General features: G+C 39.0%; 2 long non-coding RNA genes across 2 annotated transcripts; both read right to left on the bottom strand.

Moving 5' to 3' along the window:
- Window positions 1–6854: 6854 nt before the first annotated feature.
- Window positions 6855–15091, bottom strand: LOC308056572. Its single transcript, XR_013924878.1, has 3 exons — window positions 14838–15091; window positions 9674–11871; window positions 6855–9524 (listed from the first exon to the last, which is right to left on the bottom strand). It is a non-coding gene; the product is annotated as an uncharacterized lncRNA (long non-coding RNA).
- Window positions 15092–33725: 18634 nt separating this feature from the next.
- LOC308056574 lies at window positions 33726–58081 on the bottom strand. Its single transcript, XR_013924881.1, has 2 exons — window positions 41337–58081; window positions 33726–41274 (listed from the first exon to the last, which is right to left on the bottom strand). It is a non-coding gene; the product is annotated as an uncharacterized lncRNA (long non-coding RNA).
- Window positions 58082–72089: the final 14008 nt, after the last annotated feature.

Here is a 72089-nt window from a genome sequence, read left to right as displayed (position 1 = left end):
GAAGTCAGCGGCCCAGCATGGACTAATAGCAGAGAGGGCTTATTTCATTGATTTGGACTGTACAAATGCCTAAGTATGGCCTTGAAAGAGGAGAGGGGTGGGTTATCTTGCAGCTGCTAAGGGGTAATAGTATAAGCATAAGCAGTAACTGAAATAGAAGCTATACCATGCATTTGTACTCCAGCATATTTTACACATTGGCTTTGTTGGACTTGTTTGTGCAAGGGACTCCTGTTACAAGGGGCATCCCCTCACCTGGCTGTCAGGAGCATGTAAGTTTTTTATTTCTTCCAAGGTCAAAGCCCCAGTCAGCAGGCATGCTGCACTATTAAAATAAATTAGCTGAGAAGAATGGAAGAACAGGCAAACTGAAGCTAATGTATATCTGGCAGAGAGGCACCATGAAAGCTGTGTATGTGTTGCCCATCTCAGCATCAGAGGCAGCAATCTGAGAGGGGGGGAATTTATCCCAATCTGAGTGTGTGTGTGGGAAATTTATCCCAAAATTGCAAGCAAATTATAAAGTTAAGCTAAAACACAGATATATGGGCCTTTTGCTGTTTTGTGCTTTTCTTCTGCTTGATGGGAATCAGCAGTGAAAAAAAATATTTCTATTTGAAAAAGTGTTACTTTAAGCAGTTGCTGGTCATGGAAACACAGAGTAGAAAGGGTTACAGATTTATCTGGCCAGAGACCTGGTTAGTAATCAGGGATAAGCAAAAATGAGAGGCTTTGAAGGTCCCCTCAGAAGAAGGGAAAGAGGAGCAAAACCTTCAGTCCCCCAGCTCTGTGCGGGCATGCCAGCAGAGCAAGCAGCTTGCTCAGTGGCATATGAGGACACTGAGTTTACTGCTTATGAAGAGATGCTGGAACAAAATGTCTAGTTCAGACCTGCTCCCAGATTGTGTTTTCAAGCCTAAAGGTATTATTTAGTTTAATTACATAAATTGTTTTGTAAAACAGAACATGAAAAGTGGTATACAAATGACTGAGAAGAGAGTATGAATGATCATGTTGTTCTGATAGATTAAGAGAAAAATAAAGTTTATTTTGGATAACGCTTTGAGAAGAGTGATCTTTCAATTTCAGGCAAATAAGGAAGGATGTGACTGCATCTTATTTGGTTATTCTTAAAAAACAGTTTAAGGTTTACAGACTTAATTTTGATCTCAGGAAAGTTGCACCGTGATTCCTATCCTTATCCATGTGCTTGGGAGAAGTTCCCAGGTCAGCACTTGAGTAAGGTGGAGGAATGTGACAAAGATCATCTTCAGACACCACATAGCAATTTTGCCTAGTGAATTGTCCTGAACTTGGGAGAAGTGCTTTTATCTCAGAGAGCTGCTAAATGTCTATTACAGAACATGGAGTCTTCTTATAGCTACTTCATGTTAACAAATGTTTTTTAAAGGGACAACAGAAATGTCAATACTTCAATTTCCTGGACACTCTTCTTCATTCACATTATGTCATATTCATATCAGGCTTGGAAAGTGCACTGCTTACAATTTCAGTTTTGGGATTAGTGCATTGAAAGACTACCTTCAGCACTTTTAAAAACAGCATCTTAAGAGGCGGAGGAGTTGGTAAAAATAACTGTTTGGGCTGTCCCAAACCTCCCCCAAGAGGGGGTGGTTATAGAAAAGGTCTAGGTCCATACTCAGATGAATCATAAATTATACACTGTATCTAATAGTTGGGGAGGGAGAAATGCAGAAAAATATAACCTCTTGAACCTTCTTTCCCCAAACAGCTAAAGTTCTCAAGAAAACACAAGCTATTATAAATATTAGTAACTCTCCTTAGAGCCCAATTTGCTGCTGAAATTCCTGTTACAGAACTTGCTTTTCATGCATGAAAGTATATGCAGTTTTGAATCAGGACTTTAGGGAACATATTCATTAGTGTGCAAGACAATTCTTTCTATAGATGATCACACTCAAAGGTAGGTAGGAGAGACAGCTTAATTTTGGATCTGGGTGCTCACCCAAGAAATGGATTAGCAAGTTATTATCAGCAGTAGATTGCAAAGAAAACATATAATCTTCCAACCTCAGGAGTTCATTCTGAGTTCATAAAAGCAGCATGGTGGGAGAGGAGTGGAGGTGGGGAATATCGGTTTTGATGTGCTGTTTTAAACCAAATGGAACTATGCTGTATAGATTACATTTACAGCCAAGGTGAAGCCTCAGGTTAGAAGCAATATTACGTTTAATGACTGTTCTCAAATGTGCATAAAAATCAAAGAGAAAATTCACAGCAGGCAGATGAAGGTACAAGTTCTGGGATGACATCCCTGACAACATGACTGCGATGCTGGCAGTTGACAACATGCTGCAGGCATGCCCAGACAAATGGGGAAAGATTTCCCCTGCATGGGTGGCATGAGCACAAGGGCAGCACTCTGGGCTGTTGACATTTTGGAGGACATTTCTCAGAGCACAGGAACTGACAGCATGTAGTCTGCTTTTTTATGAACTACAGGTCTTATTGATAGGAGGGGATTTGGCTTATTGCCAGACTGGTAGAGTTTCTTCAAACAAAGCTATCTATGTAACACATGCCAGATGTCAGACTATAAACATGTACATATTTCATCCAGATCATTTTGTAGCTTAAAAATATATGCTGCCCCTTAACATTCTGCATTTTTTTCATTCAGATACTGCATACACACTCACACACACACACACACACGTTTTCCATCTGTACATTTACTTTACTTGTCTTTATGTAATCTCGTATTCTTTGTCACCATTGCTGTTACACTAGTAAAGTTGGCTGTATCTTTGTTTTTAGCACCATATGAAAGTATTTCCTTCTAATGAATACAGAAATCATATTAACTGCTTTTCAGATCAGCTCTGTCTTGTTCTGTAGCAAGTTATAGGTATAGTACAGAGACTTATCTAATGCTGGCAGGCACACAGATGCTTGCATTCTCAGTGACTGACCCCTTCAAAAACACAGTGAGTCATCCCATTAAGTGTCACATTTCTTAGAAACAGTAGGGTCATACATCTTTGGGAGAAGTAGATTCTTTCACCCTGCTGTCAATGCACTATTTTCCATATAGTCAAAGATATTTTAAGCATAATTGGAAGGAAATTGTTGGGAAAAAAATATTTAATGAGTGATCATTTCACACAAGTAAAGCGGAAAGCTACCGGTATGCATTTATTATTTTTTGGAATAACTTAACTTGCCAAGGGAGTTGGCAAAGAACTTGAGCAATATTTATTTTTAGGGAGTAATGCGTAATAAAGCCATTCCATATTTTTCATTGCTAGGTTTTTTGGGGTTTTGTTTGTTTGTTGGTGGGGTTTTTTTGTGTTTTTTTTTTTTTTAATTGGAAATGCTCAAATGTAAACTTCTCATAATATTTAGTCCTGACTTTATATTGCTGAGTCTGAGATGCATGTTGATACTCCAAAAGATATAGCCAAATATGAAACTGATGTGTTATTGAAAATACTTAAATTTTAAATGTTTTCAAGGCTGGAAATAATAATGCGTATCTCTGTTGTTGACCCAAAATCATGACTATAGAGGTCTTTCGATTCAATCATAAGAAGAAGCTATCCCATTATTCTGCATATCTTTTTCTGTAGATGCCAGTGGAAAAACTTCACATTTCTTCTCTTGTGATGGAAAACCACAGCTTTCAGGTATTAAATACCAGGTGCATAGATACCAGGAATTTCTGAATACAACAGGTTTACTCCTAAGAATGATGCATAGACATGTGGAAGCCAGCACTTAAAAATCCCAGGGCCATTTTTAACTGATGAATAACAGCACATAGATTAGAAATCTCTTCAGAAAGTAGTCCAATCAAGTAAGTCTATGTCACAGGAGAAGAGATGGACACAAGCCACAGAGTGAAAAGATGGAGTCATGGCTCATGACTAACAATGAGCCAGTCAAATCCAGGCACAAACATGGATTTTAAGTCCCAGTTTCACATGTTCAAAATACAGATTTTTGTTCATGCACATTGGCAATGTAAATAGTGTTCCTGAATTATCTTACTTGATAGGCTTTGACTATGGGGAGGTTTATGTTGTTCAGCCTGTTCTTACCTGGTAAATCACTCCTTTCAGTTGGCCACAGTGGGGGACCTGTGGCTGGACAACCACTTTGAGGGCACCGATATTCTGGAGGGAGTGCACAGGGGAATATGCAGTGTACACTGCTGCACTGTCTGTGTGAAGCCCTGTAGGCATTTTCAGTTTAATACATTCAGTATTTAGGTAATCTTAGAAAATGGAAATTATCTCACAAAATTTATTTTCAACAGATTTAATACATTTTAACAGAGGTAAGTGCCTCCTTTGAAAGAACCTTAAATAAATGGGATGATCTGGCTTGCAAAATGAAGTTCAGCACATTCATCTGGACTGCAGATTAGGAAGGTAGTAAGGAAAGATCACTACATTAAAAGGCACATGACAGATTTTTACTCAGTAGTTAGTTCAAAATTATCAACTAGAAGTTAAACAATTAGTCATGAATTAATGTCACAACAGGTTAACAAACCTAACCAGATACTAACAGATTAGTAACAGGTTTGTAGTGTCCTCTGCTCAAGCCTCTGTAGCAAGGTGATATACCAAGTTAGCGTGTATACTCAACTCTGCTCCTCATTCTAGAAAAAGCAATAAAAAAGAAAACACAGTATGCAGCAATAAAGCAGAGGTACCATAGATTAAAAATACAGTGTGGAGCTGCACCATGGCTGAGCAGTCAGCTCACTGCATTAGACCAGCTGCTTACACTCACACATGCATGTGTTGACCCAGGCCACCAGCACCTGAGGTTGGCCATGACAAATGTCAGTGGACCAGGTAATTAAAGTAAATAAAAGTGACTCTATAGAATAAGGGAAAACAGCTAAAGTATTTTAGCAATTCCGGTGATCAAAGGCTTAGAATTATTAAAGTATAAAAAGGCTAGTAAGCTGTTGTTTTTCACAGATATCCATAGAAAAACAGTTTTCTCTGTCTGGTTTGATGTACAAACAATTACAAATCTGTACAAAATATACTGGTGTTGGTTGTTTGGGGTTTTTTTGTTTGTTTTGTTTTCTTTTGTTTTTTATGCAGGCTTGTCTGCAGCAGCTTTCAGAGGCTGTTCACACTGAACACACTGACAGACCCACCACCTTCTCTGATGAGGAGAGGAGACAGAATAAGTTTGTCGTTGTCCAGTGCCATTTCCCAGCCTTTCAAAGGAATGCCTTCACCCATGCCCACTTCACTGCAGAGCCAGGCTGGAACCAGATACCTGGCATGAGGCAATTCATGGCAGCTTGATTCTAATTCTCCTTATCTGCATTTCTGCTTTTTTTAGGGCCCTCAATCTGTTTTGGAGAGGGAAAGAATGGACAAACCTGTAAGCTACTCCAGTCTGCTGACAAGGGTAACGTTTTTCCCAGTTCTTCCAAAGGCAACAGGTTCAAGTCACAGAGACAGGATTAATTACTGTCCCTAAGCATATTGCAGCAATTTCATTTATCTAAAATCATACTGGCCAGTGGCCCATTCACTGCCTTTCTCTCTGACTGCCCCTCCCAACAGAAAGAATACTTCTACTTTTTCTCACCTGTCCAGACAAAATGCACTGAGGTTACAGGGTGGCACACTGCTGCTCTGAATGCAGATGGAGCGACATATAGTTAGAACATGCCGACTATACTGGGAATACAAATGTTCTGCAGCACTGCATGTGCACGCATATGCATACCCTGTTTGAGCAGCAACTATCTGCATACGTATTTGTCTGGCTCCAGAAGTTTTGCGATTTTTTTTTTTGCACAGGGCTGAAATGAAATTCTCCACTACAGAATTGCCTACAAAGAAACACAAGTTTGTAAAAATGTCAGATCATTTCTCCTTAACTGACTCTTTCAGGGGCTAAATTCAGTCTTTTTTGCTATGTAGAAGGAGGAAGGGAAACGGATGTTAGGAGATGCACCAGCTTGTCACTGGTAGTGAGGCCTTGGAAGGATGTCCCCCAGGTGTCCTGGGTCCAGCCCAGCCTCCATCCAACAGGGCATGCAGCCTACCAGATGCAAAAATGCTTTTTCTCAGTGGTGAGAGGCTGAAGGCCTGAGCACCCAAAGCACTGCTCCACTTCAGTCCATGCCTTTATCCATATGGTGGGAGCCCAGTGATGGGCAATTTGCATGCTTAATCACTGTGCTCTGGCATGTACAACTGAAGGTGCCACCAGAGTCACCAAGTCTAGACTCCACAATTGCAGATAACTGTGCGAAGTCAAGAAGGGTCACTGACAATCTACCTCGCTCAACTCCCACAGACAGCAAGACACAAAATACCCAACATAATATTATAGGGAGTATATGGAATATTTCACACACACACACAGAGACCTCAAAATCTGTATCAGTTCACAAAAACGTCCACAAAATCTTGGACCAGTGCAATAATAGAGAAGAATGCCTAGATGAAATGTGCCCTTATAAACCCATAGTACAAACCATGTTTTGTATGCCAGACAAAGGGAAGCAAGTTACAATATTCAGTAACCCATGCCTTTTGGACCTGGGGTAAACATCAAACCTGGGAATTAACAACAAATCTGACAACTGTTCTAAGGATGATAAGCAAAGAAAAGGGACACAGGTTGCAAGGTATCTCAGCAACACCATTACAAATGCAAACATATCCCTCCCACACCTCCAGGTACAGCCCCAGTTTTCCTACATCCCTGACTGGAGGAATCCCCCTTCCTCCCTTTCTCTGGAGAAATGTGAAGCAAATTTCTTCCAAAACCGAGGTGGACAATCTCTGCCTGTCTCTTGCCTGTAGTGTTCTCACACATACCTGCAAATGAGAAAGGGAAAATTTACCCATCTACAAACTACATCAGAATAGTTTTAGGTGCTACCAGCTGGAAAAAAAAAAAACCAACAAACAACAGACATTTTTGTGCTGAGTCTTAACATCTTCTATTTACAAGTACTTCTGTATTTTGTGGCAATTACAATCATTACAAGAGGTTTGCAAATAAACTGCACAGTTGTGCTGTTTGTGTACACATGATGAGACCTGAAGTTTAAGGGTGAAATTTTTATAGGGGTTTTCTTGCTTCCTTTCATTCAACCAATATCTACCTAATGTACAGACACAAAAAAGCTCACTGCAAGTTAACCTAAATTTAATTAGTTCTTTGTTCCTGTTCTACAAGCTGTTATATTCAGTTATTTATTGCTTACAAAGGACAACCTAAAAGTATTCCTGAACATTTGCATTCCACTTGTTATGCTGTCTACAGTACAGCTATGATGTTGAGGTTCTCTCCTTTTAATTGTACACTGAAGTAACTCTGGGGGTTACAATAGAAGAACAAGCAGCATCCCGTTAGTCTATCAAAATCAACGTTCCAGATTAAAGTAAACTTTTCATGCCTCAGGTATCATTTACAATTCTCTCCAAGAATTTACTGAAACTTCTGTCTGTTTGGAAGCTTTTTCAGTTGCTCTGAAAATAACAATAAGGAAATGAAACTTCACCTGGGAAACAAACAAAGCTGCCAATGAGTTCATATGAGCACATCATTGGTTCTGCACTAAAGCGTCACCAGCACAGATGTAGAAACACAATTAATTTAATGCACAGTTTAGGAATTGTACATGAAATTCAGTCTGGCCCAGGTTCCAAGAGAGCTTTCTTAATGTCAACATTTTATTCTTTTTTGCAAAGTGAAGAATTCACACCCTGTTTAACGAAGCACCAGGTGGGAGCGCTGTGGAAGCTGTGGGCAGTGGAAGAAGCAAGGGAAAAAGAAAGAACCAGCAAAAGGAATTCATACAGGTTTCTCTCCCTTCAGACAAGACAGTGGGAGAAAATGGTTGCATCTGACATGTAACATATTCTAGATATTCCTTTCTTCTCAAGAGCACAAAAACCCTGGGCACAAGTAGGACCCTGAAGAGTGGCAAAACAAGGGAAAGACTAAGCAGTCAAGTCAACCTTTGTCACTGTCTGGTTTAGTATCAGTGAAATAAAAGTCCATTTGTTTATTGGAATGAGGAAAAAATGTGAAAAGCCTGTATTAATGCTGTGTTAATGGCATATTTCTTGATTTAAACATAGCCTCATAGGGTAATCCTGCTTTGGGAGAGCTAAAACACTTCATTTTAAAATAGATTCCAGACCAGCTTCTGCAAAGGTATTGGTGTGTGAGCAACAGCATGGAATTAAAAAAAAATAAAAAAATGTCTAATTTTAAATTTTATTTTAGTATTTGTTTATTTCCTCTAGAGCCTGCCTCATGTTTTTCATGATGTGAATCTGGTCCAGCATGTTCCCATCTCTTGGTTACATTGCAGGTAAATAGCAGAGGTGGACAGGAAACAGTTTTCTATTGGAAAAAAAACCCACGAAACACAGCTGGGAAAATGTTTCCAGATAGAAACTACAATCAAAATGGTGGAAAAAAGATTCTGAGAGAGTAAGAGATGAATTTATTGGTCTGATGCCACACTTTTTGAGTCCCTACATAGGAAAAAGGGTGCTCATGGGTAACCGAACAACATAAGATCATACAGGGAAACTGGACCCTCTGTTAGTTGGCATTAACTCATGGGCAGACATTAATGTTCTCGAGAGTTTTTCAGCAGAAAACAAGCCTGTTACAAAATATGTGACCCACTCTGCTACGTAGTGAACACCTTTCTTTATGAGCCTTGATAACAGACTCTGGTGAAAATCAATTTATTAACTGGTAATAAGCAAAATTAATGGATTCACTTCAGTGTTTAGATGCAAGGTGTGTTCAACTCTTGACCCCAGTCAGGGTTTCTTCCCTCCAGAGTATGTTCTCAGTCTGTATGTATACATGTGAAATGTCGAGTATATAAGCATTAGCTACAATTCATATGATTGTAAGAAGAACTTTCTGTACATCATATGGATAACAATAGTCATATCAAAGTAGCATGCAGTGGAACTGAAACAATCCATCACCCAATCAGACTAATAGGAAATGCTTAGAAGTGGATGATTTGACCACACAGAGCAGACCAGGTTGCAGAGCATCCTACACAAGCTCCAAGCAAGCTGTCAGGTCCTTGAAAAGCAGACCATGTGGAGCAAAATATGGACATCCTAGCAGGCTTGGACACACTCTGGAGATATGATTGTCCTATTGTCCATCCCATAACTTGTGTGTAGATCCCTGTGCTGCATTACACTGTTTTGTTCTCTTTCCCCACTCTGTAAGCTTCGATGTCCTGACCTCCAGCACAGAATTAAGTAACCAAGGAAACTGTTTCTACATTAATGGAGAAGGAAGTTGGTGACAGTCCCATTCTGGGCTATAGGAAGTAGTTAGATATCTTACACAGGATGTAGAGATGTAGATCCACATTCTTCCACTGCCTGGGTGGATCTGCATTAATACCTCCATGAAGACTTCATTTTCCCCCCTACTGTGGCAGAACTGTGGCAGAGTTGAGTTCCTTCCACCTGTTGTGTTGAACTTTCTCCCTCTTCCATCTAGAAAACAAATTTGTATTGAGCCAAAATCAAAAAGAATGACTATCACAGTTGTAAAGGCACTCATATAGAGAATAAAAAGCACAGTCTGAATTGAATCCATAGCAAGAGGAGAGATGAGCAGTAGCTTGCAGCCAGGTATCCCGTACTTTGGAGGCCTGGCTAGGTTTTCTGCAGGCCCCTCAGCCTCAAAGCTCTTCAGCACCGAGGTCTCTGTAAAGAAAGAGTGTTTGGAAGAGGAATAAAATATCATCTAAGCAGAAATCACCATGCTGTAGAGCATGGAGGCGAGGAGTTCACAAACACATGCCAGCTACAATGTGTAGTAGAGGTGGAATTTGTCAGCACTCCGTGTCAGCCTCAGAAAACTTGCATGTAGTTTTGGCTGAGAGTGTGCAGGATTATCCACTGTCACCTCTAATTTTTCCAGAAGCAGAGCTTTCCAGGACCCTGTTCTCCATAAGATAAGCAAAGCACCAACAGCTGTGAAATCTCATATTGACTCACCATTGGATGTATGATGGGTGACAGGAGTTGCTGCCTGGTTGTGGACCATGCTCAATCCAGTCAAATCATCCATATCATACCCTGTATTGAATGCTCATGAAAGGATCTAGATAAAGCTGAGGGAAAAACTTGGACTTTTCCCAGCCCTCACATCATTCTTAATGCTTCCCCAAAGCTGTAATATTTATGCACTTTCAAGGTCTCATGTTTGCTGGATGATATTTTCTGAATCTAGAGTTTGGCCCTGGGCACCACAGGGGCAGGGTGGACGTTAAAGCCTTTTGCATAGCCTAAAAATACCTGTTTATCAAATGCTGCCTTGTTCAGCATATAAGTACTTGCATAACCTGAAATGTTCCAGGTTAGGCTCCAGTACAAGAACCTGGATAAACACAGCAGTTCTCTGTCTCTAATGAACCAACAAGTGACAGCTTTGGAGATTACAGAACTGCCCTGTTGGTGCCAAACACAGTGTTAGAGATTCATGCCCAATCTTGCACTGCATTTAATGCATTGATGAATGATTGATCACAATGGAAAGAAGAAATATTATGATGTCTTTCAGCTGACAAACACTAATGTTAACTTTCAGAAATAAGCGGTACATCTAGTAGGAAGAACATATCTCAACCAGATACACTAGAGTGTAAACACTGGGAGTTCAGCTCTTTCTTGGTATAGACTCTTCTGAATGACTGAAACACTTTCTGTTTGTGCCAATGGCCCATGTGTGTGCTGCAATTGGGATCAGTGAGCCGTTTAGCTGGAGCAGTCCTTCTCCTTGTAACTTTCTGTTACACTTTTCCTATTTTTAAATCATTCACTCAGGAAAGATTTTGGTTCAGATCAAGCCTAAAAGGTAATTTACTGCTTTACATCAGTAGGTAGATTCCTTTCAGAATGCCAAAGTGGAACTCCTTATCTTGATGACTCTCTTCAAACTCAAGATCCATGCTCGCAGACCTGCATGCAGCGGGGACCCTGCCACCAGGTTTCAGATGCCAGGGTAATACCTTCATTTAGATTTGCCTGACTGCTAACACTGTGGCAAGGTCAACACTATTAAATTAGACAGAAAACCAGAGGAGGTTCCCAGGCAGTGGGACTTATTATCCAGACAGTTAAATCATTCTGGCACAGTTCTGGATGGGATGAAGATTACACTCTTAGATCATCCCCAGATACTGGTCAGTAGCTAATAGAGTCAGACCTGATACCTGGTTCTGATATAGGTACCATGTGCTGGAGCTTAGTAATATGGACAGAGTCAGTGCAGTTGGTGTTGATGTTAGACAAAAGGCTTGCATGTGTTTAGTTTATTCATATAGATGAAAAAAAACGGATCCAAAAGAATATAGCACTGTGATCTGCCTTAGAAATTATTCTATTCTCATCAGGATCTTGTGAGGCCCAGAGCTAACTGGCAATGTATACAGCCAGGAAGGACTGCCAGTGCATTTGTGGACAGTATTAGAATGCAAAATTACCTTGGTAAATTAAAGTAGTATGTCCTGAGAAAAGAAAATCAGGTACAATAAACTTAGTCCAAATATAAAACTTCCTTTGTCAAGGGCAATCAGCTGTACCAGTTCAAGGTGGAGTACAGTGGTCTAGGGAACAGTTTAGAAGAGAAGGGTTTGGACCTTACAAAAGATCATAAACAGATGTGAATCAACGGTGGCACACTCTTGTGAAAAAGGCAAACAGTAGCTCCATGAAGAGGAAGACTGTAAGACTCACAAAGTGATTTTACTTAGCTTTGGTAAACCTCCGTTTCAAATTTCTTTTCTGTACTGGAGACATCTAGGGAATTTCCTTCTTCCTCCTCCTTCCTTCCTTCCTTCCTTCCTTCCCCTTTCATACAAATGTGGAGCAAGTGAAAAGAGTCCAGAGGAGAAAAAAAAAAAAAAAAAAGTTTAGAGTACAAAAATATCCAGAAATATGGCCTATGTGCAAAAATTGAAACTGTCAACAGTGTTCAGTCTAGAAATGAATGTACTGCAGGATTGAGTGACAACAGTCTTCAGATATGGAAAACACAGAAGGAGGGGAATAACCCATTTTCCACATTGACTCTAGATGGGACCAAGCTTCACAAACCTCCTGCAGTGCTGTAGCACATTGTCTGTGGAGGCTGAGGATGCGCTGAGGGGAGGAGGGTGCCCATGTTAAGAGCAGGCTGGGCAGTAGCTATAAGGAGCAGCATGAGCACACTGGTTTGGGCTTGGAAGTGATGTTCTCTTGGGAGATTGAGACTTATTTTCTATGAAGTCCATACATACTTCCTCCTCATTGGTATAAGTCTGCAATAATGCTCAAACTGACACCTGTAATTCCTGAATCTGTAATTCCACTTGGAGCATCTTTCTACTCAGTGATGATATCTTAACAAGATTTTTTTGATACTTTCAGGAGGCTAATTCCTTAAATACATAGTATTCACTTTTCCTGATATTGCATAGTGTGTGGCCCAAATCATACATATTAAAAAATGTCTAGCATATACTTTCCATACAGTTACACCTCAGTTTGACATTTGGCTTCCCCAGATAGTGCAGTCAGTTCTATAGAGAAGATTCTTATTTGTTAATCCTTCAGTAATCAAAACTCTTTCTTCCTTATGAGAATTTAAAGCTTGTTCTCTGGACAGTTCTTAGAAAGTTGCCTGCATAGAGCATAGCCCTAATCCACCAGGGATTTATCGACTGCCATTTGACAGGTGAAAAGAATTTAAAAATGGTGGGAACATCCTGAATATTGAAGAATGAGAAAAGCAATAGCATCTTGGGCTTTGTTGTAACCCTGTACTGTTATTTAAAACAGTAAAGCAAGACAATGTCATTCAAATACAGACAACAATGCTATAACATTTTCTGCTAAATCACAAGTGAAGATGTAAGCCTGCTGGGATGTTCAGCTCTTCACAGATCAGGATTTAATTTTTCGTATAGGAGGCAGGAAGGACTAAGAATACCTGAGAGACACAGAGAGAGAGATAGACAGATATATTATATATTTCATTAGAAATGGAGAGCTATGAACTGTCAGTTACAGACTGAACCGCACAGATTTCAGCTGTTCCCCAGGAGAAAGCCAGTGTTCGCCTTGCTCTGGTGTTTTGCCAAGCACAGGACCTGTGGGTCATGCACTAGGGTCTTTCTGTTCTGTATGAAACAATAAAGTGAAGGAAAACACTGAGAAACAGGTGAACTCTAAACAGGAACTTTAACTAACCATACCACATTTGGTCATATTTGTTGTTATTCTGACTGACTGCTGACAGCTTCTGAAAATAGACTGTTGGTTTATAAACTAATAAAATTGCAGTCTGCTTTTATATAGACTAGCTGGCAGATAAAGATCTGACATGTATCAGCTTCTGATGCAGGAAACTCATTGCCTATCAGATACGGTAGCTCACTGTGCAATTCCTCTCATTTCAGCACCCACTCTATGGTTTTCATGACAAATTACTGTCTTTTTTTAAAAGAGTGCTTCAAGCTATTACAGCCTTTGCTGGGTAAACTTTTTGCACTGAGGAAGAGTAGAATGCTTGGTCTGTGTCAAAGCACTCAGGACTCTCAGCAGGGCTCTGAACCTACTCCTTGATCACTCACAGATACGCTGCATGAGTTAGGATAAATCATATGATCTGTGACATCTGTAAGACAGGAATAATGTTAAGTCTTATAGCCAAAGTGGATTTGTGGGGATAAATTTACTAGCATGATCAGGTCCTGAGACACTACAGAGCTCAAAGCATTATAAATATCTAGACAGATATTTTGCAACAGAAGCTGAGCAGCTCCCCATGTAAATCTATTCTTGTGTGAACTAAAGGGTGGAACCGTCATTTTTGTTTGCCATAGAAACAATGGTGAAGCAGCAACAAAGTTCAAAATATTTGCTACCTTCTGTTTCTTTCTTTATTCTCTCTACTTTTCAAGTCAGCCAAGAAGTTTATCCACCTTTCTTTGGACTTGCCTTCAGAAACTTTTACTTGAGATTTTCTAGTGAAGAGGCAGGAAGCATTTTGTGCAAACCAGAAATGTTCCTTTATTAGCAGCGCTGCTCATTAGGTTTAAATAACAGCCTTGGTGTTCAGTCAGAAAGGAACTATTCTCAACATAACCCACAAATCTCTGAAAACAACATTTCTTTTTAGTTGGTGTGCCTGATTCCAATATTGTCTTGATCAAGAAGGACAGACATGACAAACCACAGAAAAGCTTTTAAAGTCATCTGTCTACTTTGCTTTATAAGTAGGCTCAGAATAAGAAAGAGAATTTGTGTTTAGCCTCATCATAATTATCACACCACTGCTACTTTCTCCGATACTTTCTCCCAGCAGGAGTCTCACCTGCCACTTTCTTACACATCCTTCAATATGTTCATGCAAAATGAGCAGGTATCAATCTATGTTCCATCTGTGCCCCAGGTATTGCCCTTCTCAAAAGCAGCTTGCCCACATTTGGTGGTAGAGGAGGCTGGACTGACATGAGCAACCCCAAGCCGATTCCACTACGTGCCAAATGGGACAAAGAGATTTTTTCGACAAAGGCCTAACAGGAATGGGATGGTGATCACCAAGGTCACTTCATACAAGTCATTGCACAATCCTTACGTGGTAGCTACTTCAAGTATATCCTTAATGTAAGACGAGAATATCAGACATCTGAGACCCTGATAAACAGAGCTCACCACATCCTGATTTGTATCCAAATTCTAGAGTTAAACTCTATTCATTGCTTTTGCTGTGGTTCCTTTATACAGTTCTTGGAGGAAGAAAAATGTTGTTCAACTGACCTGATATTTTGCAAGGCAAGTCCCGAAATTACAAGAAGTTGAGCAACATTTTGGCAAAGTTTTTGGCATTTTCTTCCCTTTCCTTCATTTATGTTCAGCCAAAGCAGATATTCTCTGTGATTCCCCTTTTATACAAACTACCATTTGCTGAAGGCGCCTTCACCTTCTTTCAACCCTTCCCAAACGCTGCAGCTTGCTTTTTGTTTAATTCTCTTTCCTAGCCAGTGTCACCACCCCCCCACCCCCCCACCCCCACCCCCCCCCCCGATGTTTTTTTGCTGCCACACTTTGTCCTCTGTTTTTTTTTTTGGCATTTCTCAAGACCTGCCATGGCTCCCCCATCCCTCCAAAGTTTTTAGCATTTATTTTTTTAATTGTTTTTCCTCCCTAGAGTGTCTCCTAAGACAGACTTTTACAAGTAAACGCCTGTGTCGATAAGAAGACAAGCAACTGTGGAGAAGGGAACCCTAACTAAAACCAGAAACTAGATTCTAGTTTCTCATGTAAATAATCTGAGTTTCTGTGTAGTTCTGAGAGTGCAAGGGTGATTTCCATATCTACCATCCTTTGAGAATTACATCAGTGAACAGCAATCTGAATTCCTCAGAAACTCTGTGGGAGCAAAGCAGATAGAGGCTGGAGCAAAAATATCAGTTATTCTGATCCTGGCCAGTACAAGCTGAAATGCTTTGGGGTGGATTCATGCCTCAGAAAATGGAAGTCATTCAGTGACACCTGAGTATAAAGAACAGACGAACAGACCTACACACTGAGTTCTCTTTTTCAGTATGTTTGGACAATGGTGTGAGTAATGGCCACTGTTGAAAATGCAGCTTATGAGAAAGGAAGACACTCACTTTTCCAAAGTAGCTAATGAGCTCTCTTCCATTTCCAGCAGGAAAGGGGCAACATCTGATGTTGTTTGAAACAGAAAGCAAGCTGAAAGGCTAGGTAACCAGGTTTGTCGAAATGAAGCAGATATCCTTGGTTTGAGGTTAATGTCAAACAAAGTCCTACACTTCTGTAAGAATCATTTGTGCGTGCAGATATGCATATACACACACACTTTAGGACATGCCTGTCTTCAATTAGATATCAGGAGGATGGGCAACAGTGCTCAGAAATTTGTTGGCATTTTAATAGTCTGGCTTCATATCAAATATGCCTAGCAAAAAATTACCAGGCAGAGCAGGATTGTTTTCTACTATATCAGGCAGATACTTTAACTACTAACATTTAGTTTGGGAAGATCATAAATCTTCCCAGGTTTTATATATTTATATTTATTTATATACATATATATATATATATATATACACACTCACACACACATATATATAAAAATATATAATATAAATATATAAATTTATATATTCCTCATACATACCTTTATCCAGAAGATTATGCGGAAATATCTGCTATATTGACCTATATTGACTGGAAGCCTTTAAACTGCCATTATTTCTACATCACAACAGTTTTTGGTACAATGTAAAAACTTCTGAGTAATTACTTCTCTAGATAGCTATCCACCTGTGATGGATCACAGACGTTACAACTACAATTCAGGCTATTTATTCTTCTTCCAAGCCTTTGTGGTAAGTTTTAAAAACAAGATCATGGCATGAGTAAACAATTCCAGGTGCTCTTATGTTATTTTGCTTTACAATTCAACTGAATTTGGTTATACGTGTTTTAAATATTCCTTCATCAGAAAATATGAAATTAAGTGTTTTCATTACTTGTTGAATTGTCCATGGAAGTGGCCCAAATGAGCACTTGGAATAATCAGAAATAACTGTAAAACCATAATCATGTGCTTTGACCATACCGAAACAGTAAGTTTCAGCAATTTTTCAAAAAATATTTCATGGAAACGTTGCTTTTTTATACCCATTTGAATTAGATGGGAAGTTTTAATTCCAAGATTTGACTATTTGTTATCAATGAGTACCCTATTAACACCATATAAATACTTAGAAATTCTATATTTCAAAAGCTCATCGTATGTAGCAGCTTAGGTGGTATGATTTAAAGGGAGTTCCATGGCTATTTTACCCTTTATCTTCTTGAATCACAGTGCATTTTATGCAAGGCCTTCAAAAATGTCAGTAGGGATTTACACCAAACAGAAATTCCTGATGGTACATGCTGCACATCAATACCTCACGGCTAAGAGCTCCACGTCACACAGCATACGCCCTGAAGAGGCAAAAAAGCAAGCGCTGGAAGTGATGAAAGCTGATAACAGTTCTCCTGGGTATTATACTGCTGAGACAGGGTTGGGCTAAATGGGAACCAAGGCAACCTTGTGATCTGGATTTTAACAGCCCTTACTTGCTCATTTTTTTCTATAGCAACGGTTATGGATTACATGATAGTCCCTCAGGGAACACTGCTTCCTGATGCTCAAGGTCTTCCTAATGCACAGAAATTGCATTCAGTCTGTTCATAAGCCATAAGTAGCGGCTCCAGTGAGTACCCTCTGACAGTGGTTATATATATTTGTATGCACACACAGTTCTGTTCTGCCATGTATGGAGCCGTAGAGTCTGATTTATTAGACAACAGGACTAGAGAGTTACAGGAGAGCTCAAGGACTCATGAAATGTCCTGGTTTATGTCTGGAGTAGTGTTCAGCCAACAGGACACTCTCTGTAGAAAGGCTTTCTTACAAAAGGCACTCCATACCTTTCTGCAACTCCTCAGAACTTGCTATGTTTGCTGAAAGACAATGACTGTGTGTTGTTTGTCTCTGGGATCTACTCTTCACTTGTCATTAGTATTTTTATACGATATTTTAATCTACTATCTAGTTAATTTACTGAAAATCATAAACCACTTTACTGTGGAGCTTTCTTATCTCTCACTGGAGGGACAATAAAGATGGTGTGTCTGAGAAGTATCACTGAGGTTCACCCTATCAACCTGCCAGGTGATAGTTATCATCTCCTAATACACTGCAACTCAACAGAAAACATGACTATCTTCTTAACATAACCTTAGTTCTGACATAAGCCGTAAGTCTCCTTTCTAAAGCTTAGAGTGTCACATCTAACAAAACAAGCTTTTTTTCATCAGTACTTGCTGTTCAAACATGTACAGAGAGGAAAAAAAAAGAACAGTCTTATAACGAGATATAAATTCATAGAAGGAAAAGGTGAGTTATTTCACTGCTTTCCAGCATGCTGGGTTCAATTTTTATCTCTGCTCTCTGAAACTCTCTTCTGCTAGTTCTGTTCCTTGCCAAAGATTGTGAGTGAGATACCCAGAGAAATTATCTAGCCTGTGTAATGAATTAAATGACTACAGGTCCCTATTTTGTTTGTTTGTTTGTTTGTTTTTGTTTTTTTTTTTTTTAATGCTTTTATATGCTTTGCTGCTAGTTCTGCTTGGAGTTTTGGGAAAACCTTCAGCTGGAAAATTACATATCTTTCAGAGTGAAAGGATAGATACCTTTTTCCTTCTGCCTCTGCACCTTCAGAGCACTATCGGCACTAGCCGGAAGTATCACCACATTACGCCTCCTCACTTTTTACTTTTTTCTAAATTAATGTGTTGGCTGAAACAACAGGCACTACTTAAGGCAATCCTATCTGAAGTACAGAGTGGAAAGAAATGATCACTAGCAAGTCTACACAGACCAGGCTTGTATTCTGCATATCCTTATAGCTTCAGTACCTCTCAGCACACAACTAGAGTTAATAAGGTCTGCTGACATTTGTGTGGAAAAAGGACAAGAAGCCGTGGTCACAAATGGCAGCAAGGGAAATTCCAATCAGATATATCAGATATCCTTAATTTCCAATCAGGAAAAAGTGTTTCACAGTGAGTGGTTCAGCACTGGAACCAGCTGCCTACAAAAGCTTCAGGAAATCCATCTCCTGAGGTTTTCAGACTGATATGACTAACGTGAGCCCTGCTCTGAACATCAGAGGGTTCTGAATTAGAAACCTCCAGAGCCCTCCCTTCCCACCTGAATTACTCTTTTACTCTTTGATCCTCTTATTTCAGAATCAGTCTGTGCAGGTGAACAGGACAGATTGCAGAGCTAAAGCAAGGACTGAGTGAGAACAGGTATGCAAGAATAAGGCAAGAATGTCCAAGACATGCCAACGGCTTGCAAAAAAGACTCAGAACTGGAAAGAGCTTGGGATAGGGGAAGGCAGAGGCAGGGAAGGAGATAGCAAATAGTCTTCCTACCACTTCCTACCATGGGGCATCCGATCCCAGCATGAGGGAAGCAAGGCAAATGTCAGTAGAGATCAACCCCACTGCAGGAACCAGCATACATACTAATTACATGTATAAAACTAGCTCTATCTCAAGACCTTTAAACATGAACAAAAGACTGGTGGTTTCTCTATAAAATCAAGAATGAAAATGTAAACTAAAAATCATAGACAAAATATGGGAAGCACAGCAAAAGACCCTCTTTCTACCTAAAGCTCAGGATAAAGATTGCATAAGAAAAAAAGTATGTAAAAAAACCAGAGGATGTATTTCAAGGAATAGTTCAAGCATATGAGGACAAAATGAAGCACTAGAAATGTAAAGGGCAAATAGGAAATTTCCGTAATCACATTTTTGGTAAGAGTCATAAGGGAAATCTAAAAATAGTGAACACAATAAAGACCAATGTATTTTATGCCTTCAGTATGATGACTGACAGGGTAAGAAAGCTAATACAAATAATATGAATGGCAAAGGGGGTAAAAGTCAGCCTGGATCAGGAAAAGAAGAGAGAAGAGACTGTTTCTATGGTCTTCATGTTTGAATTGGGTTGGGTGGGAATGAAAACATCCCAAGGCACTCAGGGAACAATTTATGGCTGGGTGAGGTTCCAAGATGATGGTAAAGAGCAAATGAATGGCTGGTTTTGAAAAGTGGGATGGGAACAGCTAGGAGACTGATGACTGGTCAGACTAACATGATTTTTTTGGAAAACATTACCATAAAAATTTGATCCATTATAAGCATCCCAAAGATAACCCAGAAATAAGTAACAGCAAGTGCTGATTTGTCAAGAATAATCAAGAAAATCTTGTTTGTATCTATGTCAAAACAACAGCTTTTGAGAAAAGGAGAGCTACACACTGCACTAACTAGGGGAGGTTGTATTCTGTCTGCATCAACTACATTAGTAAAAATCTAGAATTCAATATTTATTAGGCAAGAGTTGGTGTTAATTGAAAAGCCCAGAAGAGTTATCATGGATTTACTGCCACATCATGTAGTTATTATGAGATAGGATTCCAACAGATTCTGCCTGGGATTTAACACTGGCCAGTGTTTCAGTTATTTTGAGAGAGAGCATTCAAATTCAACATGATCTTGACAAATCAATTTATGTGAGTAAGTTACAACATCCTATGCAATACCATACTAGAAATAATTGGGAAGTGAATCACTGACTGCAGGTTTTTGGATAAGGCATTGGTTATTAAAACTGATCATAAACCCTGCACAAAACAGGAAAGCACCCCCCAGACTTACTGAAATGTCCAAAGAGAAGTTTCATATCCAAGGCAGAGGGAATAATTCTTTCACTTCATGGGGTACGGACAAGTCCTCAGCTATTTCCCAAGAGAAATGTAAATCAAGTGGAGAGAGTGTGGAGACGAGCTACAGACAGGTCAGAGGTCTGGAGAACGTGACCTGTGAGGAAATAACAGTATTTGTTTATTCTTAAAGAGAAGAAAGACTGTAAGGAGACGTGATAACAGCCTTCAAGTATGCAAAAGACTGTTGCAAAAGGGGAAGTAATAGTGTCTACTGTGGATAGAGCAAAAAATAATGGGCTTAAATTGCCAGCTAGTACATCTAAGTTAGACACAAAGAGTTAGTTTGTAACTGTGAAGATAGTTAGAAACAGGTTAACTCAGGAGTTTGCCAAGCTTCTCTGTCAACAGCTGTAAGAACAGAGTCAGAGGTGTTTTATGACTGCATTAGGAATGATTTAGAAATAGCTGGTCCTGTCTCAGGGCAGAAAGATGGCCTCTAGACATCTTCCTCAGCCCTCTTTTCACACCTTTGTTTTCTCTTACTCTGTGAGAATCATACAACTACCGTAGATAAACATCTTCAGCAGACACTTTGGTTTGTAAAACGGATAATAACAAGAGGGAACAAAGGCAGCATGATTATTTGCTTGAAACCTGAGGCTCCAAAAAAAAACAAATGCGAAAGGTTTTACTAAATGTTGGGATATCTTTTAGGAATGATCTCTCTGAGTGATCCCAGTCTCTTGTGAGACATAGTTCTGAGTATACCCTATATTTACAAGCAGCTGCCAGATTTTGTATAGCCAAGGATATGATCTATATGATTTTTACAGGACACAACTGACCCCCTTTATTGTACTGTCAGGCATCAGAAAAGAGATAGTAATCTAGCCAGTTTGTCCTTGTACAAGTTATGCCACTTATCAACAGGGACAATTATACTCAGTGTCTCCAAACTTTGTGTGTTCGGCTGAAAGGTAGAAGTATTGTTCTCACCTCTGATGAGAAGAAATCAGACAGTTCTTAGAATTGGTGTGGCCTTTGGTCTGAGAAAACAGGAAAACCCTAGTCACCTTCCTACCACAGTAGAAAGTTATCCTGTAAACACTGTTGCTATGTCGTAAACTGGTATTCTTAAAATTAAATACCTTAAGATTTACAGCTGAACACAGTGCGTAACAAACCATGCCTTTAATGAGCCCACTTAACGGGGCCTTCTCTAACATGGAAAAGTCCTGCATGTCTGTGTTGAACAATTAAAACTGTAAACTAAAATCAAGTACCTGACTGCATGCAAGGTTATCTTTAAGCACAGCATCATGGCTTTTCCTGAGCCCACTTGTGTGCACACAGATAAGTATATCTTGCAAACACCTGCAGAATCATGGCCAATGTAAGGAAACATGACTGTTCAATGTAGCATAGAGGTTATTGTTGTTTAGATGGATGTAATTGATAATAAGTACTTGTTAACACAAAAACCACTGTCAGCTCTGCAAGTATTTTCTGGGTCAGTAATTCATTGCTGCTAACTGTGGTCTGTGGTTTTTGCTGATTTTTTTTTTAACTGTGCAAAGGGCTCATTTTGCCAGCAAAAGAAATTAGGGACATCCTGTTTCTGTCAGGTTTGAAAGTGAAAGGCAACTCAGCTGAGTTTAAGACCAGAAAAAATCAATCCCATAGAACTAAAGCCTGTCATTTTAACAGTGGGACTCTGTGTTTTTGCTTTTGTAGTGGTGTCGTTGCTGACAACAGTAAATTGCCATTTATTTGCCTTCAGATCTCTCCTCCAACCAAGTCTTTTGTTAAAAACTTTAAATTGCAGCTAATTTAATTAGCAACTGGTTAGAGATCTGTGGAAGGAGGAGCTAGAGATCTCTCCTGGCCTCCCTCCACAAGAGTAGGAATCTGTAGTCAAAGAAAAACACATACCTCTTGGGAGAATGAGCACAGAAAAACAACAGGTCCAAGTACTCCCTTCCTCCTGCAGCCTTGAGCACACCTTCTGAAAACCTGGAGAGGACACGTGATTCCCCTAAGGGCTACAGTCCCGTCCTGTTGAATTCAAAAGGAAATCCTCATGGCCCTCAAAAGAGAAGGTTGAGCCCTCCCAGTTGGGAGAGGGAAAGAAGAATCCAGTTCCCTTCTTAGCAGGGCCATACCAAAATGATATAATTTTTAATCTGGGGTTTCACTGATCCCTAGAGCACTTACCACAATTCCAGCTCTCTCCCTGTGCTGCTTGACATGCAACACCATCTATTGCTACTTCAGGAGGGTTATTCAGCTTTTCTAGTAAATTAGGTCTAAAGGTCCCTACTTCAAACCCCAGTACATTAGCCAAGGCAATGGTTGCTTTACAAAGAAACCTTCTAATGAATTCCATGTGTAATGCCAAGATGCAAGAAGCCTACTACTCACAAGCAATGTGCTATGAGCAACAGCCATCAGCCGTCCAAAGAAACTGCTCTGATTGCTGTTGTCATCACTTTCAAGGGGGGCCTTGCTAACCTGAACACCTCTTTACAATGCAGCTACAAGAAGGGTGTGCAGAGAGCTTCATTTTTTATCACCTTCATTTCAAAGTTTGTCACCTGTGCTTGGAAAGGGCACCTGGCTCTTTTAACAAACACTTTAAAATGTGACAGATGTTAAATACTGCAGCAACTGTTCTGGAAAGTGTTACTCTGGGGTTAGCATAACAACAGCCATGTCACAAGAGGGTGTTTGCAGACATGAATTGTATCAAAACCAAAGTAGAAGCAGCTAAAGTCTGTTTTCCATATCATACTTATATATACAAATTCGTTGCTTTTCTAGTTTCTCCATTTTGAGTATCTCAGAGCATTTTATAAACAAGCATCAATATAATCCAACCCACTCCTTGCGTTAGTTATGTAGTCTCCTTACATTAACCTGGGTAGGTACATGACTAGAAAAAATGTGTTCTTCGCCACCTGCTAAGTATATATACATTAGAGATGGAATCTCTCTGCTAGGAGGCTGCTAAGACATCTAGTTTATTACTTTGTCCAGAAAGCATGCATTGCTCAAATGCAGTATAGTTTCTAATTTGAACCTGGCCTGATTTTTCACAGCTCTATTACTAACACTTATATCACCTAGTGATACTCTAAAATGAACCCTTGATTTTTTGTTTCACAGATTTCTACTGTAATATTTTGCAGTAGAAGTTAGTGCCTGCGCAAGTACAGCTTTTCTGTTGTCAGGAGCTAAACTTCCCATGCTTTGTCACTGAGATCTCCTTGAAGAAAACGGTTTTGCAGCCACCTGACTAGGCTATTTCTGCATTATCGTATCAATCAGAATGTCATGGGTAAATAAACAAAAGAACAAACAGTGACAAGAAAAAGCTGGTTTAGTACAAAGAAGGGGGTGTGTAGTTTTATATTTAAGTAATGATTTATGAATTGAAAATATTATCAACGGGAGCCTTGAACTTCAGCCTGTTGCTAACATATTCCAGCATCTGTGTAATTGTGATAACGCAGTATGCACCTATCTTTGCATGGTATTTTGCTCAATAATCAGATACCTGCCATGAATTGCTGATCCGAATACCTGAGCTGTGTCACACTGTATGTGTTATTACGTCTTCCTCAATACAGCAAATACAATTCATTTGGAAATTATCCAGTGTTTGGAGGCAAAATATTTTAAATCAGCTCCTCAGCAGATTTTAAAGACCAGTTTAAAAAATGATGGTACTTATCCGAGTATGGTGTTATGCACGGAAGATACTATTTAATGTATACAGCAAAGAGTTAAAACCAGGTAAAACCCAGAAATAGTAAAATCAGGCAGTTATAGACTATGTCTTTAGTTAGATCAATGGAATTAGACATCATCTAGTGCTTTTACTCAGTTCTCTGGGAAGGTGGTAACAATTTGAAATATATTTAATTAAAGGATATTAATGCAATCTGAATAGATTACCAACATGTCATCTGATACTTCAGCTGTGACACATACAATATTCCCGTGTATTTTCAGATCTTCCCTGAATATATGGGAGAGCTGTTTCTATATCAGGTTTCTAGGAGCTGGGCCAGGCAATTGTCCTGGCTAGTTTGCATATACATTTGTGTCTATCAGCTACAATGACACAGCAGATGGAAAGACTTGAAAGAAAAGCTAATACTGGTTTTACCTTTCTAAGCAGCAAGGATATTAACAAACTGATCAGGCTGCAAAAAAGACCACCCCCTCCAAAGAAAACCCTTCTGTTGAAAAAACATCGTGGCAGGTTTTGTTCTATGAAATCATGACTTTGTCATTCCAGCTATCGTTTTGAATTCCCTTGGTTTTGGAAACTTCAATCTAAAGTATTATGGAAGAAATTCTTGGGAATAACTGCTATTAATAGAACAACACCTTAGCACAACAACAACTTTAGTTCTACTGATTTTACAAATGACAAAGTAAAAGCCAAAATAAAAACCAAAAAGAGTTTCCATTTGAAGTACATATCTCACAACCACAGAGATAAAATCATTTGGAACTGCAATGATAAGAGCTTCCTGTTGTAGGCAATTTTTTTTTTTTCATTTAAGAACATCTTGTGCTAAAGTAACAGAAGTTTTGTCAATGATAATAAGTCTCTATTTTCCAGTCCCACTGCAAAAAGCAGAAACATTCTACTTCCTGATTTCAACCACAGGGGCACAGAGGCAACCCTTCTAAGAGAGGTTTTTCCCACAAACAACCCTCATCCTAAAAACATTTTAATGGCTTATGGTAAGTCAGATTGTTTTGACAATTAGCACATAGCTTTTAAACTGATTGCCTTCTTACTTGGTTTTCTGGCTTGTCACATCACAGGGCTTTTTTTTCTTGTAAGATAACTAGATATATGTCTGGCTGGTGAAAAAGTTGACTGTCAGGATAATGCCAGATTATGTTGAAATTATCATGGTGAGGATCATATCTTGCACAATTCCTGCTCTTTTTTCATTCATGAATCACTTTTTTTCCACAAAAGATTTTTGGATCCCCTTTTGTGTGTACAAGAACTTGCCCAATAACAAGGTGCTTGTTCAAGTCTTTAGTAAACAAGCACTGGCATTAATACCAAATGTGATATAAGGAAGTAAATATGTTTTAATGAGGTTTCACATAGAACATCAGAAACTGGAAGAGCAAGAAAAATTCCCACCATTTGTCCTCTCTAAATGGTTTACCTTGTTCTTCTTTTCTTTCTTTTTCACATTATCCAGACTTCTCCAATGTCAAATTAATGTGGTTTTTAAATTCCTTTTATAATTTTATTTATGTTATATATTAAAATACATAGCTGGAGATTTTACTTCACGTGTTAACTGAGGCACTTGAAACTAGATCTCATAAGTAAACTTTCAGAATTGTTCTGGAGAACGGCAAGAAAACACCATGGTTTTGTGATCATCTAGACAAAATTGTCTGGTCAAAAAAAAGGGGGAAGTTACTGAAACGTCCACATTCCTCTCCTAGGCTGACTTGACACTGGCTCCTACTTGCTGGCAACGCTGGCTATTTCTGGCAGACTTTTTTCCAGCAGTTGTCAGGTTGAGCATGTATTTGGTCTTTTGGCACCTCTTGGATAAAAGTAATGGGATGTCCTAGACATTTATGGACTCAGGAATACCCTAAGGCAATCAGGAATGTTCCCCAGCATTACAAATGAACTTGAAGTAACCACAAAATCTCAGCTGATTTAAGCTATATCATTATTTGCGTACTTGTATGGGATGGAAAGCTTCAGATTCTTTTCTTAAAATAATCTCTGCCTCCTTTTTCTGAGCATTCTTTGATTCACCTCATCTGCTCTAGCTCTTAGACTATGTGGCATAATGTTTACACTTCATCCAGTCACCTAAATAATCTAGGCTCTTTTGAACTCACCTTACACTTCCTCATCTGTTTCACAAGGTTAGTATTTGTGAACAGGAATCTTGCCATCACCAGACAGACCATTTATTTGTGCCACCTGGGATCAATTTAGTGCATTATTCTGAAATGACTGAAGTCTATTATGACTACAAAACAGCCTTTTTGTAGGTCTGTAATCAAATACATTCTCTGATAAGCAAATACTATACTGACATGACTCCATGGAAGGATTTCATCTCTTTATTAAATAGGTCTTTGATGGTGATATAATTTGAAATAAATGCTGGATTTTTTTTTTATTGCTCAGTCTAGCAGGAAAATTTGTCAAAAACTTTACACACATGGATTGGTACAATAGTTGCAAATTTTGCATCTGTACCTTCAGGTAGATATAAATGCTCTCAGAATGAAGTAGTGTGATTCTGACATAAGATATTTTTTCACATCACCAATACACATTTCTGAAAGTCATGCCTTGCAATGCCCAAGTCCTAGAGGATTTCCCTCTTCACTCCTCCCAAGGAGAATCTACTCACTGCTGCTATGGTGGGCTTTATGCAAAGCCTGGAAAGAATCTCAAAATGGGCTTCATGACAGCCATTGCGGGGATCAGGGAGCTTTTTAATATCTACTCTGATAGAGTAAATTCTGCACAGGGTCTGCACAGAGGTCTTTCCAGGGCTTTGGTGCCCTAATCCAGGTTAGGCATCCCTGTGTCCTAGACCTTTTCCTGTAAATGAAGGCCTTGCTTAATTGCTACATGTAAATCACTCTCTGCATTGAATTAATATGTGACAAAAAAGTGGTCATTAGAGTAGTCAATCCAATGAGGCTCTAAGAAAATTGTGTTTAACTGTGCTTTGCATTAATACGCCTAAAGCTGCAGCTACAAACTGGACAGAACCCTGTGCTCCAGTGCTGAGAACTCCTTGCTCAGAAGGCGCACTCCCAGTGCCAAGACACAGGGTCTGAAACCTGGGCTTACATGCACATCAGTCCATGAGAGATCGGGACTCTGGTTTCCTGCTTGCCAGGCGAGCATTTATAGTAACTCAGCAGTTATTATACTGGGTACGGCCAGTCACACTGCTACCGCCTCCTGACAACAGGTGAGCCCAGCCTGGGTCTTTTAAAAGGCACTGGCAAATCTTATGCTCTGGGATGGGTTGAAGGCCAAAATCCTAATGGATGTCATTGACTCCATTACAGTGATGGCTCAGACAGCTAGCTCCGAGAGGTGGGGCATGCTGTAGATGTGTTTCCTGCCTTCTCACTGTAACCAGGTGCCTTCACAACATTGGAATTCTTATATTGCTGACTTAGGTGGCCCCATCATATTCAGACACTCTTTTTAGAGCCAAAGCTACTCGTATTGAGTTATATATTGTCTGATTGGAACAGGTTTGTAAAATACATGCACTGCAGCACCTACAGTTGTGTAGGGACATGCTACCACCATGCCTTGCCATGGGGTGCCTGAAGTCTGAGCCAGCTTTGGCCGGACTCACAACTAGCTACGACTCTGTGGCACTGTGTCCAGGAAATTAAACTTTCTTTAGAAATGAGGGGTGTTAACCTGAGAATAGCAGTTCCTTGGATTTTGGCATCCAACAAACATCTTTGCTGACTTGGTAGTATGCTGTATAAATCAACCTTGAACTTTAATCAGAGTTGTGCAAGGGGTGAAGGCACAAGGCATGTTCAAAAGACAGCTCTAGTTGCTCCACAGTGTCTCTGTGTAAGAGCTTTTATTTACCATAGGTAAGACTCCCTACCATAGTTTTATTATAGGTGGCAGTGCTTGCTTGCTCCAGCTGCAACCACTTCCCAGAGAGTGCTGAAAGGCACACTGTGCCAGCTGCATTCAATAAAAGCACTACCTTCTAAGCAGTCTTGATGGTATTTAGAAGCAAAGTACTTTCTCCTTGCTTGGAAATGCCCATATGGCTTTTAGAGAAGACAGATGGGAAAAAAATAATCTGGGCTTTATGTTGCGTTGATTGTATACAAAGGAGGGAGTGATCTGGGGACCCAGTGTTGTGCTAACGTTGAGCAGAGCTTTCCCTGCATTGGGACTGCAAGGTAAGTAGATGTGGCTGGGCTGGCTTTCCACACTGTTCAAGAAAGAGTGGCGTGCTACTGGTGAACCACACAGTCATGTTGCAGGAGGTAACAGCCAGCTTGAAATTGTCACCACTCCTCATTGCCTGGGGACAAATTAAGGTTGGAACATGGGACAGCAATGGAGAAGAAAGGCTGGAAGCCTGGGTTATTCAGTGCTGTAGTTCCCTTTTTTTGGAAGGTGAAACCAGATTTACATGTAGCTACATTTGTGTTTGACAACTCTAGTTTAACTCACATATAATAGACAGTGTCTTCTAACGAACAGAGCCTACATGTATCAACAAGATTTCTATGAAACACTCCTCCAATATACTCCAAGTATTCAGAAAATAATTTGATTTAAAAATCACTAGTAAATGTAAGGACTGCCATGTTGTGAACTTCTATTTTGAACCTTAGGAGCACATACAGTTTGAGCTCTCAGCCTTGTAATAGCAAGAGCTGAAACACTTAAGCAAACAAACCTAGATTCTCTCATGATCACCTGACTACAGATGTGTAACAAGAAAAATCCCCACTAAATTATGTCTTAAGCTCAGAGCCCTTCATTAATCAGAGCTGACTACCCTGTCACAGTGTCTATATATATAGTAGATCTCCCTGCCAAACTTGCACTCTGAACACTTCTTGCAAAATGCAGGGCACTATAAGCATGGCCCTAGCAGTGCTGTTTCTTCTCTCCAGTTGTTATTAGAGGAGAACATATTTGTTTAAGTTTGAAAATAAATTATCTGATTCTTTTGTTCTCTGTTGATTCCTTTGTATGCTAGGACCAACTAGAGGGCAAAAGAGGCAAGTTCTATGGCAGCTAAAAAGAACAACATAAAAAAAAGCAAAGAAATCTGCATCCAAAAAGCTAAGTATAACCTCCTATTTGACTTATCTGTCTTCAGAACATATAATTCCCTTTTAAATTCTAAAGGCTAGGAAACGAGGAAAGTCTCAAACTCAATTTTCCATAGTTTAATATGGGAACTTCATCACAATAACAACCCCAAGAATTCACCACATCTGACACCTAGTGCTTTTCTCCAAGCCATTGTAGTACTAACAGTCAAAAAAGAATTATTATCTACTCTCTTTAAATGGACAAAGATAAATGGATGTAACATAACAATTATCATACAAGATATAATTTCACTCAGTAATGACACCTGGATGAAAAAACAAGCATTAACATGAATTGAACTGCTTGCTAAGTTACCAACCTAATTGGACATATACACACAGTCTCAGAATATTAATAGTTTTCCTGTGAAGTTTTATACTCAAAGACTTTGGATAAAGTGCTGGCAGAATGCCTTTCAGAAACACCGCAGACTGCACAGCAAAACTAAGTAGCTGTTTTTTAATTCATTTCCACCTTCCATCCAGGAGGGAACTGGAAGTGAACAGCTGTGTATAGCAGAAAACCACTGGGAAGGCACTCTGGGATACAACCTGACCCTGAGCACGACATGATCTTGACCCACCAAAGGCAATTAAAACCAGGGAATTGCCTGTGTGATTACTCTTCGTGATTGTTTCCTGAAATAATTATACAAAAATAGAATTCAGACACACACTACTTGCCAACTTAACATTTTTAAAGCTGAACATGAAAGGCCTCACCTTTCCTGAATTTGGTTCCCTTCCTGCTCAGGGGGAATCATCTTATTTTCCACAGAGCAAGTTCATGAGAGCACAAGCATCCCAGACAGCACGTATCAACTAATTCAAAGACTATGCACAAGTATGCAACAGGCAGTTTGGTTTGCAATCTGCCTCAGACACTTCTGAAAACATGCCTCAATATGTCCATCCATCTAAGGTTATAGGGGCAATACCACAGGAAGCAGCACTAGCCAACCCTCCAGGGGTCATCTTCAATAAAGTGAGTCCAGGACAGAGTCCATCCACTTCGTACTTCCAGAGTGACGTAAGTCGTCACATATGTCTCTCATGACTTGAGAGGATAGCAGTTTTATCTATAAACACAAACCCACCACTTTTTGACACTCTGAACTGTTCTGCAGTTGTCTTTGGGGCTGCTATACATATGCTTATGTAAACCCAACCTGACTAAAGAAAGTCTTTGTCGCTCACTGCAGACTGTCAAGAAACTTGAGAAGTGATTAATTTCTACATCCGGGCTGTCCAACCATGACCACACTTCTACTGTCAGTAACTTCACAAAGTCTCAGAAATTCTTCAGTAGTGAGTAAGATCTGGGACTCACATCACTCCTACCTCCCAGCCCCCATCTGAATCAGCATCAGCTTCTCTAAACCAGCTTGGTTCAGCACCAATTGCTAAATGTCCTGATTGCTGGGAGGAGATTTCTACATTTCCTCACAGGTCGGCTTTTCCTTTCACAAGGAGCAGAGAGATTAAAAAGCTGGTGTTTAAGGAGCTTATTACTCCTAAAACCCCCCCCCAAACATCCTTCCAGTGACAATGGCACAAAAATATCATTGTATCTAAGTGGAAAAGACAGAGAGATCTGGTATTAATGCATAAACCAATCATATTTGTTGGCAATGGGTAGCTGACCTTGTTCTGTACCTCTTCAGTTTCTTTGTGGCTTAGATGCCTCAGAAATGACCTTGCCTTTTTTAGGCACCACAGCAGCTATGGTTGGTCAGGTTTTCTCAGGGTAGAGCCTGTTCAGTGAGCTACGTGCAGCTGGAAAGCAAAGGACTGACATCAGCTTTCCCTAAACCTGGGATTCACTGGAGCCAAAATTTGACAGAGACAAAATTTACTGATTCTCTGTTTACAGTGCAAAGCTTGACTATTGGCTCAGGTTTCTGTCCAGGGCTGGGTAGAAGAAAGTTCTCTCAGTACTTGCTTTTAATCTCTCTACATATTTTTAGAGCATGTTCTGAGGGTCCAAAGTAAAAGAGCTATATGCTCTGCCTTCCCAGAGTCTTTTCCATCTCCTTACTCTATCCTTAATCGATTGTAGGCTTGCCACAGGAGGGAATGCCTTTCTCTCATGACTGAAAAGAACCTCCTCCCTAATGTATCACAGGAAAGAACACTGAAAATAAATCAGTAAATCAATAAGGCTAAAATCTGTTAATATCGTTCAGACTACAGCAAAATAAAATGCTGAACAAAAATCTACTTCTGAAATAGGACTTGGAGGATATATCCTAAGTCTTAGTGCAGGTATCTCTGTGTTTTATGAGATTTTATGAGTTAAAAGAAATAGCTCCTTTCTGGAGTCTCTGAAACTCACAAACTCAGAGACTGGCGCCTGTGAAAATCCCTTTGGGATTTAGAAGTGCTTGGAGGTCGATTTGTGGTTTTTTGTGGGGGTTTTGTGTTGTTTTTTTTTTGTTTTTTTTTTAATAAATAAATTAATTTTTATTTTCTCCAGAACATTTTGAAAGGTTTAGGTTTATTTTTTTTGAGGTCAGGGTGGGGTGCAGAGATAAAGTAATTTTGGCTTGCGGGGGACATCAGCATGCCAAGAAATTTCTCCAGAGACGTTTTCCCTAAAAAGAGGTTTGCCAGTGGTATAAAAGCAACATAGCCTTTACCTAGCAGCTTGGTATCACATCTTTCCTCTTCCTCTCTGCTTGGGGTTAGCATAGCTCAGCAGAGGTTTAACCTAGCCTAGCAGTAAAGTGTTCACAAAAAAGCTAATCTAATCACAGTCTCCCAGAGTCCTGGTCTTGATTCTTGGATCTGGCATGGCTCTACATGGTCAGGGAAGACATTTCAAGAGAAGTTTTCTGAAGCAGCCATGGAAATTAAATATTCAAGTTTAATTTTCTCTCATTGGTATATGGAGACATAGCTAATTTTTGCACCTCTGAATATCTGGTTTTACCTCTGTCTACTTCCCCATTTTGAAGATAGGGACAGTAAGTTATTTCTAATTTCTGTGTCTTTTAAATTCAGTTTTAAGATCTGAGGTAAAATGGTTGCTCTTAATTTTCAACAGTGAAAAGCATTATGCCTACCCTTGCCCTCCTCATGCCACCTAAGACAACTCAGTGCTCCTGCAAAATATTTTTAAACATTTATTGGTGTCTTAGATTTGGTAATTTCTCTGAAGATATAACATATGGCACCAAGGTCTTAAATAACTTCTGAGGATAGGGGCAGATCACAACACAAAATGAGTTTTTCACTTTTTACTGCAAACTTGATTTGAGGTGACTGAACAAGAAAGACAGGCTTATAAATGAAACTTTAATAGGCAACAGGGTAAAACAAATGCATGTCATTTAAAACCATTTATTTATTTAAAGGTATCACTGGGCTAATGACGGGGAGCATTATGCTGCTCAGCAGTTCTGCTCATTGCCTGAAGAGTTATTTGCATGCAGTCCCACTGACATCTGCTTGTGGAGTAAGATGCTCATTGGTGTGAACAAAGTACAGAATCCGATCCTTCCTGATTCATATACATAAAGAGGAGACACAGAGAACCCTTCCTTCCTGCCATGCCAATTTTCAGTGTCTCAGGTTCTGTGCCATTGGGCACAAATCTGTTAGCACATCAGCACTGGTGTGGCTGGCCAGCCCTGAGGGCTGATACTAGTTGGATGGTACTTCTCTCCCTAACAGATCCTCATTCTGGGAATTCAGTTTGTCAATCAGATGTTATAGAGAAAACATCCTAAGCTCTCACAATCTGTCAGATAAACAATTTAATTCTCCGTTAGTACTTGTTTGTACATTTCTAACCTTCCCTGCTGCTGCCTTTCTCCTTCTGGGTTTGGTTTGTTTTTTGGTTTCTTTTGTGTGTTTTTTTTTGTTTTGTTTTGGTTTGGGTTTTTTTTTTTGTGTGTGTGTCTCAGTTTCACATAATCCACCATGGGAGCTTTGAGGCTTCTGCACCAACTAGAAATTGTCTCTCAATTGAATTAAGCACTTCCTAGCAGAGATTTCTTCATGATTTCATTTGTAAAAGCCTTATTATATTGGCAAGTTTTGCCACTCAAGTGTCCATAAAAATTATACAACCATTTAAGAATGATTCTGTGCTTATCTCAGATGTAAACATCATGTTTCATTGCTTTTTGGATAAACACTCCTAGTTCAAACTAAGTTTTTGTTGGAGCCACGTATTAAAACATCGTTTACAACAATAAACAACTACAGCATTACTTTTGTTCATGGGTGCTAGCCAGCACAATCTGGCTTTATCATAATTACCTAGACTTTCTGTGGTTTTTGTTCACTCCCCCAAAATACAGGTAAGGAAAGTCAAAGAGTCCCAATCCATTGCAGTCTTCCTTCATGGGAAGGAAAGAACATTTCTACGCTTGCAAGGGTACTTCCCCATTTTCGCCCCCATCTTGGCCTGCTCACGAGCACCTGCAGCTGAAAGAATCGCTAATTCTTGTCTATCGTAAAGACAGGCAATTTTAAATGGCTTAGGTAACAGGGAAATTTTTCTTTGCTGCTCAATAGTATGCTACAGCAAATACGTCAAAGGAAGCGCCCAAGTATTTAGAAGTTTACTTTGACTCATCTCTTAGCTAGCTAGCTAAAAGCTAATGCTAAACAAGATAGTCTTTTGTTCCACTCCCCATCAGCAATCTCAATAACCTCAAAGGTTGGTTCTAGTCTGTTTTCCGTGCAGAGTCAACCTCAAGGATTTCAAAGCAGTCAGTTCTGGTTTGTTTCCGTGTAAGGATCAGATTGATGCGTACGTACAGTAACACTGGACTCTACTTTGATCCTTTAAAATCTTAAAGTGATTCAGGAAGCTACAAAAACAAATATCATCTTGATCACCAAGAAATAGAAAATTAAGGTCATGTTGTCTACACTAGAAATCCCAAGGACAGAGAGTGTAGTGTAGCTTTTATTCTAAAATGCTACATCAGTGTTTCTTAAGGTAATTTTCCACTGGCTTGTCATAACTGTGTCTCTAATAGGGATAAACTAATCTTCTGGATAAAAATAAAAGCAGGAAGAACTGATGTAATTCTTTGGACAAAAATTAAATTAAGTGATTTCAAGGTATTAAAATAACTACAGTGCCTAAAATTTTTGTCAAGTTCAATGCCTACATTCCTGTAATTACAATCAGAAGCACTGCTGAAATAGGTTAAACAAAAGTGTTTCCCTGTGATTTTTTGACCCAGTTTTCACAGCAAAGAGGTCATGTTACCATTAGAATTGCCCCAAGTGTGAGAAACCAAATTAACAGCCTACTGTCAAGAAAAATCTAAGCCCCTGCTTACGGCTTTCATCCCTGCTTGTCAGCCAGGAGAACCTCCAGACAGAGTAAAACTCTGGCTTTGGGGAACTTTGTGCTATACTCACTAATGTCACAGAAATACAAGTTTGAGGCTGATTTCCCAAACTGTGCCTGTGAATTGCAGCTGTGCTTAGAGCTCACTGCTTCCTTCAGCTTCAGGAGCAGAGGACATGCTCTCAGGAAGGAAGCTTTTCTTTCCCAAACACAAAAATATTAGTTGACCAATGTTGTGGGTAGGGAACCTGCCTGCAGTTTCAATGTGAGGCATACGGGCTGAGCTGGTCCCATATTGACATGTATTGCCCAGCATGGCTTCTCAATGTCTCATCCTTGTGAATTTTTGCCGTTGGAAGGAAGAAAATAAAACAGAGAACGTTGGTGTTAGAGGGAATATAATACTTATAAAATGTCAACAGAAAGAAAAGAAACTGTTTTCTGAGTAAACTGCTAGATGGGTTCAGAGCCTGGGGTGTTTGGTGCTGAGCTTACAAACTGGCAGCCGTTGCTGGTGAGGAGCTGTTACATCCTTGTCTTGCACTCCTGGCTGTTCAGCCCAACGTAAGCTGTCTTGACTAGTGTCTGACTACTTCCGAAATGAAAAATAACTTCTAACATATCTTCAAATCAGACAAATGGTAGTTTTGCATGATTTTACGGGTGCCATAGGCTCAGGAATAACTAAATTCTTTTGTTTGCAGTATTCAAATTTTTATTTGCACTCAGGAATATAAAGCATTAAAGCCAAAAGCCAAACACAAAATGTAAACTCAGAAGGTAAAAACGGAGTCTGACTGTTATTTGTAGTTCTTAGCGAAAAGCTAAGGAGGAAATGGTTATTTTTGGACTGGCTTGTAAATAAATTATGTTTAACAGAAAAAGCTCATACTCTTACTCCATGAATTATCAGTAAACCTATACTTTCAGCCTGGAGGACTGATCGATTGTCTGAGAGAAAAATCAAATAAATATTCATAGCATTGGTTATAAAATTCTTGCAGAAGCAAATTAAGCAGGCTGGCAAGTGACTTGCTGTTTTCAATAATGCACTGACTCTGGGGAACCACGGGGCTAATGCTCAATTGATTAACATATTAGTAGCTGCCAAATGTCTTTTCTCAAAGCACTGGGACTTTCTGTATACATACCAACTCGGGAACGGACATGTGCACAAGCTTAGCATCTCAACTTCAGCAATGAAAAGAAAACTCTGGGAAAGAAACCAGCTTTGTTCTCATCTATTCTGAAGATTTAATATGTTCCCTTGTGATTTTTAGAACTCATTCATGGGCATTTATCACCTGCAGTAAATACATGGCTACATCTGGAAATGAATTGGTCTGTGCTTAGCAAATAAAGCTATTAATTGATTGTCACTTTGTCCCTAGCAGTCACCAAATGGACACGTATCTGATATGAAAATGCTGCCCTGCCCTTTGAGGACCAACTTTACCAAGGTTAGACAGTACTTGTGAAGATAATAAATCTAATCAATCTTTGTACAATAATAATTCACTTCATGTTTTCATCACAAAATGGGGCTGTTATGTGACAGTTACAGACTTGAGAAGTAACAAAAAAATTAAGAAAGGAAATATTTTAATAAGACCATCTACCTGGGTCAATGTCCTATTTCACTTATGTAGCTGAAAAATCTTAAAACCAAGGTTAGGTACTATGAAAAGAATAGATTTCATTACTGTTTCCCCTCCTGCTACCCCTGTTCAAGGATGTTAAAGGATAAGGATATAGGATTTACTTTCCAAATTTAATCTTTAGTTTAAAGAAATCAAAAATGTATATGAAAACCTTTACTTTTACCTCATTATGGTCCTTCAAAAACTTTGTCAAACTTTTTAGAAAGTTATTGTTTAAAAAAAATAACCCCAACAGGTAGATTTTTCCTGGCTATGGTCTTTACTAAAAAGACATCATACAGTAGAAGGAAAATGGATAAACCTGCATTCCTACACTGTTATCACCTTCCCTCTGATACCAGCTTAAAAATAATTTTCTATATGTTTAACTTCTTTTTTCCTCTCTTTTGGGATTTTGTTCCACCCACTGCACATCAGAGTTTCTGTGTTGTCTAAAAGATCTAAACATCTCCACTTTTTTTTTTTTTTTTTTTTTTTTTAAATAAATAAAAAATTCAACTCTATACTGGAAATAAATTATTTACTAAAATAAATCTTAAGTTGCCAAATGCCGATATAAAACTTTAATGTCTGGTCTGATTTCACTCATCTCCTGAATACAACGTTTGTAATTACTCCAAAATAACTGTCATTAGCCATTTGGAAAGAGCAGAGTAGATGTATACACTACTGCTTTCCCACTTGGCACTCTACTTGCATCTATCCGTAAAGCTCTGCAGTCTGCAGCCCTTAAATATGAAAGCAGAACCAGAAAAGACAACACACTGCAGTGAGACCAAGAGAAACTGAATGCCATACATCAGCCAGGAGCGAATGGTTAAATTCTTAACACTCGGAAAAGTGTTGACACTAGTTCAACTCTGGTGTCAGGAAAACAAAAGAAAGGGAGAAACATAAACAATGGTCTTTCTTTTACATAATTTTCACTGTTAAAATTTGATGTTAGCCTCAATCTACAAAGCAACTTTCACCTGTCTTTTCTTTTTCTTATCTTGAATTATGAACTCTTAAATGCATTTGAAAATTAAAAAGTCATGTCTCAACAGGGGGAGACAGCGCAAGTCACCAGCTGGAAGGCACAACGGGCCTAGGTGCATGTAGGAAAAGGCCTTGTGTCAAGTACTGGAACACTGAGCATACAAGTCCAGCCGCAGCTCTACAATCCTCACCTGCCCTCTATAGTTTGTGATGAGATCTCACACCGCAATAGGCCGAGTTGCCTGAGATGTGAGTTTGCAACCAGCTTTGAATGACTGTGAAGAGGCTTTTTTGCTACGTGGAACAGAAATATATCACTTGGCAGTCCCCAGTTTCTAAATGAATTCCTGTTGTTATATGAAAATACAAATGAACTTTTCAAGCAAGAAACACTGATAAAATTTGGCAGATTTATCTTTGATGGTGCATGGGCCACCGGAGTGAATATAATTGCCTATGGATAATGAAGAAAGAAATTTTTAAGCATCTTACAGATGAAATAAGCTTTTTAATAAATGCCAAGTCTGAATTTGGCTCACAGGAGCTGTGCTACCAACTGTGAACAGCATCTGCCTCACTGCAAGCTCCTTCCTAGAACGATTTGCAGCCACATGGACCTGTATGTGTCAGGTCATTTATTCTTAATGTGTAAGAATAGTTCAGCTTGCTCCCATTCATTTCCACTATGGCTTTCCATGCTTTTTTGGTCTGTGTTAGGTATTATCTACCACTGGCATATCTCAATCCATTTGTGTGCTTTCTCTTGGTCATTTCTGAGTTTTCATGTGGTTATGACATTTTTTGGTAGATGAGTCACTGCAAGAAGTACAGTGTGTGCACTGGAGTCAAATCAGGAAATGACAGCTGCAGCCGATACGAGAGGAAGATACCAATTCTCATGACACTAAATGAACTAATATGGGGACTGTTCAGTTAATTACATCAAGATAAACAGAAAACAGCCAACATATGCAAAGATTAAGGCATCAGGCATGCTCATCAGTCACCACTCCATCTCCAAAACAGGATTACCATGGCTCTGTCTGGGATTTCCAGTGCTCCTGGAAGTGGAGGACTTTTGGGAGGACTCTGCGTATGCAAACATGTTTAGTGCTTGAGCTACAGAGCCAGCACTTCCTGGAAGTATCTTACTCCTCCACTTTTACATAAGGTGAATTGCTGCACTGATGCAGATATATGTGACAACAGCAGATATTTGGGAGCTAGGGAAAAGTTACTGCTTTGACACAACCACTGTGCACTGCCGTAATAAAGTGAAAATATCAAAGTCTTCCAGGGTCTTGGGAAACTCAGACATGTGACAACGCTACTTGGGAAATGAGTAATCCCTTGTGAGGGAAGCAGTGTTACATGGGATGGTGTACAGAGTGCTTTCCCCTTTTTCAATACACATGACTATCCTGCTGCAACACAAGTCACTTTGGATATATCTATGTTTGTCAGTCACAGTGATATCAAACACTGAGCTTTGCTTGTGCATGCTGATTAGCTGTTAGCCCTTTTTCATGCAAAGCCTGGAAAGATTTCGCATAACAGCTCTCCCTAAGGGGTACTTCCTAGCCTTCATGGAGACTGTGGGATTGGCTCCCTTTAACACAAAATCCATAGTCCTTGAACATTATCTGGGCACACTCTGAATCCTCAAAACTCCCATGTTCCCTTATGCCACAGCCCAGAGTTATGTCATATGTGTGCTCTTTCTTTGTGGTGTAACACCACCGCTCTGGTGGCCTGCAACACAGTATTCATGTTTTCTCACGAAAAAACATGACAGACAGATTAAACTGGAAAAGCACACATTAACTAACATGTTGGACTGCAAAGCTGAAGAGATCCAGAGGTTGTGTTGCATGGACATGGATATCAGCTGCAGAAGGTGTTATCCCTAAACTTCAAGGATATACAACAGTTGCACCACTTGGTCTTAGGGTCACAGACTGCTCCCTGGCACCTCTTACTTAGCGGTATCCTCTGGGCAGAAATGTACACCTTCATACACTTAGAGTTCACCTACACCAGCAAACTAACGTTAAACAAAACACTGACCAGTTTATGTCCGTATGGATAAGCACTTCTCCTGACCAAAGCATGTGGTCCCTTTTCCATTCTGGGAATCAGCTGGGCTTAGATTGTTCCCCAAACAGTATTCCAGCATCAGCAGGAACCACTGGTACCAGTTGGTGCCATTCCAGGCAGCATGTTAATAGCAAGGATAACATCATTGTGGTGCTCATGACCTGACCCTGCGGAGTTTGCCATTTAGCCTGCAAGAGTATTTAACAAGTCAGTGCAGGTGTTCTCCTAGGTAGAAGCCAGGAAATCCTGTGTGCTCTGTCTTCTTCAAAGCCAGCTGGTAGTTTCTATTCTATCCGCAGGCAGATGTGGGTGTGCAAATTGATTAAGCTAAAAAATTTCATTGAACCCTTTATCTCTCTTAGTGATGGGGTGTGTGTGATGTGCTTGCCAGAGCAAATTACAGCTGTAACCCAGTCAGTCATTGTCAACACATAAAATATTTGGAGACTTTACAATTGGAAAACCATCTGGAATGTGTTGATTTGTACTTGCTTGTTTTTAAATTTTGCTTTGAATGGCTAATGGCTAATATCTAATGTAATCTGTGCAGTGGAGTGCCACACAGGTTTCACCATGTGACTGCATCAGGCTATTTTTAACCCTTGGATACTGTCTCAAAGCACGATAGGAAATAAATATAATCTAGGAACTTGTAATTTAAAATGGAGTGTGCAGATTCTGAACAATGAAAAATCAATTTAACTCACATTAACCTAATGCAATAGAGAATAGACAAGAATATAACAAAGTCAATATCCTGTTTTAATTTTTGAAACCAACTCAGTATATTTTAAGGGCATTTGAACTGTCATACTAACAAGCAGTTAAGCAGTTTTGAAGTTTGAGACAGAAAAATGCAAAGGAAATGGGCCATAGGAAAATATACAGGATGTATTTTGTGGTATTTTTCAAGAAAATTATGATCATTTAATAAATCAGCCTACCTTCCTGCATAACATTGATCAAAACCTTCACCTGAATTATCGTTGTAATAGACAGAGAAATAAAAAGTCTTTCTTCAGCAATGTACTGTGTATCACCAGTGATCGTAATAACCATGTGAAGTTTCAATCTCTAACAGTTATAAATATGGCTATAATGATGATTTACTTAGGTCATTTGACTGTGGTCCCTTCAGCTGATAGTCATTTCCTTATGATCCGTAACCTAATCATTTTCAGAATTTCTTCTGTAAATGACATTTTTATGTATTCTTCCCTATATTTTTCACAGAACAACTACTACATGTTTATTCCTTTGTATCTCAGAATAAAATTTGTCCTGATATTGCTGTGGTTCTACAAATAGGTATTTCTCAGACAGATGTAATCACAGTGCATTCATCTGCTTTTATATGTTCTCATTTTATAGTGGATTAAGTATGGGTGATGTTTCTTTAGATGATAATAATTAATCATTCAGGTTATGGATGATGTGATAGATTTAGCAAATGTCTTTGATATTACCATTATTCCCACACAGTATTTTATAAATAAGTGTTTATGGGTATTCCATATAGGAAGGGGAATGATGCCATTTATTTACCAAATAAGGGCTAGTTCTCAGTTGGCTTGCTATTTATGATGGCACTCCACGCTCAAAAGCCTTCAGAAGCAGAACCAATATACAGTTTTGTCTTTTCTTCGATTTTGTTTCTGTGCTCAGTCATGTTAATTGATCAGTTTTCTTAACCCTTTTCTAAACCAGAAATGCTCTGGTTCAAAATCACACACATTTTTTTGAATTACTTTTTTAAAACAAACTTTGTTGGTCTGACACGAATACACCATGGTAGATTTAAATAATTCCTGATTTGGAGTGAAAAAGCTGTACCTGCTCTGTACTTGGCTCCAGGGGACACAGGCCAATAAAAAGGATGCTCCCCTTCTCTCTATACGTAGTATTCTTGTCTACTGGACAATGACAGACCTGTCTTTGAAAGTTCATGTAATGTGCCAACTAGAGAAGCAATTACTGGCAACCTTGCTCCTCATATATATATGAGGAGATATATATATATATATATATATATATATATGGCAACCTTGCTCCTCAGCACCTTTGCAGTGGGAATTTTGCTACAGACAGGAGTGGGGATGAGACTTGGCTGGAGGGATGGCTCTGTCACTGTTAACAGGAGAGAGACACTCAGGAGCTCAGATCCACTCTCTCCGTGCATGATGACAGAAACACTGGATCAATAAAGCAGAGAATCCTTTTATTTTCTAACATCTCTGTCTTCTAAACTGCCACCGCTGAGGGAGGACAAAAAAATGTTGCACCTCTCTGTGTTCAGGATGTTTTCTGTTTTGCTGTGGAGCAGCTGTGTTTTCCTAATTCCATCCATGAATAAACAGCTTTTTACTTCATATCCCCACTCTATCTGAGTCCCTTAAAATTAATCTCTGGTCTTTTATGGTATTTTTACTGTAATATTAGCGTTGTGATATTTACCCGGTGGATATGGGGTTCCCTAGCATGGGGGTGTTCAGGTCCAAATCTCCCCTCTGCCTACAAAGGCTCATACCCACTTTTCAGATTTATAAAGTGCAGCCATTTTGAAAAGAGATTTCTCTGTTACTTAACTTGCCTGTCACTACTGGAATTAGGTCTCATCCGAACAATTATCAAAATCACTAATTGTTAAAAGAATATTCTCTTAAACAATCTCACCAGTTGTCATGAAGGACAAGTCACTATTTTCTATCACCATCACTAGGCTTTGTCTATTTTTAAAGAGAAAACACATGATACTTTGTTTTGTTTCTTTTTTTCCCCTAAAATTGGTACTCCTGCTGAAGTAGTCGATTCTAATTAAGAAATATCTCTTCAGTACATTTGCACTAAAGACAGTATGTTCCAGACACTATTTTCTGTGTCTTGAAATAACAGTGAGCAGATAACAAAACTGCAACGAAATAAGTTAAGAAACTGAAAAATATTTTAAAAGACATGTATTTTTGCAGAATGCAATGTCATTAACCGATCTTTGTTCTCCACATAAAAGGATAGTAACTTTTTAACTCTAATAGCTCTATTTTATTAACCTTTAAGTACATGATACAGCTCTATCTTTTTTTTTTTTTTAAGAAAAAGTTAAAAATTTTTTTCAGCATGCCCATTGTTTCCAGATAATATAGATGGACGTAAATGACTGTATATGCAACCCTGGTGCCAGATGAGTCACGCAGAGAGCATCTGTGGAGGAGGTGAAACAGAAGCTTCACCCACTTGGCATCTTCCCAAGCTGAGGAGAGCTCCAGCCAGCCTGTGCCTACTTGCATGAGTGCCACAGGGAATAACACCCCAATGGTGCCACACATGCATGTTTCTGCTATGGCTTCCTTGAGGCCACCAGAAACATTTGTGGAAGACAGCGCCTACCAGTGGACCGTGAAACATCTAGTGTTCTCCAGATTTACCATCACTTGTCACCAAAGAGGATTATTAAAGTGAAAAAAAGACTTTCATGAAACACTCCCTCCACTCTCAAGGGAAATAAACAACAAAACCAAAACCTAGAAGCAAACTCTGAATTGTAGAACTAGATTTTCTCCTCTAGAGCTGAAGAGAAAATTATCATATGCATCTCTCATTGACCTGAAATAAAATCTTTCCTTAAGAAATAACACGCTTTCCTCAAGACCCGATGTAAATCCTTCTTAGACCATCTTGATTTGGGATCCATAAAAATGAGGGCAACACCAACTTGTTCTGTGTTCATCACTCTTCTCCTCTATCAGAATTCATCTCGTAGTGCCTCATCCTTTATCAAACTATTGGGAAAGGGCTGGAGGTGTACCCATATGAATTACAGAGCTGGAGTCCTTCCTTTACTCCTACTCTAACATAGCTTGTGATGTACGCTGGGCTTCTCGCTTGTAATTAAGGCTATGACCAAGTTGCTGTCTTGCTATAAATACAGTGTCATTCCACTCCTAGGGCTGTGCAAAACTAAGTAAAAATATTTTTAACCCCTGTATTTGAATGCACAGTGATAACGGGAGCAGGGATCAGACTACCGCTTGGGTAGATTACAACTAGGATTCAGATGTCAACAAGTTAAGGGTAACTTGTTAGAAAATACATGGCATAGCCAATTTGGTTTGAATGTTTTTCCTTCTGAAGCAGATGGCACCAGCAAAATGCTAAAGTATTGATAGAAAGGATAGAAATGCTGAAGATGTTCATTTTTGAGACAGGTTAATGTCTGCTTCAGTCACTGTAATCTCAGGAAGGTTTCAAAAGTGCAGAGTGGCATGCATTGGAGCTTTCCCACATGATTTTTCATTTTGAGTTATTACACAGCTTTGGCCTACTCTTAATTCTATTTAGAATAAAGTCTGAGATGAAACCTCACTGCAAACTCATATAATATTAACATTCTGCAAAGCGGGTCAGTGAGAGGGGAAAAAGGAGCAGACAGGGGATAGATAAAATGTAGTGAGTAGGGGAAGAGATAAGTAAAGAAAAAAGTAAGACATAGAAAGGAAAGGATGAAAGCAGAGACTCCAGGGAGAAAGCCTCGTCAATATCTGGGCTGCAACTAGCAGAGTCTCTGGTGGGCAACTCTGGCACTGCCATATGCACAGATAAGGTTCAGAACTTATTTTCGCATGTGCAGACATTCTACAGGTTCTCAGTAGAGCCTGCTGCCTCCAGTGCTGTGCCAGGCACTGTGTGGTGCTGCTTCTGGATGGAAACTGGCTCATTTTCAACTGCATCACAGAGTGAGCAGCTGAAATGTCAGTCTGTCTAAATGGGTGACAAACCCATAGCTGACATCCCATTTTTATCATCTATTTAGTTTAAACTAAACTAGCTCATATTCACTCAGCCCAAGATTCCTAGGACAAGATAAGGTTTTCTTTAATTACCTAAACCAAGTGAGCAGGTTGTTCCAATGAATACATATGCCAGGGGTACAGTTTTGATCTCCCAAAGTGGCATTTCCAACCACTGTCTTCCTTCCATGACTCTGAGGAGTATTTTGAGCCATCTCTCTGAGTCCAGAGACATGTATTCCAGTAGAAATTCCTCTACATCCCTGCTAAAGCAATTCTCACTGATTTAGTTTTATCTCCTTTTTTTCCCTTTACAACTCTATTCCACCACTATGACCATTCTTTCCGTATCTCTTGAAAAGCGCATCCACTGCAATATCAGTGTCTAAGCCATTATTGGTATTTTGCCGTGCTATTTTGCCAGACAGTCATGGCTCTGCCTGAGCTAAGCTGCATAGTTCAGCAAAACAAAAAACATAATGAAGCATTTCTTGTGTCAGACATAAGACATAACAGCATTTATTATACAGCACATTTCAAACCAGAGACAGGCAGTTACAGTTTTACGATCTAAAGTCCTCCAGACCACAGTGTTTTAAAAAATGTCTTGAAAATATCTTCAACACTTCTCTGAATTTAGTGTCATTCTGGCTTAGGATTAATTTCTCTGGCTGTGTTTCCATTGTACCAAAGAGAGTGAATATTTTTCAGTAAGTTATTGAAATTGCAATGCCTAAAGTTTATTTTAAGCATTTTAATCTGACTACCTGACACACAACTGGTGCAGTTAACATCTGAATATTGATTAATAATCCTGCAAGCATATAATACAAGTATTTTCTGAAAACAGGTTGGTTGGTTGGTTGGTTGGTTGGTTTTCTCCTCAATACCCCCTTGTTAATTTTCAGCCACGATCAGCAACAGAAGTGAGGACATGAAAACTCTACTTAACAGCAGAAGTCCAGTTCTGGAGGTGACTACCCAGTTTGAATGGAGCTCTGTGGTGGAATATTATAGTCGGTGGAATATTATAGTCAATGGGAAATGAGAAAACAGTAAAAATGCAGTCCAGCGTACCACAGAGAAGGCATTCAGTATCTCACATTTAATGACATGATTTTAGAAACCTGGTTGCTGGTTTTCACTCTAAACTCAGAAGACCTTTCTCAGGTTTTTCTCAGGTCGGGTGTTAAACACCGTGTTAAACTGGCCCACAATGAACAGCCACAGCTGCTTCATGAGTAGATTCATAAATTCAGCTGAAAAATCACAAACTTTAGATTGAGTGGGACAAAACTGCACTCCTGTTTTGCCCTCAGTCTTAAGCTAATTTACAGATCTTTGCCCAGGTGTTGATTCAAACCATTTTACTTTCATTTCTCCAGCTTCTCCAATGATCATTTATCTGTTGATTTTACACAGACACGCACTTTCAAATGCATTTGAAATTAAGAAGAACTCAGATACAAAATCTAACAAGTGAGACATTATATTATGGTTCAGAATTGGACAGTGGTCTAGCTACAGCTCCTAGTTTGAGTATTTCATTAGAAAAACCCAGTTTGTGAAGAAATATTATGAAAAGTACTTTTATTTACTGGTATCACTGTTTAATTTAACAAAGAAAGCAAACAGTCTTAATTTTTTTTAATAATTTTTAATTCATATAGCAGTCGTTTTTACAGCATATGTTCTTCCATCTGAATCATTCTCTAATTTGAAAGCGCATACATTATTTTTAACACACATTTTCTGCCAGCTGTACCAAATTCTTCAATGATTTATTTTTTATCATTAAGCCATATTTAATATAAGGATCAATAATGCAGCTCCTCCACACCAAATGGTGGGGAAAATGTGGCTTCACTAGCACCTCTACTACCCAAATTGCATAGTGTCCTGTTCAAGAGAGAAGCAACAAGTCAAATCAGTGCAGGTGCTGTAAGTAAGATGTATGATGTGGCCTGAAATCAGCCTCTGTATTTGGTTACCTCTGTTTTTCATTCTGTGTTTGGGAAGACCTAAGGAGGCTGTACCGAGCCCAGTTTCCAAACCTCTGTCTCCACCTGGGGCTCCAAGGAATTCCATGCTCTTTTGAGAAGTACTTGCAATAAATATGCAGGATATTTACCCCAGGAAATGGGTATGTAATAGATGTAAATGTACCAGGGCAAACTCACGGTCGGTGAACAGATGGGTATGACTTAATGTGTCCAAGACAACAGTCACTTCGGGGTTGGAGTGCTTGAGCTTCTCTCCTGTCAAAGTCCTTCCTGAATATAGTTTCTGGAGGACAAGACTGATAATTTTCCAGCTTGGCTTATTTACCTTGGCAATCAAAATGCTTGCCACCCAAGACAAAAGAAGGAAAAAAGGGGTAAAATTTAGTAAAACTCCATTTGGCTTTGATAGGGCTGTGATTTTACCACAGACTCTGGTTCTGGCTTTGCCACTTCATCTCTCTGCCATTGTGTTAAGTGTCTAGTACAAATCATTCATAGGTGAATAGGTGGCAGCACAGTTAAAATAAAGTTTTTTCTCTCTCCCTTTAAAGTGTTTTCTCTCTCTCCCTTTAAAGTACATGCACTTCCACAGCAGCGCTCTGCAAGCAGAGTAAGGAATTTGTTATGCATAAAGATAAATTCAGTCTAGGATCTAAGAAACATGTCTGTTGACTGATGTTTTAAATCATTTTAGGTATTACTATCTGTACAATTTTGCCACAAAGTAAAATATCTTACAAGCCCTAGTAAACTGCAGTTATAAAGTAACGATGTACGACATGAATTGAGGTAATTTAGAGAAGTACAGTGATTGCATACAGGAAAAAATACCTGTAATGAACTTGATATTTCCTACTCTGAAAGAACAAACTGCTGTATTTTTTTCTTATTTAAGCATAAAAATAGTATCAATAGCTGTAATAAATTTTGTTTTAAAAAGGGAAGGTTCTGGTGCAAGCAACAATGTTTTACACAATGATTTTTGTACAGGAAATGATGATTTCCTAAGAATATTAATGCATGTTCTTTTTCTTATTTAGGCTTATTTCATAGACTGACAAAAAGAAGACCTGTCATGACTGAATAATTTGTTTATTCTCTCTTCACATAAGCAAAGCAAAAAGGTGAGTGAAAAGAACAGAAAACTAGGCTATGTATGGCTCTCTGGCATCAAAACCTGTTCCACATTTCATGCACGACTGCAACTTCTACCATTTCATACAATATGAACCAAAATATTCAGCTGTCAAGCAATAAATATTGGAGTTTGAAAAAACAGATCCAAATTCATCAAGCCAATTTCTGTTCAAGTCATGGTAATTTTAATATGCTAATGAAATTAATTTATTGATGGAATGTAGTTAATTTGGTATGTTTCCTTTGCTACTGATATCCTGCCTGTGTGCCCATTCCTTCCACAGCACAGTCAGCAGGGAATTCAAGGTAAACACCCATTACCACAGCAAAGTGCCAAGACAAACTGAGAAAATAATTAGTATCAGGCAAAACTCAGACAGTCTTCAGGCCCTGTACATTCAAAGAACAGCCTCCAGCTTTGTATGAATTACTTCAGGATTAAAGCAGAAACTTGTTCCAATAGAAATAAAGAACACAAGGAATGAGGTTATGAGTCCCTGCAGAGAACCAGCACCTGCTCCCAACTGCTGGAGTGCAAGAAACAGGAAAATTATGTTTATTTAAACCACTATGATGAGACTGAATTGTGGCTAAGCTTCTAAATGTTATTCTAATGATTTAATAAGATTCTCTTCATTAGGCTAGCTTGTACAATCAGGAACAATACATCCAGTTATTCTTCCTGCCTTCTGTGGAGGCATTTAAAAACAGTGAAAAGACTGGAATGCAAAGAAGATGGCTTGGCTTAGCTGCACTGAATATTGAAATGGGAAGACGGTCATCCAGGCCCACCCTGGTCTCCCTGGAGCACAGCAGCCTTTCACTGAACCGTGCTCTGACGTAGCCATTTCTAAAGCCCTTGGTTGCGGTGGTACCTACATGGCTGCACAAACACCTAGAACAACAGTCCTTCCACTCTAAGAGCAAAAATTCCGTCCTGTAGGCCTTTTTCCTTTATAGTCTGTGAATGCTGATCAAGATTTAACTGGTTATGTTGAGAGAAGCAAGCGATTGTTTACCAGCTTAGCAAATATGTCCTGGTATATCAATTTCGCACTCTTAAATTTCTTCCTTCCTGTTTGCTACTAGATCACTACTTATGGCATAATTCTGTCCAGAATCAATTCTTCCATTAATTTCCAAAATATTGGCTTAAATATCAGGTGCTTTAAAGCAACAAATATGTAGGTTTTTGGCTCTTAATCTTGACAGAGATACTCATTTCCACTGCGATTTCTGGACTAATAGCCAACCTTCCTGGAATACAAATGAATGACTCTAGGAATTTTCTTTAGTAGCTATCCAGGTCCTTTTCTTAGACTATGGATATTATAACATAATTGTTCTCATCAACAATCAAATATGGCCTTCCCCAACACATGACTTCCTTGATTTTGAGATAGGTTAAATTTCACCATCTGAGCATCTTTATATTCCCATAGTGGTTCTAATAGTTTTTAAAGAGCGTGTTTATCTACTTACTAAGTACTAAAAGGAAATTTTGATCTTGTATGATCATTATGAAGTGAAATGAAAGCATTCCTTCTCTCATACTCTTCATAAAAGCTTGCATTCTTGCTAAAGCGGATATATACAAAGTATTATTATATAAAAAAATATAATGAAAAGAACTATTCTACAAATTGTAGAATGCTTTACAAGGATTATTTTATTCTATTTTATAAGGCCAGAATGTAGTAGAAAAAAAAAAAAAAAGTTAAACTGAAGTAAAAAGTCGACTTGCCTAAAATACCATCCTCCTAAAGCCAAAGTTACAACCCAGCCCACAGTGAAGTACCCAAGATAACAGTAATGTTTTACAAATTCTTTCATGCTTGGACTGTAATGAATGACAAATCTCCTAAATAGAAATCTAGCTGTCCTCCCAAATCAGGAAAAAAACCCTACAACTAATGAGAATTCTGGCTCCAGCACCTGGTTTGTAATGAGATTATACATGCAAGGCACACCAAAACCAGTGAGTAAGGCCTGCTGCACGCTTTCTTTCCATAGACCATGGGCTATTTGGACACAAGCTGGCAAGACACAGTCATTAATCCTAAAAAGGAGTGGTGGCCATCTGCCCTGTGATTTGGTTCAGAGCCCAAATCAAGGTGTGAGCAGCAACAGTAGCTCACGAAAGGTGCAGAAGTACAATGCCTCCAACCATGTGCAACTATCAGTCTTGATGTTCCTGCTATAGCTGCTGGTACAGAAACATGCAAGTTGACATTATCCTTTCCCAGTCTCACATCTAGCACGCCTGAGGTTTGATTTATTCTGCTGTCTTATAGCCTCATTCTTTTTCTTTCATATGTCCTTTAAAATTGATCTCTGCATCAAAATCTGCCTCTGACTGGACCTTGTAATGTTTTCTGGGAGGCTGAAGAGCTAGACCGAAACCAGAGAAAGAGGATCAGTGCACTGGTTATTGCCAAGGTTAGGAAATGCCCCTCCCCTACAGTTTGGAATCACAGAATTATGGATGGAGACAAGTAATAGAAGGGTCCTGCAGAGATCACTTGGTCCTGCCCATGGCATCTGGCCAGGTGCCTGCCCAACCTGTTCTTACAAACCTTCAGTTGTGTAATCACTGCAGTGTCCCCACAAAAGGTTTCCACTGCTTTTCTCTGTTCTCCCAAAGCTTTTTCCAGTGTGTCATGTGAATCTCCTCTGCTGCAGTTTAGACCTACCACATCCAACTGGGACCCCAAGGATACCTGGAACAGTATGTCTCGTTTCCCCGCACCGATCTTCTACATTTCAGAATGCTTCTTACATTTTCTCTCTGTCTTTTCCCTACCTTAAACAATCCTACTTTCTTCCATTTTTTCCTCATATTTCAGTTTTTTTCATGACTCAAAGTGAGAGTGATCTCCTTGGGAGTCTCCACTTTGTCTATGTATGTTTTTTAACAGCAAAGCTCAAATGGGAATACACCACTCTAGCTGAGGTCCTGTGATGGCTCCCTGTCCTCGCTGCCTTTGAGATGAAAAATAAAAAAGGTTAAAAGAAAAGGATAAAAAATTAAAAAAAATGTAGGACTAAAAGGCACACTTGTCTGGGACTTCAGGAGACTGGCTATGCTAACACACAGTCACTCCATGTCTTTTCTCCACTTTCTTCCACTCAAGATGTATTCTGGTTCGTGATATGCTACATTATATGAATTGCCATTTATGTATTCTCAGTTTTAAAATAAAACAATTATTTGAGTTTTGAAAGGTAGACTACTAAATTAGTGTTTTCTTAACTTTCCTGCAGAAGTCCACAACCCTGACCAAGCAATATAACTGAAAGTGTTTCAACCTAACACAAGTACTTCAGGGTAACAAAATGATAGCAACTAAAAGGCCATTAAATGCTCTGCCTTGGAACATTGCTGCATTGGCTGCGTCTGCAGCAGGACACACACTCGTGACTGCTCCAGTTGCTTTCTCTTCTGCATAGGTGATGAGAAATTCAGCAAAAGAATTTCTGCCCATAGGGATATGCAGTTCATTGAAAATAAAACAGTACACTGGAACATGCTGATTGATACTTTGAATCTAATCATATCACAACAATGTTGCTATTTCAGTAAAGGAAAATATGTGTCTGACAATATAGGTATTTCAAATTGACTATTGATTAATATTTGTATTGCGTTAATATTGCAAAAACCCCACAGCATCTGAACAACGAACATGAACAGCTTTTATCTTCCTGAAACTACATTGTTCATCATCATCATCATCTGATATTCTCAACATCAAATGCTCCATGAGTCATAAATTTTAGTGTTTGGAAGGTTTTGCTTCACTGGAAAACTTTACTTTCTCTTCCAATTTAAACTGGAACAAACATTTTTGAGGTGTCTGATTATCCACAGAATGGAAATTCTAGTTTCCAACCATCTTGAATACTGTGCTTTCATAAGAAAGCATGTCATTAGAAATTCTTTGTATTTCCTCTTGAGTGTCTAGTGTCAATTATAAGGCATGATATACATTTTTTCTCATCATTGTGCACTATTAATTCAATGTACGTCCAAATACATTTCTATATTTCTGAAATCCAACTTTCTATCTCTGCAGACAACCATGATGCAATGATATTTTGATCATGTTTGTGACCAAAGTTATTTGCATTACAGAACAGCATAACCCAAGCTATGCCTGGGCTGCCATATGGCCGCACCCTCCCTGCATGTCAGCAACTACATTTGTGCAGTTGCAACATAAACCAAGTTACGGTGTTGATCTGATTCCCTTTTTATGTTGCTGGGCTACTTTTCAGATGCTAGAACTACGTGAACAAGCTGACGTGTGTAGTGACATGAGACTATACCTGGTGTTACTATTTGTGTTTACTATTCCCATCATACACATCCAGTCTCACTTGTAAGCTCTTTACCTGTGAAATAACTGGGCCAACGCCCCAGAAATCAAATGTGTCCTAAATACCAGGGAAGCTAGTCAAGTTTTGTTCTCATTCAAATTTGCAGTAAATCTATTCTATGGAAATACAACTATAAGTATACCTTCCTTTTCAACATAGTCTATCTTAATGAAATGCAGATTAAAAGTAAGTTGTCAGCACTCCCTCATCTGTCATAGGAGTGGCTGTTAATCTTTTTCCGTTCCCATCAGTCTGATCGTTTGTTACTTTGTCAAATATACAGACATCATGTATTCAGACAAAAGCAACTCCATACTGTGTGGTTATACCAATAGTTTCCCAGTCCTTTCCTCAGAATTTGTCCCTTCTCAGATCTGAGCTACATTCAGTCCTGCTCCACATCAGCTAGACTTCAGCTTATTTCCTAGTGCCCCTTCAGTTTTATTCCTACTTGCTCCTGTATTTTTTCATAACCATTTTATTGAAGATCTAATTTGCCCAAATTACTCAACCTCTGTGGATGCTCTGTCCTGCTCAGTAGGATAGTTAAGCTGAAGTCAATGAACCTACTCTTCAGCCTGACTGTAGGCACATGGCTGAAACAAGTCCAGAGAGCTCAGCATGTCTCAGGGCAACCCCTTTTAGCACTACCTTTAATACCTAACACGCCTGTTGCATTTCAGTAATTGCTGAGGGGAACAAATGAAGGGGCTATTTCTTGTAGCCTTCACGTACCAAAACTTGCTCTAAAGCCATTGCAGGGAATCTAAGCATGCAAGGCAGCACAGTACTAAAAGCCTTTGCACCGGTACTGCCAACTTTCCAACATCCTTTTCTGATTATCCAACTGTTTTATATAATGCAACAGAGGAAAAAAAGATATTGGTTCATTTCCCTATAACCAGAGGGGAAATGATGGAACATTTATTATAGTAATTTATGTCAGTTGTGTATGCATTTAAACCAATAAAATATCCTGCCAAATATTCCTCCAAAGCCAAAGTGGTGTTCTTAAGGAGTGATAGAAGATTTCACTGAACACATATATAATACACATTTTTTGAACAAAGTGTCTGTTGAAGAATCCAGGTATTCCTTTTGATGTTATATAATGACTGAGAGTTAAATATAATACCTGGCTCTGTCAGTGTTTGTTATTAAACCCTTTACCAAAGGCTTCCATCTTGACTGAATTTACATTGGACCAGAGCCTGAGAAAATATAATACCTCAAATATAAAAAACTTTTCTGGGTCTGGTGGGGAAAGTGTTTCTTGAAAGCATTTTTTTTTTAATTTAGTTGTGATCAGTATAAATTTACATTTAGATTGTTCAACTTTTTCTTTCTAAAAGAGAATCAAGCAAACATTATGATACCTGTCTCAATCTTCTAACATACTACTTTTAACTCAGAGCTAGTATTTAGTGCCTGCTGTTTATCAAAACATAACTGTCATCAGAGAGGTCTCACCACTCAAAGAGATGCAAAATTAAATGTTAAAAGCAGGTTGAGAGATTGAGCATTTCTTCTTTAAGAAATATCTTATTTTGCCCTGAAAGTGTAAAATCACTTAAACATTGAAGAGACAATTTAGAATATATTGGGCAAAATTCTGTTTACATTTTTCACTGCTTGATTTTCCTGTGACTTATGGCACATGAAGTAAATTGCCAGCAGTACCAGTGGTTTCTGATATTTTTTCTCTGTTTTGGCAGTTCTCATTGAACAGGATCAAAAGAACATCTGTTAACAGTGACTCAGTATCTAAGAGCTAAATCCATTCCATTGTGCAAAATCCAAGTAAACAAGCCCAACACAGAAGAGCTTCCCTATAACTTAAGGCAAGAAACTTATTTCTTCATTGCTTTGATACAAGTGACCCATGAATTCAATTCCTACAGAAAGAATCTCACCATTGGGTCTCTTCTCTGAGGTTTTTCTATTCTCAGAGTCTCCACCATGCTTTTATGATTATTGCCATCATGGTTGACACCCTAGGAACTGGGGTGAAAATCGCTTGGATGGAGCTTGAGCTTAAGAGATTCTCATCTGTTATTTTTTTGGCATGGAGAGGGACTTTATAAAGCCCTGAGGCAGTTTCACTGTTGTAGGTAATTTATACATAATAACTCACTTGCCACTTCTACTAATATTATTTGCTTATATTTGTCCTCTTTGTCTGCTTTATCAGAACAATCCTTGCTTGCACATACAAACTGAATGATCACTTGTGTGGAAAGGCAAGGAGGACTTGGAGTCTTATAAACTATTACCACCATAACTCATTATTTATATTAACTTCTGGCTGCACCTAGATAGATATTTTGATGTATTATGGGATGTGCCCAAGGACTCTCCCCCCTCATCACCTGAACAGGCACCTTGCTGATGCACCCTATTCTCCCTTATTTATGTACAAGAAAAGACTGAGAGAAAAGGACAGGTTTGTTTGGCCTGAGCTAATTTAATTTTTGTTTTCAGCTGCCCAGTTGGTCATTATAGAGAAGACTGAGTCAGACTTTTCTCAGATGTGCATGGTGAAAGGACAGTAAATGGACATAAGCTGCAGCATGGAAATTCGTTTTATATATATTTGGAAAAAAACCTCTTCATTGAACGTGATTAAATGCTGGAAATTATTATTTTCCAGTAATCATTTTCTGTATGTTTTTTGTTAGCACATTCATTTTGTTAGGGTAGAAGATGCTTATAGATTTCATTAAACATGCCTTTTCTTGAGAAGAAACAGGTAAGTATTTTTCTAGTAACAGAACTATAAACAACAGAACCTATGATCCATTCCTGTTTTTGATAAGACAAGCTACAAATTTTCTTGACTAGATGGAGCTTCCTATAGGAAGATGAAAGGTCTTACTGCAGTGCATTAGAACAGCTGTAAAGTAGCCAAGGTGTGATTGGAAGCATGAGTAAATGAGGAGGGGTCACTGAGCACCAGAATGGATTATTGTCTAACCAGGGAAAGATGCCACATTGCTCTACTCATCAATAGAGTTATACAAGGGCTTTGTGTCCTGTAATAGTCCCACATAATTTGTTAACTCTGGGCTGAACAGGCCAAGCAAGGGCAAGCACTTCCACCAAAGGAGACAGCTATGTGGCAGTGAATTGTTTGTGTTTTCCCTGCCCACTCCGCCAATGTAATGCAATTTGCTCAGGCTCAGCTCTCCCAGCTTCTTTCTATTCATGAACTGATTTTAGCAAAGCAGTAAAGATAGCAGTGTGATAGGATAAGATATACAGTGACTGTAGTGGGAAGGTAATAGATTACATAGTTGCCTTTTTATTTTAAATTAAAAAATAGATCCTTAAGGGAGCAAAATTTTCACTGATTTGTCAGCAGTGCATTAGCATGTTTCTTTCAGAGGCTATTTTGCTTGCTTGAAAACAGAATCTGAATTTTTGCTTTTGGTGAGGTATCTCTTTGAGTTAGTAGAAGCAAAAATGACCTTCAAGATTCACTTTCAAAGTAATCATTTCAACCAAAGACAAGAAACGCCTTCAAGATTCAGCTTTATACAAGACGTGGCATTTGGTAACTTGTTCTCCAGTTTTTCTTTGATCATAGTAACCGCTAAATGGAGAACTCAGAGTGCCTTTGGATAAACATGCTTATACACTCATGTTTTCTTCCAGATAACTTCTTTAAATTGTCCCTTAGGGGACAACTACTTATGCAAAAGAAAAAAGAAAAAGAAAAAAGAAAAAAGAAAAAGCCTTCTGACATCCAGCAGCTTCTAAATTTATAACAGTAGTTAAAAAACTAAAATAATTTTAATTGGTCTTGATAGATGATATACAATAACACCCAACACTGCAAGATGAAACACATGCTATACAGAGTAATTTGAGCACTGAGCAGACCATGTCTAAACTACTGTATCAAAAAATTATACATTTCCTGTTTCCACTGGGTTCAAAACTAGCTGTGTGCTCTGAATGCATGCCAGAAGTGATAGAACATTACAAAATCAACAGTAACAACAGCAAAAACTCCCAACCTCAAATCCTTCCAAATACATGGACACCACAGACCCTGCAAACTACTTAGCTATAATTCCCTTTCATAAGTTCGAACTTGGAAGAGCTAACCACAAAAGCTGTTCTTGTTGCTGTTTTCTACAGGCAAAGGGAACCCACCCCAGCTTCATCCTAGGAAATTCCTCCACAGCATTTGAAACCATTGGTCATCCACTCCTGACATCATCCATGCACCTTAGCTTTGCTTTTCCTGGTTGGTGATGGGAAATGGGGAATTATCTACATACTCCCAGACTGGTGGATACTGCTTTCCATGTTCTGTCTAATAACATCAAGGTTGACCTCACAGCTCAACTGTAACCAGATATGAGTTCATGACATGCAAAGACTAAATATGGAGAATTACACCTCAAATCAGAATGTTTTGCAATGCTATCAGCATGCATGTTTTCTGATGATAATTGCAGAAACACCCTGGAAAAGTGTTACGAAAAGTATATATTTACTGTTTATCTATTAATAACACTGTTTCCATTCTGGGAACAATATGTAGATTGTTCTGCAGAATACCTACCTGTGACATGTAGGAACATATTTAATGAGTGTTATTGCTATCATTTCTCACTTTACTAAAGCACACTTTAATGCAGAAATCTTTCAGGACACAAGGTTAGACATGGCGCATGAACATTTCTCCTGTATTGGAGACCCATTTGTAAACAACAAATTTTTACCATTCCCTGAAAACAAGTTGCATGGTTGGATCTTCTACAAAGGGTTGTATGGGAATGAGGGAATTATGTTCTGAAAATGAAGAGTAGTTAAAGAAACTGAAGGAGCCAGACCTTGCTCTGGGGAGCAAGCAGAAGGTGATACTCTTGGAGTGTAATTTGTTCCTATCCTGTGTAATTTAGAATGAATTTACAGCGTTTTGGACTGTATTCAGACTGTAAACTGTAGGGTTCGTGTTTGCAACATCTCTTATGCTCTGGACTATAACAGGTCTCCCAGCCACCCCACCACCCACCCACCCCCGCCTCCAGACTACATAAATAGGCTTTAGCAGCTGGCAAGAGAGCCTCCTAGTTTAGACATCTGCCAGTTGCTGCCCAGTGACCTTCTTAGAGTATTGTGTACCATACAATACACACAGAAAAGTGTTATCACCTGTTGAACACATTAAAGAATTTCTTATGCTTTTCCACAGCTCATTTTGTGTTCTTACACCCCTACTAATTCTGCTGTTCTTAGAGTCCCTGTCTCAACTCACATATGACTCAGGAACAACCCACTCAATCTCAAAACACCCTGCTCTACTTAGTAGTACAATCTGTTACTACTGCCGTGAGCCAAGCAAAGATTTTCCACTATTTTCTTGTGCTTGCTGGAACAGCTGCTTTATTATCTCCTGATCAGAAGTATAAACCGGGCATAGCAGAAGAATAGGTTTGAAAACTACTCTCAAGCCTTAATTTATGTGGAGTGGTCTGTAAGGTCATTGTTTCCAAGCCAAAATGTAATTCACTGATAGAGAGTAATTTATTAGCCTGTTCAAATATCATTCTAGAACTGTTTTCAAAAAGTCAAAGGTTACTTTTAATGCCTATTTTCTCATTGTGGGCATAGCTAGTATTCATGTTACAACATTTTATTTTAAAATCTAACATTTCTATGAGTGGTGAGATGATAGAGGATGAGGAGTTTGTAGAAAGATGTACCAGTGGAAATATTTCGTCTTTTCTGTGGTTATTTGTTGCAATTGTGTTAAGCCTGCTGAATTCTGCAGATTCAGCCATGCAGATATTGCCTGGGAGACACATACCAAATCAATCTGTTCATATTGTCTTTGGAGGCTCTAGTTTGAAGTGAATTAATTTCCTTTGCCACCCCAAAATACCTCCTGTGCATCTTTATCAAAGTGTTCTAGAGGGATATCAAAAACATCCTTGGAAGCTCTTAAAAACGGTAATATTCAGCACCTTCCTAACAAAAAAAAACCAAAATAGTGAGGTAGTGAAGGGATGTGGATATAAAATTTCTTCATATTCTTTTGGATATGGCACATGCTCAGGAAAGCAAAGAATCTTCTTATCTTGATCATCTAAGTTAGACGCTGTACGTTTCCCTTACTGGCTGTGATGTGGTCTTCACTAGCCCCCAGCCTCCATGAACACCAGTCTCACACTGTCTCCTTGGCATGCCTTCCCACCAAGCACACAGAGAATGTTTATTCAGAGGGTTGAGGTAAAATGTATCTGTGATTTAGCTGGTGGTAGACCACAAAACAGGAAACTGATGGCAGAAAGAGCCACTTTTCGTGCCTAGGAGCTTTTATGAATATGGAAATAAGGATATTTGCATATTTTTTCCCCAAACTTTCTACAGAATAGAAACAGAACTGCTGACTTGCTCAACTTAGCAAAATGCATTCTCATTTTAAAGCTAAATTATAAGGTAGAAGAGGAGTTTGATTTATCTTTTCACTACCTGAGTTTAAGAGCAAACACAAAATCCCAGGGTATTGCTGCAGTTCTTTAACATCCTTATTTGATAGAAACGCATTTGAACAACGTGCTCAATGATAAATACAGCCACATTATGTCTTTCTCATCTTAAAGGGTGCTGATACATTTTAATTAGGTCAACACTATGAAGGGACTAGGTCTGTAATAAATAATTTCATGATTTTTGCATTAGGTAGCAGTCAGCTATTTTCAGAGATTTGAAAAAAAATATAGGGGTTTTTACTACACCAGAAGTTTTCTGAAGGCGAAAAGGAATATAATTCATTCTCTGAGGACACACTATAAATTCTATTTTGTTCCAAGCCCCAATACTATAAGAAAAAACTAGATTCAAAACATTACCTACTAGACTCATACATACGCGACACAGACAACAGATTACACAAGCACAGCTGAACGCTTCTGTCAGCAAAATAAGTTTATTTTCAAGTACTGCCACGAGATCATCTACCTTAGTTTTCTGTTTGCAGATAGCCAGGATAGGACAACTGCATTTTGACATGTAATCATTGATAGGCAGAAATGCAGCTTCCATTTATCTCAGTGTGATCAGGAAGCTCTCAGCACTTTGAATGTGAGTATGCTTATAAAAACACCAAAACAGAGATGAGAATGTATATGTCTAACTTTAGAACATTGCATATGCAGTTTTGGCGTTCGCTGAGCAGACAGCTTGCAGCAGTTTTAGATGGTATCACCGTTTACATTTCAGTTCCACCCCTTAAAATAAAAGGCCAACGCCTTTTTGAGGTTCATGCCGTGATAAAAAAAAAAAAAACAACACCACACTAATAAAAGAATCTATTCAAAATAACACCGCCAACGCAGAAAGATTTCCCTCCACCATGGCAATTTGTATTTCCATATATAAAGCCAAGTTCTGCTATTTTTAATCTACTGCTAGGAAGCCATACTAGGCATTAAGCAAGCAGGCACCATAGTTCCATGAGACAGATTTTTTACATTACTGTGGATCTGTCAAAACAACACTGAATCTATTCCTCCAGCAGAAATGCCCTTCAGAAACATGGTCCAAGAAAGGCTGCAACTGGGTGTCTGTCTATTGGCAAACTCCTCCTGCCTCTTGTGAATGTCATAATATGCTACTTAATTGTGAGAGAAAACAAAATTTATTGAACACTGAGCAACACTCAATTTGCCAGAAATTATTTCTAAGATGATTTAAAGCATGCTAGCATGCAGCATTATAAATAAATGTGTCTAAAAATCCACTTTTTGTTTTCAGTTATTATCTATAGTGCTTATCTGTCATAAGTGATGGATCACTGAGGACCTGTTGGCGTTGAGCTATTTATCAACAATAAAAAGTGGGGAAACAACAGCATTCATTGAGCACAAGCTGCTCTGTTCTAGCACTGTGGTGTACAAGAACAAAACAGCTGATTATGATGACCATATCTTTCTTCAGAATCTTATTCTGGACTTTCATATATTTACGTGATATGAAGCTCCATCAATTCTTAAAAAAATGTTGGAGATTATGGTTATGGAAATGTTTTTCTGAAAGGGTTTCTGTACATTCTGGTTCACACTGAGTTTTTTCCAAAGTAATAAAAATCTGAATTATGATTCACCTACAGATGCAAAAAAAAAAAAAAAAATAAAAATACTGCCTTTTAAAGATGCTTTTATAATACTCCTTTAGAAAACTAAATTAAATTTCACCACAGTGCTCAGCTTTCATTAGTTGGTATTTTTATATAAGAATATAATCTTAAGAATATTTCCCTAGATATGCCTGGCTTGGATGTGATCAGAAATTATCATACTATATTATCACTGTGAGAGTTCGACTTTCATCCTGTTTCACACCTTGGGTGATCACAGTCTTGAAGGCAAAATCTGGTTTCATTGGAGTCAATGCACAGATGTGAACACGGGGACAGAGGTTTCAAAGGGCCATATTCCTATAATTCTGCCAGCATGTATGGACAGCCACAACGGAAAAGGTGCATGACTCTATGTCTGTCTCACCAACCAGCATACTTGCTGCGTTGTGAACCGTACGAGGAGTTTCAAAGGTCTGACAGTCAGAGATGCTCAAGATACCATGGCCAGAGCTCTGCCTGAGTAGGGTGCACCCCATTACTGCTGTATAAATACAGCAGTTTTCTCATGTCACTCTTTGGGATCTTGTAGGAGTTTTCTGTAATACTCCTATAAATCTTTAGCTAATGGAAAGGGGTATCAAGGAAAAAACTTTTTCAGATGTCTCTGTCACCTAGGAAGGTAAATTCACATAGACTGTGTGATGCACACCCCAGGTGGACACCTGTGCTTTCTGCAACTGGAATTACTACAAATGTACACAGTACAATCCCTTGTCCCTTTCTGAGAAATACCTAACCCATTCCAGTACTCTCAATCCTTAGCCTTCTTGGGCTGTAGAATTCAGGACACTTCTTTCCTGCTAGTGGTTCTTCCCATTCTTGATTAGTTTTGTGACTTTGAACAAAACCTGTTTCTCTTCTCTCCTCTTCCTCCATTTAAAAAGAAAATACAGAACGAGCTTTATTTGCTACCTGCTTTTATGAAGTATGTTGGCTTCTGCAGTTAGATTCTCATGGCTGGAAAATCAGAGAATCATGGAATGGTTTGGGTTGGAAAGCACCTGTAAAGGCCAGCAAGTCCAACGCCCCCTGGCAATCAGCAGGGACAACTTCAAAGAGATCAGGTTGCTTAAAGTGCCCACAACCTGGCCTTGAATGGTTCCAGAGATGGGGCATCAACCACCTCTCTGGGCAACCTGTTCCACTGTTTCACCACCCTCACTGTAAAAACTTTCTTCTTTATATCCCATCTGAATCTACTCCCTTTTAGTTTAAAACCATTACCCCTTGTTCTATTGCCACAAAATCTGTGAATGGGCTTTGAAAACTCAAGAAATCCTTGAGGTTCTGATACTGAAAGTGTCACATTATTTTATATGCAGTACCAGCATCCTTATTTGTCAAAGACTCAATGTTTAATAGAATTGAATAGTTTAAACTATGTAAATAAATTAAGAGTGATCACGGAAAAGTGCTCAACACAGCAACAACTCAGTGGAAGTGGGCAATTGTTTTAAAAAAGAATCTCACTACCAAGAAAACCCTCTTCTACGTTCTCCGCTTAGCCTTGGCTGATATCACATGGAACTGTGACCTTTATTGAGGCAGTTCCAGATTTGTGCTACAAAAAATGGAGCTGGCAAGCAAGTTCAAAGGGCGTGATTTTTAATGAATGCCTTCACTCCTTCTGCTGCGTATGATCCCTTCTACAATGATGACAGAAAATATCAAGACCTACTGTTTGGCTCTGCAGCCACTAGTTTTGATTTTTCTTTGGCATCTGAATTCTCTGTGGGCTTTAGTGTGGCTGTGCTTGGCTTCACAGAGTTGAAAGTGCTTTTCAGTTTCTTAAAGAAAAAAACCAAAAACAAAACAAATGCAAGTTTCTTGCCAGGCAGATTTTTCCCCACTGAGTTCCCACAGCTCTAATTTTAAATACTGCAATATTTCCCTGCAGAAATGTTATGGATTATTCTATTAAACCTACTCAAAAGTGGTGATGAATGTTTCCTTGTGCAGCCATCCTCACCATCCTATAGAGAATTTTTCACTGCCATCATCTATCTTCTTCCTGCAACCAATCTTTGGCTGCAGCATGTTGTGACAGTGTTCAAATCCCCTGGCTGCTCTCCTTCTTTCTGTGCTTGAAAAGCCATGAAGACAGCAGCTTTTTCAACAGACACGGTGGATGTGAACCCCTGCTTTTCACCGTTTAGGCATCCCTGGCTTTAGACTAGTCTGTCCCACATATTTGGTTGTACGCATAAACCTTTGTTATGACAAGAGTACTTTTTGAAACCAAAACTGATGGCCTAAACAACTTGGCTTCAGCCTAATGAACATGTTGATCTGCTTATAGACTCCAAAACTAAAGAGTTTATTTGTCCAAGCACTAAGGAAGTCAAAGGGAAAATTAACTAATACTTGGAGAACTAACCTGTAAAAGACTTCTACTGCTTGTTTTTTAATTTTCTCCCCTGCTCCAGAAAAACTCACAAGTATCCTGTCTTCATTAGGACAGCCATATAAAATGCTCGCTACCCAAGCAGGCTCTGGGTGAATTCTCAAAACCTAAGGCAGACAAATATTTGTGTGCTGTTGCTGCAGCCTCACAGAGCAGTGGCTTCTTCAAGCAAAACAAAACAACAACTTCAATTGCAGTGAATGTAGGGCCAGGCCATGGGAAAGTTTAACTGCTTGGAAAGTAGACAAACTAAACTCTTTGAAGCCAATCAAATTCCTGTTAAAAATAAATAAATAAATAAATAAATAAAATCCATGGTATAAAACCAGCTCTTGCAAGTCTGGGAAGTACAGCAAAGGCAGTAGTCCCTCTTCCCTGCTCCCGAGGCTCTTCTGCAATGCCTTGGGTTCCTAGCCAAAGCCCCAATGTCTCCAGATACTGGCAGCCTCCAAAAGGCTGCCTTGCAGGTCTGCATGAATCTGTCTAATACTGCATGGGTTTTGCAATTTTTAGCTGATACTTTTGGCCTCTGTTAAAGTGTAGTGGTAGGCATCAGATTTGAATACTCAGTCAAGGAGATTTTTACCTGCTTCTGAATTGGTGTGTTCTGCCCACAATCCCCAAACAGGTCCGAATGTCAGTGTTCCCTAAACACAAGACTGGATAGCAAACAAGGAGTGGACATGCTTCTTTTAAACCACAGATCTTGAACAAAGCTCCGGCCTGCCCATCTCTCCCCACTGAAAACACAGGGAGAGCCCTAGGTCTGCTGAGAGAAAGAGCTGTGAGCATCCTTTCAGTCACTGTTCTCCAAAGAACTGATCACGGCTTTGTGATCATGATATCAATGGCATCATCTCAAAGATGACTGAAGGGTACCAGAGATACCTGAGTATACTTACACTCTCAAGACGGTGATAAATGGTATGAAATGGTATTTCATAACGGCAGTTGCTTGTCACCTCCGCAATGAAGAACAGGATATTCCTTTTTTATACAGACTATATACCCACGCATGCTTGAGCTTCAAATTTATTCAATATATTTTTAATTACCCATTATCTTACTGTGGAAGATTATTAAAATATGCTTTGACCCTAAATCTGAAAACAATACTAACTTCCTGAAGGACCTTTTGATAGTATATACATAACTATCTTGGTATGAACATGCATATATTTAGAATATGGTCTCAAAATCCCACCTTTCTATCATAAACCTGAAGTGGAGAGAAAGTGAGGCCTTGAAAATTAACTGAGAGAGGTTAGAGTTAGTTGAGATTTGTTAGCAGACAAAATCATAATGAAGTTTATGTAGGAAAAGGCAATCTGGAATCTTACTACTGGAGAAAAAAAGCTATAAAAGCTATTGGACAGAAAAAGCTATTGGACACAAACCAGAGGCTTTGGGAAAACTGTGGAGACATGTTTAGCCTACATTTTTTTCAACCTCTCAGGACAGTGTCTAACCACTCTATTTTTAAAAAACTTAGAAAAGACCTTTATATAGAGACAGGACAGTGTGGCTACTTGAAGAAGCTTCAACTGTATCAGAAGGTAGCACCTCATACTCAGAAATCTTGTTTCCTCTACCATGTTTCCAAGATAGTTATGGGTAAAGATCATAAGCAGAACTGATCACTTTCTTTAGTCCTTTGGAGCCATTTCAACACCCTGGGAAAAAAAAAAAAAATCTAACCCCCTTCCATTCCAGCAAATAACACATTTGGGCACTAAGACAGAAGGGATCATTTTCATCTTTATTTCGGCAATAGATTGCATTTTCAACTCAAATATCTTAAATGAGCCACTAGCAAAGATATGCACTCTTGTCTTAGGTGATGCAAGCATAGAGGGTGAAAACCTGGCCCATAAATATAAGCCTAATTTCCTGGTCACAGCAGTAGGGTGCCATGTTCAGCAGAAACATTTATTCATCTTTATTAGCATCTGAGCAGGCATTTTGACTGATTACCATGCTGAAATATGTCACTGATCTTCAAGGAAGGTCCATGAAGTTTGGAGTTCCGCTATCCATTTGTGAAACATTGATAAAAACAGCTTCCTGATCCTAAATATAATACAGTTTCAGAATGATATGAGCACATTGGAAACGTTCAAATCACGCTGTACAACATAAAACACAATTCTGCAGTTTGGTCTTTATTTTCCTCATTGGATTTTTTGTTACATCACAAGGATACCACCTAAGATCAAACTTCTTTAGGACTTTGGCTGATGTTGTGGCAAAGATAGGTGAATACTTTTTGTGCCTGCTGTCTGGGTTAAGTAGCAGACAGAAGGTAACACTAGATCACCATTTGAAAGCCACTACTGTGGGACGATTGGCCTGATCCTGCAATTCTAACACATACTGGTTGTAAATGGGGTTTTCTATACAGGGCACACACTGTATTTTTAAATAGTTATTTGCTACCATTGTTCTGTACCATATTGGGAAGCAAGAATTAATTATAAAAAAGGAGAGAAGGAAATAACTCGTATGTTGGAGAAACCCGGTTTCAAACAGGTTAGGTCTGTAGCCCATTTCCCCCCACCCTCATGGGGTTTTTTTGCCTCCCTTCTTTCTGCAACTCTGTATCTGTCCCATTATCATTCCCACGTTTCAGCACTTCTTAGCCTTCACATCTCATCAGCCTCACAGGTCTATCCTTCACTAGTTCACCACATGGAGGAGCCTGCCTACTTCTGCACACAGGTTTACATTTTCAGACCTGCCCATTGCAGTGGTTTCATTGCTGGCTGTAGCACTGTGTGGTGGTCTAGCAGCTTTTTAGAAGTTTAACAGTTCAAACACCCACCATATATGCACTGAGCACCCCTCTAGTGCATATGCTGTGAGGTTTGGTGAAGCCCAAGTCAGTCACACTGTCTGCAACACAGATCTCACTTACATATCGATCAGCTTGTTTTGGAATAGCAAAATGAGAGGACCTATCAGCAAAACTGACTAGAAGAGCTGATAAAATGGCATGGAAAATTCCACATGGGTTTTTGTTGAAATTTAATTTTCAGCTAATCTTTCAAAATGTAGTAAAAAAGTAATTGCACAGGCACAGTACGTAAAAACTTCCCAGCCAATTCTAAACAGGTTCCCACAAGACTGGTATTTGCCTTGTACCTGCAGGAAATGTTTCTCTCCTAAGTGTATTTCTACTTTGACTAGAGGGTAGAACTAAAAATAGTTATCAAAGACAGTTTGTTAATGTAAAATTGATTGCTTCAGCCCTACTTCTGAGTGTTCACAGGCAGCAGAATTAATTTTTTGCTCTTTTCCCAATAGAAGCCATTCAATCACCTCTCCACCGTTCATTCACCAGACAATTCTATATAAAACAAAATAAGTTTGTGAAGAGAACTTTAAAAGATCTCAGTCTTTGAGGTGAGGCTTTACAATGACATGAGGAAGCTGAAGAGACCCATTCATGCAAAAGCATGCATACTCAACTAAAAGTTTAAACTATCATTCTGTCTGAAAACTGAGGGCACATCTTAACTATTGACAGCAACATTGTCTGGAGTCACCAAAGCCAATATTAAAAATTATAGTTCAGATAGAAAAGGGAGCCTAATTACAACAGCAGATTCATCTGAAGCAAGGTTATAAATGAGTTGCCAATGAACTCCATATTCTTGCCATGAACTTGCTTGGTTCGCAAGTATCTGTCAAAGAACATTTTAGATAAAATACAGTGCAATTAGCTGAGATTAGCTTAATGTAAACAATTTTTGTGTGACCATGATTTCCTCCCATGTCACTCCTTTCTTCCTCTGCACTGATTTTCAGCTGTCATGGTTTAACCCCGGCTGGCAGCTAAACCCCCACGCAGCAGCCACTTGCTCACTCCCGCCTAGTGGGATGGGGGAGAGAATCAGAAGAGTGAAAATGAGAAAATTCATGAGTTGAGGTAGAGACAGTATAATAGGTAAAGCAAAAACTGCTCACACGAGCAGAGCAAAACAAGGAATTCATTCACTGCTTCCCATCGGCAGGCTGGTGTTCAGCCACCCCCGGGAAAGCGGGGCTCCGTCATGCCTAACGGTTACTTGGGAGGACGAGCGCCATTACTCTGAATGTCCCCCTTTTCCTTCTTCTCCCCCCAGCTTTATACGCTGGCCCTGACATCGTGCGGTCTGGAATACCCCCGTGGTCAGCTGGGGGCAGCTGTCGGGGCTGTGCCCCCTCCCAACCCCCTGTGCCCCCCCAGCCCCTCGCTGGTGGGGTGGGGTGAGAGGCAGAACAGGCCTTGGCTGGGTGTGAGCGCTGCGCAGCTGTAATGCAGACAGCCCCGCCTTACCAGCGCTGGTTCCAGCACAAATCCAAAACACAGCCCCATACTAGCTAGTATGAAGAATACTAACTCTATCCCAGCCCAACCCAGCACATCAGCACTGACACAGAATCAAAGCAATAAATGTTCTCACTGCTGTAAATGTATACTCAGTGCAGTCGCACTTCAAACCACTGTAATTTTCTACATTCAAGAGCCCCACATTTCAAGACCTCTATTTTCTAGTGGAAGATCTCCAAACACTTCCCCATTAAATAAAGCATGCTTCAACAAAGAATGAAGCACAGCCTAAGCCAGCTTTCCATCATTTTTGCTTGTAATTGTTTAAGAAATTACCATGTTGTAAACATTAAGCAGCCACTTTTGGTCTTAAAATCAAACCAAATCATCCTGAATACATTTTCTTAGCTCAAGAAAGTCTAGGCCACCAAGTGTGTTCTAGGTTAGAAGCATAGACTATAAAATGGCCTTTAATTCGGCAGGGATGGTAAAGCCAAAGCCATTAAAAAGTACAGCATTTTCCTTATATTAATTCTCTGGCAAAAGAACAACTGTATTACTCAGAACTGAACTAATCCTGTGTTTATTAGGTTTGATTTCAGACTCAAGTATACATTAATAGTGAAACTTCATCAAAGAACTTAATTTCAGAGAGATATTTATGGATATATATGAATCATGGGAAAATGAAACACACTCCTCCATGTTGATCTCTTACAGGGTGAGAGGGATAGGTACATATGACTCAACTGAAGACAGAGCAGATAAGGGAGCCCTAGCTTTAACTGGGAAAAATTAAATGAGCTCTTGAGTTCATTCACTTTCTCATTGGAAGCTGGATGTCTTCCATTTAAATAAAATAATTTTTCCCAATAAATGTTTAAATGAGATGATGTGGTTTGCCGTCTTGACAATTTTTGTAGCTTTCTTGCTAATCTCTAGAATGTTTGCAAGATTGCTGTGATAGTGAAAAGGATTAAAAAAAAAAAAAAAAAGAAGGTCTACTAAAGTAGGCAAATATGGATCCAAGCCAAACAGCAAGGCAACATGATTAAATACAGTATGAATGGCAATCACTTTTATGGAAGAATAATAGCAGAAGTAAAATTTGTATGGTACGTTAAAGATATTTATCTGAAATCTGAGTTTCACATGCGAGCAAGGAAATACTGCAAATCTGCCCCAGCCTTAACAAGGACAACATTGCCAGAAGACCCTTCCCTCCATAATTTCATAAGGAAAAAAACCTAGGAATATTAGTTTTTCAAATTCTTTTTGAGTTTTCTCAGTTCAGGAAATGTATTCTTACAGACAACCTTTTGCAAAGTATCTTATTAAGACAGGGAAACTGAGACATCATCTCAAAATGTGCACCCTCCTACAAAGTAATTGCCACAGCCTGATTTTTAAGTTCCTATGCCATACAGCCAACTACAGTCTTGGTTCAATTCCCATCATAAAGAAACATTTTATTGTGGCAGATCAATGGTCCATTTATATCCAGTGTTCTACCTCTTACACTGACAATAGGAGACACTATTTAGGAAGAACATATGAGCTTCATTGATGCCAATGGTCCATTCCTTCATGCTTGCCCATTATTATGATTAGGTATGTTAGAGAAAATGTTTATTTTGGACCTATTGTCCAGAATTTTCTTATCTATTTACAAACTTTTTTTTTTTAAAAAAAATCTGTTCTAAGTCAGCCTTTATAACGCACATGTCATTACAGAGCTGTTTTTAAGTAACATGACATACATACATATATGCACATATTTTTAGATATATAAATATGTTTGTATGTGCAGTACATCCTGAAGAGACCTCCACAGTATCCACATATCTAGGAATGATATATTAGAAAAACAACTCATTTGTTCTTTGGCCATTTTCCATTTAAGCACAATACTATTTAAAGCAGGAATTGTTTACAAGACGCATAACATTTCACAGGTACTGTTGCCTGCAGCAAGATATCAATCACTTTTAAGATAATAAAAGGGCATGTGTCACAACTGGCACTTCTTCATTTGAATGTCTTTGAAATAAGATCTGAAACTGTGCTGCTGCTTTAGTGGGTGCAATTCCCAACTTGACAAGGCAGCTGAAAATAAACCCTCAAAGAGCAGTCATTAATACATGCTATCCTTTTATCAACATATTTTCAAGGTCACCCAAAAGTTTACAAGTGTGCTTTTCTTATTTCTTGAAGTGAAAAGTCCATCTCCAAAGCTATCTCCCACACTTAGAGGATTCTCTTTGAGGAAAAAGATAGAGAGCAAATAGGATGTTAAGTGGTGAACTAAGAGAGGTATACAGTTTCTATGTCTAACAGGATTTTTGCCTGGGAGCATGTAAAATCTGTTGCCAATTCTCTTTTACTTTGCATGAATAATCTTGTTTCAAAATGAAAAGATATCTTGGCACTGCAAGATATTTCCTTGGACTTCCTTATTTAGTACTTTTTTTTTTTTTTTCTTTTTTTTATTCCCCCCAGCAGAACTATGTTTTATGGAAACAAACACTAAAAACCCTACAGCAAGTTTCTCTTGCAACAGTTTTAGTAACTGTAAAGTGATCATGAAAGCTGTATGTAGAAAGAGCACTGAAAAAAGAACAAAATATCCTCACCACAAAGAAACTGGTCAGGAGCTCTACAAGCATGTTGACTGAGGAATATACATGAACAGGCAGAAAAAGTGCCAGTAGGCTCATTAAGAAAAGGGGAAACCTCAGGAGCCAGAAAATCCCCAGAGTCCCCAAGGGTTTATTAATCTAATCCAGGGGTCCTCAAACTACAGCCCCGGGCTGGATACAGCCCCCAGGGTCCTCAATCCGGCCCCCGGTATTTACAGACCCCCCGCCCCACCCCGCCTGGGGTTGGGGGGGAAACCAAGCAGCCGCAGATGGCTGCCTGCCACTGCATCTGCGTGCCGGACCCCTGATTAAAATGTTTGAGGTCCCCTGATCTAACTACACTTTTCAAGTCAGATGACTTGTGCTTCTCAAGGGTGAAGTTAGCTATTACAACTGGATCTAGTGACTTTCTACCACCAAACCCAGAAAATTCCTTTTCTTTGCACTTCAATCCCTAGTTCAAGCCCAATGTTCCTCCTCCTTCCCTCGCACTCATTCTTGCACTGGTCAGTCCTCATGGTGAGCCAGTTCAGCTTGCTAACGTGTCAGAAAGCTAATCCAATGCAAAGAGAATGAAGTCTTTTCCTGTGTTAGCAAGCTAAATCAGCTTACAGTGTGGTCAACCGTGTCCCAAAATCTGTGCAAAGACAGGGACAGGGCTGCACAGGAGGAGTGAGGGGAATGGGAAACGGAAGGGCTTCTGCTTCCTGGCAGCTATGAGCAGTGAGGATGGCCCAGCTGTAACACTTAGTCACATCCACAGGGTCTTTAACTCTGCAGTTGCATATTTCAGCAAAGCTAGAACAAAGCACGTAAAAGTCATATATCACTTCCTCTACCATGACATAAAATCACAATCTAGGCTAAAAAATAGATTTTAAAATCATGCATACTTGTATTTGTATTCTGAGTATGTGCTTTTCATTCTACCAGGGTTTTTTTCTACCAACATCAGGAATGAGTTAATGAAACCACACACACACACAAAAACCAACAAAGGCAAGATTTTTACAAGCCTTGAGAAACCAGAAGTTTTGTTGGCTTTCTTTTTTTTTTTAAAAGAGTCAAGCTAAATATCATGACACCTATGACAACATGCGTAGTTTACAAGAATGCTTTTTCTGCTCTACATTGTTTTCCATTGAATTAAGCAAGCCAAAAGTTTTTCAGTGCTGCCCTTACCCATTTACATCAGGCTGAAGAAAGTTTTACCTTCTATTATCATTTGGCCAGAACAAATGATAATGTAGAAAGCAGTTGAAAAGAGCAGGGATAAGGGCTTGCATTTTTCCCTCTTTCTTGCTCTCCATTTTTCCTCTTTCCTGCACAGCCAGCCTCATTCAAGTCACATTTGTAAACAAACATACATCAACATAAAATTATGAGTATACATAGAATTGCCTCTGATTTGTATCAAACAAATGAAAAAGAAGGCTATATATTTCAGGGGAAATCACATACCAGTGTATTTTACTTTTTAGACTATCTTTTTTTATAGCTTAGCCTCCAGATGGTGAATGATTGTTTGCTAGGCTAAACTGATAGACAACAACACTAGTTTTTAATTACATCTTTGAACATACAGTGTATTGAAGTGGAGGAAATGAGTTAAAGCTAAAAATTATTTATTGCAAGAAGCACTTAGTATGAGACTGCAGATAATTACAGGAATGTCTGCTTCTGGACTGAAACAAATTGCCTCATTAGCTCAGTGGTAGAGAGATGGTCTCAGAGACAGCATCAGTTGGCTCTCACAACATGTTTTCCTCTTTAATTAGTGAGGTATCAAGCACAACTGAATTGTATCATTTCAATGACTGCCCTAAATGAACCCTTGGTACTAGCAGTTAAGAAACTTTACCACTGAAATACCATATTTTGCATTGTAATTTACTAAACAGAAATGTATTTTACAGCCAAGGGTTTAATAACCTTGGAGTTTCTAGATTAAGTCTCATGTAGACACTCAGATACTAAAACTGGAGCTTCATGGCATTTTTATGGTTTTCTGTGTGTGAAATCTAGTTTTTTAAGTGGTTTTTCAAATTCATAGATTTGAATTTCTGTATTTGTAATTACTTCAGCGCTTCTAGTTCTCAAAATCTGAGGCTGACTCAACCGTTAGGTTAAGGCATGCAAGATAGGAAAGGATCTGTGTAGCTGCAGACAGTAATACTATACTATCTTGTTCATATAGTTAAAACTCCACTTCAAAATTGGTAAATGAATTATCCCCATTCCTTCTGCAGAAGGCTATTTTGTATGTGATGTCTAAGATCACTCTTATTTCCTGCTACATTTATTCACAGACAGTTCATAAGTCATATAATTTAAGATTAGATTTCATTTCCTAATTCCAGTTCAGAAGTAGTGAAGGTGCAGAAGCACATACACAAAGCAAATTTCAACAGCACTAGAGGCAAAAGCTCAAGGAACTATGAACAGCCCTTAAAGAACAAAATATAAAGAATCAATACATACAACAAATACAGGGCATGAAGACAAGCAGTCAATAATTCAATCGTGAATTTATTTTTTCTTCCAACTATTCATAATAATTTTAGGAATGACTGAGTGAAACTGATCTTACTTACTAGATGAACCTCTTTAACATAAAGGTGAGCAGATGAACTTTCTTACAGAAAAATACATTTTTGAAACCTTTTGAGGATATATTTTAGACATATGGCTGGTATGTACCTAAGTGTAGAGGGACATCTGACACAGAGCAGATGTCATCTGAACCTTTTAAATGTCAGAGGGAGAAGGATGGGTCTGGATTGTAAGTGTCCTCCCCCTTGAGCAGCTCCACAGTGTATCCATTCCCCTGTGTGGCAGAGGCAAGGTGCTTTTATACAACCCAGGGAAAAGGCATTTGTATTGATGGGACCAAAGCCAAGCTTCTCCCAGTTGTCTTCTGTTTCAGAATAGATCAGGAAAAAGAAGATTAAGAATCTGTTTATCATAATGAACTGGAAGCAGT

Source organism: Falco punctatus, assembly GCF_963210335.1.
Source record: "Falco punctatus genome assembly, chromosome: Z".
In the NCBI taxonomy this organism is placed as follows: domain Eukaryota; kingdom Metazoa; phylum Chordata; class Aves; order Falconiformes; family Falconidae; genus Falco; species Falco punctatus.
This window is presented reverse-complemented; position numbering and strand designations above follow the sequence as displayed.